The sequence below is a fragment of the Podarcis raffonei genome, chromosome 9 (assembly GCF_027172205.1).
Source record: "Podarcis raffonei isolate rPodRaf1 chromosome 9, rPodRaf1.pri, whole genome shotgun sequence".
NCBI lineage: Eukaryota > Metazoa > Chordata > Lepidosauria > Squamata > Lacertidae > Podarcis > Podarcis raffonei.
The window spans coordinates 21,812,576-21,873,089 of NC_070610.1; the positions used below are offsets into that span (position 1 = coordinate 21,812,576).

General features: G+C 40.6%; 3 protein-coding genes across 4 annotated transcripts; 2 read left to right on the top strand and 1 right to left on the bottom strand.

The window, feature by feature from the left end:
- Positions 1-1,562: 1,562 nt before the first annotated feature.
- Positions 1,563-26,809, top strand: ZDHHC2 (zinc finger DHHC-type palmitoyltransferase 2). The gene is made up of 13 exons (XM_053404481.1): positions 1,563-1,942; positions 12,639-12,665; positions 15,572-15,666; positions 16,965-17,085; positions 18,326-18,395; positions 18,763-18,795; positions 19,889-20,009; positions 21,561-21,693; positions 21,788-21,914; positions 22,027-22,119; positions 22,842-22,954; positions 23,621-23,698; positions 23,875-26,809. The coding sequence occupies exons 1-12, from the start codon at positions 1,747-1,749 to the stop codon at positions 23,659-23,661; spliced, it is 1,170 nt and encodes a 389-aa protein (XP_053260456.1). The 5' UTR covers positions 1,563-1,746; the 3' UTR covers positions 23,662-23,698; positions 23,875-26,809.
- Positions 26,810-31,180: 4,371 nt separating this feature from the next.
- Positions 31,181-47,596, bottom strand: CNOT7 (CCR4-NOT transcription complex subunit 7). Of its 2 annotated transcripts, XM_053404493.1 has the most exons (7): positions 47,386-47,596; positions 44,497-44,696; positions 41,947-42,140; positions 39,265-39,426; positions 34,869-35,013; positions 32,771-32,881; positions 31,181-31,600 (listed from the first exon to the last, which is right to left on the bottom strand). In XM_053404493.1, the coding sequence occupies exons 2-7, from the start codon at positions 44,611-44,613 to the stop codon at positions 31,472-31,474; spliced, it is 858 nt and encodes a 285-aa protein (XP_053260468.1). In that variant the 5' UTR covers positions 44,614-44,696; positions 47,386-47,596; the 3' UTR covers positions 31,181-31,471. The 2 variants fall into 2 exon arrangements, with proteins under 2 accessions (XP_053260468.1, XP_053260469.1); XM_053404494.1 differs by lacking the exons at positions 44,497-44,696; positions 47,386-47,596 and adding an exon at positions 44,322-44,478.
- A 194-nt stretch (positions 47,597-47,790) lies between these two features.
- Positions 47,791-60,279, top strand: VPS37A (VPS37A subunit of ESCRT-I). The gene is made up of 12 exons (XM_053404480.1): positions 47,791-48,065; positions 49,721-49,795; positions 50,893-51,007; positions 51,520-51,620; positions 52,964-53,177; positions 54,290-54,360; positions 54,980-55,107; positions 55,195-55,253; positions 55,332-55,400; positions 56,675-56,818; positions 58,038-58,118; positions 58,910-60,279. Exons 1-11 carry the CDS (start codon positions 47,905-47,907, stop codon positions 58,116-58,118), a joined length of 1,218 nt encoding a protein of 405 aa, XP_053260455.1. The 5' UTR covers positions 47,791-47,904; the 3' UTR covers positions 58,910-60,279.
- The last annotated feature ends 235 nt before the right edge of the window (positions 60,280-60,514 follow it).

Genomic DNA, 60,514 nt, shown 5'->3' on the forward strand with positions numbered 1-60,514 from the left:
CTTTCTATTGCTGACTATATTTGCAAATCACCTTGCCATTAAGAGAGGGACAGAAATGATGTCCAGTTAAGAATACTGAGAACACAAATCCCACAGGACTTCAAAAGCTAAGGCTCTAGGCTTGAATGGGCTAAAGAGGCACATGGTACCTAACAATTCTGACCAGCGACGCGGACTTATAAAAAATATTGGGGGGGCCCGGGAAAGCTCATGAATAATAAATAAGCTCATGAATATGCAAATAAAGTGGCGCCGCCTCCTCGTGAGCGAATAGGGGAGAGCGTGCTGCGCCTATTAATCAGCTCCAAAGGAAATTGGGTGGAGCTTTTGCTCGGGAGGGAGGGCAGGAGGCATGCAGCCCGCCCCCCCTGTGCATTTTGGGCTGGGGGAGGGGCGGCGATGGCGCTCTGCTGGAGGGGCGCCGGAGATTATTGGGGGGGCGGAGCCCCCCCAAACGAATTTTTGAGGGGGCTCGGGCCCCCTCAAGCCCCATGGAGTCGGCGCCTATGATTCTGACATAGCAGTGCGGATCTACCACATCCCATGGTTACAGACCTCTGAGACTGACCATCACATCCACTTACTTACCAGCTAGAAGAGACTCATTTAGCCAGTATTCACTAGTGAGTTGGTGAGTTAAAGTTAAGCTTTTCCATTGTGGTTGGCTAGGACTAGCAAATCCTTAGCCTCAAAAGGCATTCCGAGGCACTTTCGCCTTTCATCCTGTCTTTTGCATGTTGCTCAGATTGGGGCATCTTGAGGTTCTAGTAAAAAAACAAAATAGACCCAACAAGCCTGGAGTCTCCCTGGTGTACATAACACAACTGTGGCCTCAAGGAAGATCAGAGGCTATGGTGGTAACACAGCCTTCATCTAGGCACACAAGGGCATGTGATTTTCTTACAAATCAAAAATAGAATAGGTGCCTTTCTTGCTTCCTGCTTCCCCCACTTCCCTTTTTCAGGGAAATCATAATTAAACAGCGCCTCTCTGCTGGTACTTGTTCCTGACCAGGGGTGCTTACTTGAATAAAATATATTGGGGGGCAGGTAAACCCCGCCCCACATAATCAATCATGGATTTATTTTAGGGGGCAGTTTTTATGTTGGTGGGGAGGCAGAACCGAGTTATCTGTGATACAGTTGGTTAAGTATTTTTATTTATTTACTTGATGGGGGTGCAGCTACGCCCATGTAATCAATCACAAGACACACACACACCATGTTTGAGTGGCAATGCCCATCAACTTTGGGGTGGGGCTGGCTCCCTGCAATATTTTATAGGGCGAAGGGACCTCAGCCCCTAGATGTTGGTGCCTATGTTCCTGAGGGGATTTATTGCACCGGAATCAATTATATATGTGTGAGTGCCTATATAGAGTACTGGTTTTTTGTTTGTTTGTTTTTGCGTGTGCGTCTGTGTGTGAAGAGAAAGAGCTGGCTGAGGCGGCTTCCTAGCTAGCCTGTGACTGGCGGGAAGGAAGGACGACGCTCGCGGAGCGGGGGGAGGCGGGAGGCGGCTGAGGGGAGGAGCGGCCGCCGCCGCCGCCGCCGCCTCACGCCGCTCCGCCCGGAGAGGGCGGCACAACGGGCGGCCAGGCGGGAACAGGGGGGAAGAAAGCCCTGGGACCGCGCAGGCGTCGCCTCCGTCGCCGCCTCCGCCGGCGGGGATGTGCGTCGAGGGCCCCGGGCTCCCCCGACGGACCACCGAGCAGCTGAAGAGGCCGAGCGCTGAGCGGGCGGGAGAATGGGGTGCGGGAAGATGGCGGCGCCGGCAGGGCCGGCGGCTTCGTCGAGCATCTCACTGTCCCGCAGCAGCAGCCGCTCTCGAGCGGGAGGCGTGAGGAGAAGCTGCCAGTGGCTCATTTACTGGGTGCCGGTTCTCTTCATCGGGAGCATCGTCGCCTGGTCCTACTACGCGTACGTCGGCCAGCTCTGCTTGAGTGAGTCCCTGGAGGCGTGGGGGAGAGAGGAATAGACGGAGATAATATATTCTATATATATGGCGGGGCGCGGGTGAGAAGAGAGTTTCTCCAGAGGCACCTCTGGCCAAAGCTCGCCTAAGAAATCGGGCGCGGGCGCGGTTCGGATATTCGCCCCGACTCCTCTCCCGGCGAGCCTTTTACCTTTGTCTTCTTCTTCTTCGACCTCAAGCCTTAAGCTGCGTCGGGGGCAGCATGAGGGGGGACCTTTTTATTTTATCCCTCCTGCTTGCCTTGCGCCCTCCTGCGTCCCTCGATAATAACGCGCGCGTCAGAATTTGAACTTGACGCCTTAGGGGCGTGCTGGGGTTTTTGTGTGTGTGTGTTTTTAAACTGTTGTTTGTTGAGGTAAAACACTATTAACACGGATTGCGCTTTCAATAGACCCGCATGTGCGTGTGTATGTCTGAGTGTGTGTAAACACGCGTGCACACGCGCGCTCGTTCACTCAGAGAGAGAAAGAGAGAGACTGTGTCGCGCGCACGCTCAGCATAAACAATCGATTGCCCCAGAGCGGACTCTCGTAAGGCAAACCGGCCGCTGACACTCAGCTGATACCTTCCACAAGAGGAGGAAGTGGGCACTGCGGGTTGGGAAACATCCTCGTTTGTAGCTGACAGGGAGTTGGGCTTTTCTTTTCACCCAATATTTCCCCCCAAAAAAACTTTTTCACCCTTATATTTTTCTTTCTTTCTTTTTGAACACTTAAAATCAAGAATAGTGATTTGGTGCTGCTCTTAATCATGATAGAAAGGCAAGCTTCCTGGTCGGGCTTTTTCCTGTATGGTGTGTCTAATCTGTGTACATGATTGCAGTTCCAGGACTGATTTATGTGGTGCTCTGGATTATGTAATGCAGAGTAACACCACTGCGATCTTGGATATGTAGGTCTGGAATGTTTTCATGGTGAACAAAACATCCTGCTTTTTGCCCTGCCTTGGGAGTGGTGACAGCAGCATCTAATCCGCTGCTGCTCCTACCGCAGGTTGTTGTTTACATACTTAGCATTGCCTGGGCAGAGCCAAGTAGGATCTTTCTCTTCACAATCCCATGTGTTAAGAAGGATAGACTTGGGTAGAAAACACATGTACACACACTCACACTCAGAGTGCCTTGGGTTCTCTAAGGATAGGCATACAGTTAACTTGTGACGTTTAGCAGGTGCTCATTGTCTAAGGGCCAAATGGTTGGGACCCTTCTGTGTCTGATTTTATAATTGTGGCTATTTCTGTTTAATGTGTATATTTACTCTAGCCCAGCACACATTGCTTATTAGAAATGAGCAGATACAAAATATAACCTACTTGGCAGGCACTGTATAGAGAATAGTAAATCTTCCTTCATCTCCTACCCCAACATTTTTGTATGGTTCTGGTGTTAAAAAGAGATCTAGGGATTAATTGGAGTGTGATTTTTAGTAGTCTTGGCCTTTTCCTTAATCTGCTAAGAATAAAAAGGAAGGTCTCTTGAGAGATACTCTGCCTTTTGTAAATGGTGCCTCCTGGGTTAATTAAATGCTAGAAAGTGCTAAGCTAGGTCCCAGTCATGCACTAAAAAAATCTTGTGCATGCCAGTTTACTATTGTGGTGGTGATGCATATCTGCAAGATAGTAAACAACTAACAGCAGTGTACCTCCCACACAGAGTACAACTACATTATGAATTTCTGGGAATTAAAACTGTACACCATTGCCATCTTTTCTATATGCTTTACTTTCTCGAGACACACACACACAAATGTGCTTTGAGGATTTGGATCAAAATATGACGGTTTAATTCTGTTTTCTGCTATTGTGAATAAATTTGTGCTAGAGATAAAAATGCACTTTATACTTTATTGTGGACAAGGTTATAATTGTATATCTATAACATGAAATAAAATGTCTTCCATGTTTTAGTTTCAGAACTGTAAAATAATGTTAAGTGTGCTAAAGGCTAGCTGCTGTTATTTAGTAGATTTTTTGTTTATCTTCGGTGGTTGTAGTAACTTTCTTTCTTAAACATACAGCAAATGCTTTAAAAGCTGACATCCCATGTTTAAGACTGCCTACATAGGTAGTGACCAACTTTTAAAAGAAGTGTTCTACATAAAGTCTAAGGTAGATACCATCACTGTTTTAGTGTATATCATACTAGTAGTCTTCAGCTTCTCAAACCTGGGGCCAATGCAGGATGCAGTTATCAGTTTTAGTACATATGCCAATTTTTCCTTTTCTCTTTCACTCTTCCTCCATCTTCTACTTTTTCTCTCCTCCCTCAATCTTTTCCCTCCTCTGAACAATGTAAAGAAATGAACAAGAAAAGGGTAGAGTTGCATGACCTAGTTTTGAGACACAGCCTGACCCAATGCATCTCTCGTTTATTGATGTGATTTCCCCCATCCATTTGCATAACAGGCAACAATGCACTATGGGAGAGAACAGATTGTTTGTCTTTAACACCTGATATTCAGTGGTATATTGCCTTTGAATATGGAGGTTCCATTCAGCTATCTGGGCCAGTGGTGACCGTACACTTAAATCTAACAAATAATAGGAAAATCTTTTAGTGTACTCCCATCATATGGATTCAGTTTTTTAAAAAAGCTTCCAGTATATAATGTGTGCGAGAGTCCTGCTTTCAAAAAGTACCAGACTGTATTCTGTTCTGAGACACAGCAGGATTGCCAGGGCTTGGAAGACGGGTTGCTACAAACATAAGCACACACCACTTGCTCTGACTCTTCTGCAAGGCTCCTTGTCAGGCAGTGAGTGCAAAAGAGATGCTCTTTCTTTACCTTTGTGGAATATTTAGTGAGAATGAGGAAGCTGAATAGCTGCTAGAAACAACTATTGACTCCCAAACCCAGTGATAGGTTGTAGAATCCTGATGAATGGTTAATAACCATTGATAGGCTTCTCCCCTGTGACAATTGGATATTTCCCATAAAAAAAAAGGTTAATTATGAACATTTTTGTCTTCAAAATCTAGACTTTGTTTAAAGACACAAATTAGCTGAAGGAAAGCACTTTTAAGTCCTTTTTGTTTCGATGGGAAAGTTAGTGTGTGCATAACGTTAGCAGGAATGTATCCATAGTGGTTATAAATAAAGCGATTGGACTAGGAATATTAGATTTCAATATGAAATTTAATTCTTCCTCACCTATTAGCTTTCGCCCTAAACATTGTGTCCTTAATCTTTGGGAAAGATAGGGCAGATTCTCATGACCATTTGGACAATCATTGCCTTATCAGAGATTACTGTACACATTGATGGCTTGTGATCAAATCATAATCACATACAGGATCAGATGTTTAGCATACCATTTTGATTAATGTTGTGCCTAATAGTTTTAAGATTTGTATCTCCCCCAGCCCTAAATACTTTCTGTGTCTTTAACTGGGTGCCCCAAGAAGTTACCAAGCATTTATTTACTTACTTCATTTATATCCTACCATTCCTTCAAGGAACTCAGGGTGGTAGACATGCTCCACACACACATTTTATCCTAACCCTGTTGGTTAAATTATAGTGACTGACCCAAAGTTACCCAGTGAGCTTAATGACTGATTGGGTATTTGAATTTTCCTAGTCCAACCTTCTAAACGGAGCCAGCAAACTGGCACCCGCTGGTGCCATGGCACCCATGATCGCCTTCAGCGGCATCCCTGGGCAGGGACTGCAGACTCTGCTTTCATTTTTTTAAAAAGCTTCCATAGGAAGCAAGTTGTAAAGCAAAATGCATAGGTACCCTTTTACGTGATCTCTGTGAAGTGAGCCAGACTGACTGATCTCATCTGTCAGTGATTTTATCCAATAGGTGAATTCAGAGCTTTGACAGATACCAGGCAGTAGGAATCTGTGAGGTCCCAAAGAGCTGTTGTTTTTCCCTCCCATGGTCCTTGGAATCTCTGTAGTTTGCCCTTCCTTTTCCCCTAGCAACTAAGATGCATCTTTCTTGTGGTGGGTTTGTCTCAGATCAGATAACCCCCAGAAATTAATTTTTGCATATGCTACAGCGCAATACATGTGGGTGGATATTAAATAACTCCCCTTCCCACAAAAGGCAAATGTGTAAACTTTGCAGATAGGCCTAGGATTGTCTCCTGTGCAGGAGCTAAAGATCAAGCACTCATTAAGAATTCACTGTATAGTTTACTTACAGCACAGTGGTGCATATGTTTATTCAGAGGTATGTCTTTGTGTTTAATGTGACAGCCTAGGCTTTGGTTGGCATGGCGGGGGGGGGCAGGCTTATTGTGCCTTTAACAGCTGTATGATAGGCAGAAATTCAACAGATTAATCCTTTTATAGTATGGAAATTCAATTGTAGAGAAAGTTTTGCCTACGATTTATGGTTTGCCCCCCATGTTTTGTCATACCATGCCCCCTTTGCAGCTATTTTATGACTAGCACCCAAAGTACTCTCTCAACATTATAATTGTGACCACTGGACCAAAATAGTTGGTGACCCCTGCCCTATATTAACACATTTTTTATTTGATTTGATTTATACCATAATAGGGACGCAGGTGGCGCTGTGGGTAAAAGCCTCAGCGCCTAGGGCTTGCCGATCGAAAGGTCGGCGGTTCGAATCCCCGCGGCAGGGTGCGCTCCCATTGTTCGGTCCCAGTGCCTGTCAACCTAGCAGTTCGAAAGCACCCCTGGGTGCAAGTAGATAAATAGGGACCGCTTACCAGCGGGAAGGTAAACGGCATTTCCGTGTGCGGCTCTGGCTCGCCAGAGCAGCGATGTCACGCTGGCCACGTGACCCGGAAGTGTCTCCAGACAGCGCTGGCCCCCGGCCTCTTGAGTGAGATGGGCGCACAACCCTAGAGTCTGTCAAGACTGACCCGTACGGGCAGGGGTACCTTTACCTTTACCTTTATACCATAATATTTCATTGTATTGTTTAATGTTTCTAATTTAACATTATCTACCTTGATCAGTTAATCACATTTTGTTGGATTTTTTGTGGATTTTTTGTTGTTGTTATCTTTAATTTTCTGTGCCAGATATTCTATAGCTAAAGACAAAGAGTTTTATCCTCCTCCTTGTTCTTTATTTTCTTGTAATACTTTTCAAGCCACAAAACTAGTGTGTTGTGTTGTTTGTGTCCTTATGCTCTTGTTCCCTATCTCTGAAATGCCCTGCCTCCTGATACTAGAACATTTCCATCAGTTTTGGTTTTGAAACAATGTTTAAATTCATGCTTGTTCTCTCAGTTTCTATTCATTTAGTTCATTTTCCTTCATTTCATTTCCTGTTGTGTCATTCTCATATCTCTTATATTTTTGTCGATTAGATAAGCTTGCAGACAGTACTGTGCTTCATTTTATTGTGCATCACTTTGTTTTGTAACTGCTTTAGAAGTTATGGTGTCATTGTTATGGAACCTTGTTCTCCCCCACCCCTGCCCTTGATGGTTTTCTGAAGGTGGCAATTACCATTCAACCTACTATTCTTCTGGTGCTGCAATCCTGTAAATACATACCTGAGAGAGAGCCATCTTGCATTCAGTAGGACCTAATTCTGAGTAAGGATTCATAGGATTGTACTGTGAGTGAATATGAACAACCTAGAAGTCTAAGCAATGGTGCACAGAACACTGTGCCGAGTGCCACAGCGCACAGAAATGTTGTTTACCTTCCCACCACAGCGGTACCTATTTATCTACTCGTGCTGGTATGCCTTCGAACTGCTAGGCTGGCAGGAGCTGGGACAAAGCAATGGGAGCTTACCCTATTGCGCGGATTTGAACTTCCAACCTTACGATCAGCAAGTCAAGAGGCTCAATGGTTTAGACTACAAGATGTAGTGCTGGCCACTGGCTTAGAAGGTCTTTTTAAAAAATCAGACATTTATGGAGGATAGATTTGTCTGTAGTTATTAGCTGTGAAGGCTAAATGGAACCTCCATGTTCAGAGGCAGCATCTGAAAACCTGGGAGTTGAAGCAACAGTGGGACAGGGCTATTGCTGTTATACTCTGTGTGAGGGCTTCCAATAAGCATTTGGTTTGTCTGAAGGAAAGAAAATAATGGAGTAGATGGACATTTGGTCTGATCCAGCAGGATTCTTATTGCATTCTATGCAGCTGTTATCTCTACTGCCTCATAGATATATAAGTAATACTATATACAAGTTCAATGTGTTCTTAACTATCAGCACCACATTTGGCACTTGCTGAAAGACAAATTGGCTGGGATTTTGCAAGTTGTGTATTAGAAATGGCATTAATGCTCAAGTTGCCTTATCCACAGCAGTCAAAAACCATTATGATATACAATGGGTGTACTTATTTAAATCGTTTAAATAAAATATAGAAATACAGTCATACCTTGTCAACGGCCTGGTTGACAAACAAATCAGCTCCCGAACACCGAAAACCCGGAAGTAAAGTGTTCCAGTTTTTGAACATTCTTCTGAAGCCAAATGTCTGATGCGGCTTCCGCTTGAGTGCAGGAAGCTCTTGTAGCCAGTCGGAAGCCATGCCTTGGTTTTCGAACGGTTTCGGGAGTCGAATGGACTTCGGGAATGGATTAGATTCAAGAACCAAGGTTCCACTGTATGTATTAGATCTCTGTAATTGCTACTGGAGACTTGCCAGTACAGACAGTGACTAGTTAATGTGTATCTCAAAGTTGCTTATGCACACACAGTGCTGAACCAGGAAGTGACCGAAAATGTCACAAAAAACACCAAAAAAATGGGTGGAACAGGGGCATAACAGGTGGGATGTGCTTATACGCACTCTGCTGATGCATGTGGGGGCCGGGAACAGAATCTCCATGTGAAATGGTCATCAGCTGTAGCTATAAGGTTAAATAAACTGTTTTTTTTCACCCTCTCGTCTTCTTCACCTTTTCATATTCCAATACTGAAAAAGAGCCATGTAGCACTTCAAATGCTAACAGATTTATTGTAGTAGAAGCATTCAATAAAAAACATATGCTACAATGAATCTTTTAGCATTTAAGGTGCTACAAAATGCTGCTGTTGTATTTGCTGTAATGGATTAGCACAGCCAAACCACCCCCTCTGAATTTTTATCACTCTATCTTAATATTTTTGCAAACCATACTCGGAAGGAGCTGCACTGGAACTGCTTGTGAGGAACTGCCTCTGACACATAATTTGTACTTGCATTGCATGTACCTGCAATGCAGCCACTGATTCTATAACCTTACTTCAAGGGGGAAGACTGTAGGCTTCTGGCCAGGAATGTTGAAATAATTTTAAAGAACATAATTTTTTAAAACTGGTATTCAGTTTTAAAACTTGTATTTTAAAACTGGTATTCAGCAAAAAGACACACAAATGAAGAATAATTATGACCTGACCTCTGGGAACAGCAGGGGACTTTTCCTGTTAATCCAGAAGCAGGGATATAGATAGTATCTTCGAGCCAAACTGGAATTTGTATGCAACTGTGTATGACTCCCCCATGCTTACCCACAATTAAGTTTGGAGAAACAACTAAGTGGGAGATTTGTTAACTCTTCTCACCACCTCCTTCTTCCCACACCACATTATACCCTACTCTCAGCAACTTCTGCTAGCCTAGCAGTTCAAAAGCATACCAGCACAAATAGATAAATAGATACCACTGCGACAGGAAGGTAAATGGTGTTTGTGTGCTCTGGCATTCTTCACAGTCTTCCGTGCACCAGAAGCGGTTTAGTCATGCTGACCACATGACCCAGAAATCTTTCTGTGGACAAACTCCAGCTCCCTCGGCCTGAAAAGCGAGATAAGTGCCGCACTCCATAGTCTCGTTTGACTGGACTTAATCATCCAGGGGTCCTTTACCTTTCACTTTACTCCTAGCAGCTTTTATCCCTCACATAAAATGTCAATCTTTTTTGTATGTGTGTCCATGAGTACATCTAAAATCTTGAGAAAGTGTCATGAATGCTGTCACAAAATGAGAACCATAGGAATACCCATTCACAAAATGACTGTCAATGACGACCAATTGCAAAAACACCCATTTCACAGAAGGCAAACCCTCATCTTCCTCCACATAGGATAAAGAGAATCACACAAACAAACACATACACATGCCTCAAGGAGAAATCACATAGAAACACACTCTGCTACTTCCCTTCTTATTTGGATCATTTTACTTGCACTCCCTCCAGATGCATTGTGTTGGTCACTGCTGTAACAAACAAAAAACTATGTCTTCATACTTTACCTTCTTACTTGCCTGTTTTTGGTCCTTATCTCATCCAGAAAAAGTTCATAGAGGCAGGATGTGGTAAAGAGTGATGATCCCCTGGTCATCTCGGTGTTCTTTTTAAGGTGGTGATTGCTTCCTTCCCTCTTCTGAAGGGAGAAGAAAAAGGTGGAGAGCTTAGGGGAGGTCAGCACGGCACTCAGCTGTATTCATGGGCACCATGTTAGCTATACCACAGCCCCAGCAAAATGCCAAATGCATATACAGCCATTTGTCTACTTCTTTTGCCCAGGAAAACTGGTGTTATATATGGCCATGGTGGCTGGGACCAGTCAGCCCTGTTTGAATTCCATAAGTGAAGTTAGTTGTGGCTTGACTAACTTGTTTCATTGGTTTCAATTGAACTTAGTCATAACTATGTAGTATATGGGCTATATCCTGCCTTCCTCTCTGGGCAGTGTATTAGAGATTAAACAGAAACAAACCAGTATGTCTCAAACAGAACAGTGAAAAAGTATGGTGTATTAGACATAACACAAAACAAGGAGAACATTTTGGATGTACTCTATGCAGAAAGTAATGTGATTACAAAAAACAGCAACCCACAAATGACAAGGTCCTGGAGGTTAAAATTGTAATGATAATTCCTAAATCATTTCTTAATTTTTTCCAAGTGGTTTTAATCTATTACATTTTCTGTTTGAACAAGCATGTAAAATAGGCCACTTATTTCCATATGCCCAAAAGGAATATAGGCTAAGAGAACGTGACTTGGCCAAGACCACACTCAAATCTATAACACTGATGATATTTGAACCAAAAATCCTCAGTGCGGGTCTTTGTTTATCCATTAGGCAGACCAGCTCACTAGATAGCTTTGCTCTTTATGGCACGTAAAATATTGGTTGAGATGTAAATTTTTAAAGGAAAAGTTATTGAAAAAAGATGATGTGACAGTTAGGCAATACATTGAAAGTATTTTAATTGAAATATTTGTCACATAATTTTACTGTGACAAGTATAATTAATATGCAGCAACGTCTGGTACTTAGCTATATATAGACATGAAGCAGAAGCACTTTGAAGCATCGTTGAAATGAATGAGAAAGTTAAGTACATGCTTAAATCTTTCCAGCTGAAATCAGTTGAACCTCAAATGCATGTGCATCCCCATACATTGTAAGCATCCTCAATTTACTCAGTAGAAGATGTTGGACAAAGGACCTCAAGGTGCCACTTAGTCATATTTGACTTGTTTGTTTCTTTATTCAGGAGCATTTTTCTCCCACCCTTAAGCCCCAAAACTCCCAAAGCAACTCACATAATATCAAAAATAAATGACAGTCCCTGCCTACAGGCTTACATTGTAAAACTTTATAAAACATAATGTGTATCAAAAGGGATGGGGAGAGAAGAAGAACAGGTAAATTCAGGTACCAGTTTTGAAGTTACTGAGTTTGGATCATAACAAACTTGAATGGAAGTAGCTGAGGAAGAGCAGGAGCTAAACAGAGCTGGTCTCAGAATCGGGTGGGGTGAGACCTGCTTTCCATCTTTCCCTCTGCTGCTGCCCAATGCAGTGTTTGTATCTCAAAATACTACAATTAGTAAAACCTAAAATTGAATTACATAACCCACATTTAATTCTTTTACCACCAATGCAGTTTAGATGATGAAGTGTTAAGGCTGTATACCTTTAGAAATAAATGAAATAAAATTGATGCATGGGGGAGAAAACTACCAATAAGTCATGGTTGTGTATCACTCTATTTCAATATATGTTAATACCACTTGTAGATAAATTGTTAGGGATCATCCAATTGGTGATCCCATTTTAACCTTATAGCTAACAATAATGGGAAATTTCAGTTTCAGCCCCCTAGCTGTGAGAAAAGGGCATCAAGACCCTGGGAGCCAGGAGCCCCTTTCCCTCCACCACCACTCTCAACCCCTTTGGGGGGCATATCTCTGCAGACTAGCGCTTTAAGAGTGTTGTCTATCTTAATACTTTCCACTGGCTTAAGAAGTCTTTCCTATCTCAAGTTGAAACTCCTGTATCCTCTTCCACACTAGAACTTACTGAGAAGAGTTGTTGTTGTTTAGTCGTCTAGTCGTGTCCGACTCTTCGTGACCCCATGGACCAGAGCACACCAGGCACTCCTTGTCTTCATTGAGAAGAGTATTTCTCCTTTTAATGCAGTTGTGGCTGTTCACCCACTCAAGGATCTAATCATCTTTTCAAGAGAGAATACCGGCCCCTGAATGTTCCCCCTTTATTTACTTATAAATATTGTAACTGCTAGGATATTATCCTAGGGTGGGTTGGTTTGTTTGTTTTGGAATGGATGTTTAATTGATCACAGCAATTTACAAAGTAAAATATTTATATTAACTAACAAATGTACACATTGTCTCAAGAAGATGGGAATGTCTTGTTTGTGCTCAAATAATGGCAACTAATATTTTTTCACTTTGTTTTTTTCTGTCTCTCTTGCAGTAACCATGACAAATATTGGAGAAAAAGGTAACTGTTTATTTATTATTACATTTATGTTTTGCTTTTCTTAAAATATCTCAAAAAAAGTGTATATAGAGTTCACTTAGCTTTAGCAAGGTTTTACTACACATTTCGTGATTTACTCTCTGCATTTTGATTCCTATATCTACGCATGTAATTATTTTTATTTAACTTATACCAGGATGAGCAGTTTTGAATTCAGGGCCTGCCAATAGAAGAATTACTGACAGGCCTGGAAAAAATCTTTTTCTGTGCAGTACTAGTAGTAAAAAAAAAGGAAAAAGCTGTATCTGGTAGTCATCTAAAACTGATACAGAATATAAGGCAAGGAGAGAGGGAGAGAATGAATGCTTATGGAGATATGATTTTGAATCAGCTTGTGTAAGTTACTCAATAATCAAGTTCAATATCAATGCAAGTAAAGAAGGATAAAATAGACTTTTGGTAGAATCCTAGTCTGCATTTTATTACTCCTTTTCTTGATATCCTGATTACTGTTTGCATGGGGGCGTATTTAAGAGTGTGCCTCCCCTTCCGCACAGTCTGAAGTGGCAGAAACTGCTGCTTTATAGTAAATGTTGGAAATGTGGGCAGCTTCTTTATTTTTTCCCCCATTTGGGGATAAAAGAATAAAAAATTTCCCCATTTGGGGAAAAAACAAACTATGCTGTGAAGCAATTGTGGTTGGTAGGTGACTGCAGATGACACACAGCTCTGTTTCTGCTGTTCAACAATTACTAAGGAAGTTGTTTATGTTCCAAATTGGTGATTGGAGGCAGGAATGCACAAGATGAGCATTAACAAATTGATATTTAATCCAAACAATACACAAGTGCTCCTAGTCAGAAGAGAGACGGATTCTGGAATAGGGATTCAGCCTGTTTTGGATGGGGAAGAATATTGTTGAAAGCTTTGGCATTCACCTATAAAGTCCTAAATGGTTTAGGTGCAGGTTGACTAAAGGATTGCCTCCTTCCAGACTAGCTTGCCTCCTGCCTAAGATCTAGTGGGGAGAACCCTCTCTGTATCCTACTTATAGAAGAGCCATGGATGGTAGGCACCCAAGAGAGGGCCTTTGATGTGGCCACACCTAGATCTTGAAACACCTTGTCCTTTTAGGTTTGAATGCCTCCTTCCCTGGACAATTTCATCAGTTGTTGAAGACCTTTCCATTCCAGCAAGCTTTCACTGCAGCACTTTGGATAAGAGTCTGTGTTGAAGACTACCAGTTATTTGTCGTGCCTGTCATATCTGTATTTTATTAATATGTTTTATTGTGTATTTATGTAAGCTGCCTTGAGTGAAGTGTAAGCCTTGGAAAGGCTGGATATTCTTATTAAGTAAATAAATATTCTTATTTAAATAAATACAGTGGTACCTCGGTTTTCGAACGTAATCTGCTGCAGAAGACCGTTCGACTTCTGAAACATTCGAAAATTAAAGCATTTACTTACGGAAAACTCAAACACGGAAGCCACGTGGCATGTTCAACTTCCAAAAAACATTTGAAAACTGAAGCAGCTACTTCCGAGTTTTTGGCATTCGAAAACTGAAATGTTCAACTTCTGAGACATTTGAAAATCGAGGTACCACTGTAAATAGTTATTAGAGTGAAGAGGTTCATCATATTCTTAGATCAGCGTTGCCAATCTGGATATGTCCTCACTGCCAAAAAAATCTCCCCCCTTCTATCCCTCGAGCAGTTTGGCAGTTTAAAGAAGTTTCCTTTTCAGAAAGGAAACTAATAAGATGATGAATGAATGCATCACTGTGTGAATGATCATGAGGCACTTATAAAAACAAACAAAAAATGTGGAGAACCAATCTGAAGCATGCGGGAGGGGCAATACCAGGGTTCATTTTGCTGGTGTGCACATCATTTCAGTTGCAAACCTGGGAGGAATCCAAGCTCACACTACTGCTGGAGAATCTGCTATGAGGTCTGGTTCCATATATTATATCTGTCCTCATTGCAAAGTGATATTCACTCAACCATTGCTGAAAATCAGCAGCTCAGAACCTTAATCTTGGAATCCTTAACTGGACCCTTCACTGAGCCAGTAATGTCAGTCATTGGGAAGGAATTATTTTAACTGATTCCATCAGGCTTCAGATGCAGAACTAATGAGACTTGTTCATGGCTTTGTAGTCAGCCTGATTTAAACTGTAACTGGTCTTAAGTTATGTTTTTATGACTTCTATTAGATTTTATCAATTAGTAATGTCTGTAATATCACTGTGTTCGTTTTAATTATTTTAAGTGTCCACAGCAGTGGGAGCCCTCTATGGTGATGGGAACTTATCAGATGAATCAGTGAGTTAATTAAATAAATAGAAATAGCCAACAGACAAGCTCATCTCTTAACGCTGCATTCTTCAAGAACAGCCAGATAAATTTCCCATGAGTTTAGGGAGGATACTGGAGGACCTTAAATTGCTTGCGAGTACACCTCATCTTTCCTCCCTCTCGTACCTTGGTCTGCTCCTGTAGCTTCCAACCTTGCATGACTTGACTCATATTATAGTTGTTGTCTCCTGTGTGTCCTCCACACCTCCCCCAAATCTTCTTGGTGGGCTTGGGAAGTGGGGAGGAGAATGGGAGATAATTTCATCAAGCGAGCAGAAATGCTTGCACTGGCAGAATAATCAAATTAGTACAGTGCTAAATTGCACCCATAGAATTCTTCCTAGTAAACCTTACAAGTCTGGCTGCACATTTTCTGGTAGTGCTACATAATTTCTTTAATTACCCTTATTTTATTTTATAGTTGTGCTGATGTCTTGATAGCACTGTTACCTACTGTGGACCCCTTGGAAATGTTTAGCTTCACCTTGGTTGTCTGTATATTTCTCACACTATTATGCAGTTTCTGTAATTTGTTTAATGCCTTAATTTTATGTCTTTGATTTAGTGGTGTGCCTGCTTGCCTACCATCTATTTTTCACGATGTTTGTGTGGTCTTACTGGAAAACAATCTTTACATCACCAATGAATCCTTCCAAAGAAGTAAGTTATGGTGTGATGTAAGAAAAAGGCCTTTGTTAATTTTGTTTCTGGTGCATAATATCCCCATTTTTTTTAGGTGTAAATAACACCTTGTATGAATTCGTTATCTCTAGGTCCCATTCACCTGAAGGCCACCAGTTAGTCAAACATGGTTGCAAACATTTTACATCTGGGTGAATAAAAGCACAGTGTTCCTTCATGCACTTTGGTTTGTCTGTCTGTTTGAAATATTTTTACTCAGCTCGTCAGCAAAAAGAAAAAGGCAATCCTTGCCTTCAAGCTTACAATCCAAAAGGCAAGACACATAAAGAAAAGGACTGTGAATGAAAGAGGAAAGAAAACCAAAGCACTTGGTCTTAATCTTTTCAAGCTTAGCAATAGGACATGATAACTTATGTCTCCTACTGAGACTATTTGAAGGTTGAAAAGGTTGACTTTTCAAACTATCTCACCTGGGGTTGAGATGTGAATAATATGGAGCGTTGAGAAAGTTAGGCTGCAGGCTTCCTGTTTCCAGTGTGCCAGGAATGAAGTCTCTCCCAACACACACACACACACAGAGAGAGAGAGAGAGAGAGACTGAGATAATCAAATAATGATGAGGGAATTTCATTATCTGCATTCCTCTTAGGTTGGAAGAGGAACCAGGCTCTCGCCCACAGTTTGCCTGGCGGTCTGACACTCGCTTCCCCATGGAATGCGAAGGCAGGCAAAGGCGCTGGGTTTTATTAAAGTTTTGCAAGTTTTATTAAAAATATCTGCACAAGTGAGGATGGAAGAAATTGGAATATAATATGGAATTTAACAAAATTGGAACTGTGTGAGTGAGAGAAAGAAACTGAGAGGGAAGGGAGGAGAGAAACGCTATGCTTTGAAAATATAGAGCAAAATCCTCCCTAACCTCCATTATCCACAAATGAATGTGTTCAAGATAAGGATAACTGGCCATAAATCAGTGCCAAGGAGGAAAGGAGTCAGCAGCGGGAATAAAAGTTTTTGGATTAACTATCTGCAGTCTGGATTCAGACCATTCTTCCTAGGCTGGGAGGCGCACACATAAAGCATAGAATTGTAGAGTTGGTAGGAGCCTGAAGGTCATCTAGTCCAACCCCGTGCAATGCAGAAAAATGCAGCTGTCCTGTACAGGGATTGAACCTGCTACCTTGGCTTTATCAGCACCATGGTGTAACCAACTGAGCCATCATGCAAATCACCTGGCACATCATAACCATGTATTCAAGATGTGTAAGAGCAGTTACCTATTATTGTGCTACTAATTCAGTTTCCTTTTTTTCTAGTACCACCTGACCTATGCAGATAAGGAACTGTTAGACAGAGAAACTAGAAGCGAAATCCATCAGGAAGTGCTGAGGAGAGCAGCCAAGGACCTCCCCGTCTACACAAGAACAATGTCTGGAGGTAAACAGTTGTTAAGATTGAAGCGTGGGAAATTATTGTTCTTCCTGAGGGAATTCTCTTAGAAGAGATGCCTGTAAAACTCCCTTTCACTTGTGCTTTGTATGATCAACTTAAAACAGATTGGGAGTGCCTGCAAAGCTCCTTTCAACCATGTCCCGCCTTTACCTGGGGGCAGATGGGAGTGGCTTGCCCAAAACATGCTCACAGGCCAAATGTGGAGGCCTGAAAGGCTGGATTTGGCCCACAGGCCAGAGGCTCCCCATTCCTGGGCCTGGATAAAGGTGAATACATTTAAACACCATCTGGGTAAATCATAATAACCTCAATCCAGTTAGGGGCTTTACAAGCACAGAAGCAGTCTTTGTATGCATGCCCCTAGCTAGTTGGAGAATTGTATGTGTCACTCATCAGCCTGATGTAGCAACTAGCCTGAGAATTGGTGGTAACACTGACCAGCCATGGCTGGCTTCCTCAGTCTCAGCCCTCCAGATGTTTTTGGCTTACAACTTCTATGATCCCTAGCTAGCAGGACCAGTGGTCAGGGATGATGGGAATTGTAGTCTCAAAACATCTGGAAGGCCAAGTTTGAGGAAGCCTGAGCCATGGAGTGTATGTGTGGATTTAGTCCTGTTCCCCTTCAAGCAGCCGGTTGATACGATTGCCAGTAATCTTTCAAGCTACATGAGTGCAAAGTTAGTTTTGGGATAGTGACTAGCAGTGCAATCCTAACCATGTTTACTTAGAAGTACCGTATTTTTCACTCTATAAGACGCACCAGACCACAAGACGCACCTAGTTTTTGGAGGAGGTAAACAAGAAAAAAAATATTCTGAATCCCAGAAGCCAGAACAGCAAGAGGGATCGCTGCGCAGTGAAAGCAGCAATCCCTCTTGCTGTTATGGCTTCTGGGATAGCTGCGCAGCCTGCATTCGTTCCATAAGACGCACACACATTTTCCCTTACTTTTTAGGAGGGAAAAAGTGAGTCTTATAGAGCAAAAAATACAGTAAGTCCTATTTAATTCAGTGGAACTTTTTAAGGGTGGTTAGGACTGCAGGCTTAAATCAGCTCATATTTTTCACCTGTTATGGTTAGAAATATTACATTGTTAGCAAGTTAAGACATGAAAAAGAAACATAAATTTCTTGGCAGAACATTTCCCCCCCTTACTGCATCAGTTTCTGGGACCAGCAAAACAGTAACGTTTATGTTAAACAGAAGTCTTTTTCTGTCTTTGCAGCAATCAGATACTGTGACAGATGCCAACTTGTAAAACCAGACCGTTGTCATCACTGCTCTGTTTGTGATAAGTAAGGAACAAATATTGCAAGGCTATGTAGCATTTCTGTTATTGCTTAAAGAGTTGAGCAATGAAAATTACCTGCATGGATTACTGAAGAAATTAAATATACTTAAATATAGTTTTTTATTTTATTAATGATTATTATTTCTTTATAAATTAGAATTTGATTATTTATTTTCTCAGTGTGGAATTCTGCTATTATTTACATGTGTGGATAGACCGGTGATCTCATTGGGACATAACACCTGAGTAACTTATTGAAAAAAATTGTATGCTTAATATTTGAGGCATTTCATTTGACATAGACTATTAGCTATCACCGCAAGCTTGATACTGCCAATTATATTCTATTATTGTTGTTTGTCTTTTTAAAGATGTATTTTGAAAATGGATCATCACTGCCCTTGGTAAGTAGACATGTTACTTCATCACTTTGGATTAGATAATATGGGAAACAAACACTGTTTCCTGATGATGAGGGGTGAAAAGTTTCACTCATGAGATTTGAGGAAGTGGCATGGCAAGATCTTGTGGCAATAGCACAGCATTTTGGGGGTAGTAGCCTTGCAGCAACGGTGATAACTATTGGAATGGAATCACCTGTTTTTTGCTTTTGCTTTTATTTTTGTTAAACAAGGTATTTGTGTGTGCTATCTTGGAGAGGAGTACCACATAGTCTACAGCTAAGGAAAATAGAAACATTTCACAAAATGGCAGGGAATTGCTATGAGGGAGGAAAGTGATGCCTACGTTTTGCATGGTTAGTTTTTCAGGTATTAAAAGGTTATGTGAGAAGTCCTGCTAGATGGGACCACATTCTTCAAAAGAAATCTAGATATAATAGATTTTTAATCGTCATTTTAATTTTAAAAAAACAGTAATAAAATAAAAAAAGAAATTGTCAAAATAGCAATTTATGCCTGGGAAAAGGAGTGTCATTAATCTCCAGTAAAATAGCAACATACAGTAAACCAGAACTGGTCAGGGTGGTGTCCTGATGGTGTTGCATTTTATCTGCCATCAACCTAGCCAGCAAAAGTCAGAATATGTAGTCCAACAGTATCTAGAAGACACCACATTGGCTATTGTGCACAGATTTTTTTGGCATTAGAATTCCATCTTGAACAACCACGGAAGCCGAGAGAAAAGTAAATCTTTTCAACAATAATTTTTTGAAGTTCATGCATGGGAAATATGGATGTATTTTAGTGCTTGAGTCTACTGCAGCTATGATGTGCTCCTTGTGCAAAGCCCAGGGAGAATATCTGAAAAAGCCCAGATGCCATTGGTATGCAAGTGGTTCCCTTTGAGGACAGACATTTTTATGTTTGCAATATTCCTCAGCACCCAGTCATTACTGCTTTAAATAGAGGAATTTCATTGATTATAATGGATTAGAAAGATGGGAGGTAAATACATAGTTTGAGGCCTATGAAGAAATATAAATGAAAATTAATTATATGTGTGTATTTTCAGTGATGCAAGCTTCTTTTTCCCTAGGGTGAACAACTGTGTTGGATTTTCCAATTACAAATTTTTCCTTCTTTTCTTGGCATATTCTCTGTTATACTGCCTTTTCATTGTTGCAACCGATTTACAGTATTTTATTAAATTCTGGACAGTAAGTTTTAAAAGTCTTTCATGTTTCAAATATTTAGCTCTGTAAACATAAACATGTTGACTGCTTATATATAGGGTACAATCCTAAACACAATTACTAGGCAGTAAGGAAAGTAAACCCAGCTGGACACAGTGGGAATTATTTTCATGGGAAAAAGCATAGGATTGTTCTGCTAACTAATGTTCATATATTATCTATTTTTAGACTGTAGTGAACCACCCTGAGATCTATGGGTATAGGGCAGTATACAAGTTTAATAAATAATCATAATAAAATAATAATTTAGAAGAGTTCTATCTCAGTTTTTGTAGTCACGGTCAGTCGTTATGATTTGGTAAGGGAGAAGAAGAGTAATAAGCTTAGTTACAGGTAGGTAGCCATGTAAGAGTAATAAGCTTGTTAATGCTTTGGGGAAGAAAAACCTGTCGTTTTTATGCTAGCTGACAAAGATCAAAAGCATTTTTAAAAATGGCATATGGCCTACATTGACTGTTAAAAGCCACTCAGGGTTGATGCCCGGTTTGATAGGGCCTTTGTGGCAGTGACTCTCTGTCTGCCCCTTTCCTTTATCTTACCTGACAGGCAGGCTCAGCAGCAAAAAGAAAAAAGCCAATCTAGTAGCAAGTGTAACTTCGGACACCTGCCATTTTAATTCATTGATAATGCCTCTGTTGCCCCAATGTAGCATTACTCTGGATCAATGCTATGTTGGGGCCTCAGTGACACTGTATGGGAGTTAAAATGGTGGGCCACAGCCAGGTTCAGCACTGAGAGAAGTAAGCATTGTAAACTTTGTTTAGTTGTGCTTGGGTTCCACTGAAATCTGTGTTAACTGTTATTTTAGTCCAAATTAACTTAGCAAAGGAATTTAACTAAAACTGATTTACTCTGGATTCATATTCAGGCCACTGCTGAACTACCATTTAAGGTGGTTGTTGAATATCAGGAATCCTGTCTGAAAATGAGAAGTTACACAGGGAAAGAATGCATTATTACTGAGGCATAGTAATTATGAGTACTTTGAAACAATACGAAAACGAAACAGTGCTTATTAACAAAATTAGCCTTACTTCCTGAGGCTGTGATCCATTAGTACCCATAGAATATTTATCATATACGGTCGTACCTTGGTTTTCGAACAGCCTAGTTCTCGAACGTTTTGGCTCCTGAACATTGCAAACCTGGAAGTGAGTGTTCCGGTTTTCAAACGTTCTTTTGGAAGCCGAATGCCTGACAGGGCTTCCGTGGCTTCCAATTGGCTGCAGGAGCTTCCTGCAGCCAATCAGAAGCCACGCTTTGGAAGTCGAATGCTTTGGAAGTCGAATGGACTTCCGGAACGGGTTCCGTTCGAATTCCGAGGTATGCAACTGTATCTTCCACCATTCTCCCAAAGTATTGGGGGTGGTGTATCTGGGTGTGTCCCAGTAACTCTATAAACTACTTGAATAAAATTTCCTTAGCAATTAGAGAAGTTCAACATAGGTGATAAAAGATCCTTTCTTTTATTTCCAGTATAAAGCATTGATATTTCCCCCCTTCCTTTCTTTATAGAATGGCCTTCCTGATACTCAAGCCAAGTTCCATATTATGTTTTTATTCTTTGCCGCAGCCATGTTTTCTGTCAGCTTATCATCTCTCTTTGGATATCACTGTTGGTTAGTGACCAAAAATAAATCAACATTAGGTGAGGATTCATAATTTGATTCAGTCCATATTCTGTGAACTGTGTGCACCGCTTTGAATGGGCTGAGGAATGTAAACATCTCTTCCCTTTCCAGAGGCATTCAGAGCACCTGTTTTTCGACATGGAACAGATAAGAATGGATTTAGCTTGGGATTTGACAAAAACCTAAGACAAGTCTTTGGGGATGAGAAAAAATATTGGTTCCTGCCAGTGTTTTCCAGGTAGGTGTTGTATTGAAAGAAAACCAGTTATGTTTTGAAACCAACAATGAAAGTTGAAAGAGTTTTTAATGCTGCTTGCCTACTTACAATGTTGTTTCATTTTACTTTTCAGCCTAGGTGATGGATGCTCCTTTCCTACCTGCCTTGTTAACCAAGATCCTGAGCAGGCTTCTACTCCTTCTGGACATAGTTCTTCAAACAAAAAGTAAGCCTATATTTATTCCTTGTCTAGTTTCCACTTACCTTGTTTTTTGTTTCTTGCCTGCTGCTTAGATAGTAGTCATATTAACATTTAAGTGTACATTGGCATAGAAGCACTCTCACAAGTAGCATTTGAGACACATAATTAATGACCTTGTACAATCCATAATTCTTGATTGTAGATGCAGAAATGACTGTACATAGCATTCTTCTATGCGATCATTTAAAAACAAATACACATACATGCTCCATATTTTTACAGAATGTTACTCTCTCCAGTTCCTGAGGGCAGGGACCATCTTCATGCTGGTTTTTGTAAACCACTCTTGAGAACATTTTCAGCAAAAGGGCAGGGTATAAAATTTATAAAATAAATAAGTACTGCAATTAAACAAACATGGTACCCATCATGCAGCACATGGATGCTGCATTGTGACAAACCATACCATATGAGCACTCTAACACCTGGCTATTATCCTATCTCAGTGAGGAGTTGCAAACCTCTAGCTTGCATCTCCTGCTGCTCCCTCTAGCACACATGCATCAACAATTCAGACTAACTTGTTTAGGCACTGGAATTCATCAAATGCACCAGGAAACACAGAGCACCCAAGTTGGAATATTTATAGGAAAAATAAAAACATTGGTAATGAGATTCCTCACCCTAACCTGGCGGTCTTCTAACGATATTTTTGCTCCACCTTCAACATTTTTGTCATTGAATAGTGAGAATAGTCATCATTTTCCTGCTAAACCATTACGAGACTCCCAAAGTCATCTCCTTACTGATTCTCAGTCTTGGACAGAAACCAGCACAAGTATTGAAAATAACAAATCGGGTAAGAGATTATTGTGGCTTTTTTATGCTTTGATATTTTCAGGGTGACTTGCTTGCAGGCCTAGCTTTCAGTCCGGTTTGAAAACAAAATAAAATTTATGTACAAAGCAGATACTATATGAGCAGTTCCTTTATACCTAAGCTCTAATTTGAAAACTGCAACTTTCTGGGCAGTGGGTGAATTAAAAGCAGGGGATTTCTGGCAACAAAACAGGGTCTGTTGAAATAAACATGCATGAGAATGCAGCACAGCTTGTCCTTTTAAAAAAAGTTCCCTGAATCAGTTGGGCATTGGTATCTTTATTACACATACCTGCTCCATGGACCACAGTAGTCTTTGGATTTCTGATTTTGAGACCTATTCATTAAGTATAGAGACCTCATACTGATGACCAAACTCCACAAGAGGCATTTATAATATTTTTGACTTCCTGTTATGCATGCAACTGTAGGCTATCTGAAGGACAATATTCTCGTATTTGTCAAAGCCTTGCCAAGATCTTTTTCACTGCAGACAATATCCATTGCTCATAGTATCATATATTTTAGAGAAATTAAGGGTAGCAGCAACAGATATATGTTGAAGGGATGTAGAATTCTGCTGCTGAGGCTGTCTGGTAAAAAAAATAGGAATCACTGCTTCAAAGCATCATTTTATTTTTCAAAGGTATGACCAATCCTGCACTAACGATGGAAAATGAAACCTAGTCATGCAAGTACAAGAGAGAAATTCTGGATCTTTAAAGTAAGTTGTTCTTTTTAAAAATTAACTTTCTTGACACCTTTATAATTAAATAAATTTCTCTATTATAATCTTCTGTAGTTCATGATCTGCATGTGATTTAGATTGTGGACACATGATAGCCGTTACATCAGAACCCTTTGTTTTTCATACTGGTGTACTCTAATGCTTTATTGTAGTTAAGAATTGTTGATGAGAGGATGAGGGATTCCTCGACAACATCAGCATCCATTGACCAGCTGTTCCAGTCCACTGCAGCATGGATGTGCCAGAAGATATTTCAAGATCTAATTTAGCTGTCTCTGTATCATCACTTGAAATATAAGACCTGTTACCATCTCTTACATGTATGAAAAGAATGTTTTGGGTAACACAAATTATTGTTAAAATTCAAAAGGAATGTCTTGAAGATTACACATTGGGAAAGCAGGTAGTCTTTCCTTAAGACGTACAGGACAACACCTAGTCCTTTTTAAAGGACTAGGTTAAAAGGGGGATTTTTGCATTGGCATTGATAGCTCAGGTGAGTGTAACCTATTTTCATATAACCTGAACCTGCTCTTATGGCAATTCTTGAATCTTTTAAGTTTTGCCTCTGGTTTCCACATACAAGTTATCTTTAACCATGCAAATATATTCTCAACTTTTAGCAATTGATTTGGGGAGCTTAGTAGGCTAGAATGATTGGACTATATTTTGAATCCTACCTTCAGCTGGGTTAGTCACACTTTTAAATTTAAACTAACCTCAGTTAGATAGGTTGGATAAGTTTTAGGAAAGGTTTTGTTTGATGCTAATATAATAGCCCCCCCCCCACTTTATACATGACTCACCTACTTCTAGCTAGGCTACAATTTCTCTTAAATCATACAGGGGAAGCAGAAGACAAACTCCATCCTCAATTTATGTGCATGTAAAACATGATCGGAGCAAAGTTTAGTGAGACTATAAATGTGTGATTGTTTACTATTCAGTTATTCAACCTTATTAGGAGTGTTTGATATTAATATTCCTTGAGACTGCTAGGCTTCAAAAGCTTAACCTAAATTTTGTGCCTTTAAGAGGCTCCATTTTAACTAGATGAATCTTTTCTCAGTTTGATTTAGCATCCTTAAATTGCTGCATTCCTCATCATTACCCTGATGATGTACATATAAGATGTATATTATCATGTAGAACATACTAAAATTAATTACTGTGATGACTACACTCTGGATTATGAAGCCAAGTGGGCTTGCAAAGACCCTTTTTATTTTAAATGAAACTAACAGTTGTTTAGGCTTTTGTAAGATTTGTCAGACATTTCTGAAGCCAAGAAAACTGAAGTTTCATAATACGTTTTTTATCAGTGCCTTTGCATGCACGGTATCTCAGATGAAATTATATACATTTAATGGATCACTTAAAATATATTGTGCTGTTTACATAAAATAGGTGGTAATATTTAATTCCAAGATGGTTTGTAGAAGTTGGTAATATTATGAGCAGAGGAAATTATACGTAACTCACAAGGGTGCATTTGTGAAACAAATTGCCACTTTAAAATCAGTTGGGTAGTCAGATTTTTAAATTATTATAGACACAGTAGGATGCATATCTGCCTCCGTGACTTACCCTACAGCTGCAGTTGCACCAAGTAAAAATATTTTTTCAAAAGCAGGAGGACCATTAGAGCCCAGTTCCTGAGTGAATCACTGTTAATGTTTTTCTGAAACATTAAGAACGTTATTTCCTATTCTTCAGGCAACAAAGAAGACTTGGAGGATTACTTCAAAATTAATCACCCATGTAAATAAGGTTCTATTAAAGTGAAATGGTATGATGTCTCTGACATCATTGCCATTATAACTGGAAGGCCGCCCCTCCCCCCATGCAACCCCTATCTACATTTTAATCCAAATGAGTCGTTACAGGTTCAGTCACCAGAAGTGCCAGAATATGTCCCTGGGATATTTGAGATCATTGTGATCTGCATTACATAGTTTTACACAGTATGTGCAGATGTGTTTTGCAGCCAATAGTTTCTATAGCATAATGTTGTATTTACTTAGTGTTCAATGTTGGAAGTGGTCATGAGAATCACAGGGACCGAATGGGAAAGACTGGTACTTTCATTGCTTCATCATAATGCACATTGTGATGTGTATTCTGGTTATGCAGGGCTGCCTTTGATACTTTACCAGCATTCATTAAAATGTGTATAAAATGAAGGGGAAAGCTGAAATTCAGTTTTCGTGGGACACATTTATTACAGATAAAATCTATCTTATAGTATTTTTCAGTAAAATTCAGACTATCAGAGCACATTTTAAATATGGCTCACATTGCTGCATCATGGAAAGGAAGATTGATGACTGTGTCCGATTCCAGTATTTAAGCATACCTCCTGGGAAAGTGGGGTTCATGCAAAAGATTGAGCCAGCCTATGATGGGTGTAAATGCATTATCATGATGCACTTTTTCCAGCTAATTCAGATGTCACACATAATTATTAAGGTAGGAATGGCTGTTATACATCCCGACCATATTTTCTTGAATGTAAATACCAGTGCTATCTGTGAACAATGGGGCTTCACAATAAAAGCGTGTGGGATTAGGGAGTGAGCAAATAGCAGAAGTGGGTGTCATAGGTAGTAAGTGGTGATGTAGGTATGGCTACTGCAGAATTTTAGAGAAGCTCTATGACTTCCTGTTTCTGGAAATGCAAATTTCAAATTCCTTCATAAATTATAGTACGGGAGAAAGGAATCTTTTCGCACTCCGCCTCCACCTGCATGGCTAAAACACCGATTAACTGAAAACTAGGACTCTCACTTTAATTAAAGACATTTTGGTCAATTGTGTGGGTTTTGGCTGACTGGTCAATTTAATCTGCTGATTAAATTTGCATAAACTTTTACACAGGTAAAAACAATAATTTTGAAGGAACAAATATACTTTTGTTTTTAGATGAACTATTCCCTCCAATGTATAATGGAAGGGAAATGTCTCTTAAGAAGCTGCTTGCTGTCTTAAGTCTGTAGAAGTAATTATGTTTTCAAATTGTTTTTAAAGCTGCTGCCCTATTTAGCAGAGGACACAATTTTAGGTGATTAAAATGTTTGAGTGCTTTGATTACATGATCAATCATTGCAGCCCTATTAAAACATTTTGGTTATGTGCCAAGGATTCAAAAGACTTCTTTTAAATGGTTTCATAATTCAGATTCCATTACAGCACATGGGGAGTAACACGTCACTATGTGAAGCAAAATATTAATACACCCATTAGGATCTACTTGGTCAGCCTATGTATTAAATTCTTTCCTTCAGAATTAATAGTTCTTATTTAATGTGTAAAACAGTATGTATTTCACATATGCCACTATTATATAGAATGCAAAGTACTAGTAGATATGCTTCTAGTACATACAAATATATATGCCTACAGTGCTAGTAGTACTATGATTGTTCTATACATTGCTTTTACACAATTGCTGGCTTATACCATCTGCCCCTTTTTCAGGTGATTTTTTTTTCCAGACCCAAATGCATTTACATTTTAATAACCCCCCTGTATGTGCTGGACACAAAAATTTCTAATCTTCCCAAAGCATGAGTGATTGCTGTTTAGCAGGTGATCTGTCACCTCACCTGTTAATGTCACCTCTAGAAGCACTGGGAGTACTTGTACAAACTTTTTTAAAAAAAAAAATCAGACTGATCTGTAAAGTAAAGCCATGTCCTGTGCATCCAGGGCACAAAGGAAAGTGAGCTGAGACACGACGCAGGGAGTACTTGACTCTAGCTTACAATAAATTTTATGAGTGTGCTTTTTCACCTTTATGAAGCTGGCAAAGGAGGGACAGTGTGACCCATCCATGTTCAGTTAGCAAATATTATTTATTTTTGCAGGCTTGTAACTTTCAGGCTATTTCACAAAGGTAAAAGTAATTGGGACTAATTAAGAGTGTGCACTGCCTAATCCTTTGCTAGCTTCCACCTTTACATTTTGAACACGCCTGTCAAGATAATGTTTAAATCTTCTCCCCACCTCAAATCTCATCTAACCTAATCCTTTATGGACCAAAAGGTTTGGCAGAACTGCAAAACTCACACAGGTCATCCAAGACAACAGACAATACAAAATGTACAAGCTGAGAGTAAAGCTAAATAATGCTATAGATTACTGTGTTTTGTTTTGTTTTCAAATTGGTGACAAGGTACTAATTTTGAAAATACGGCTTTTTGAAAGTCCTATATAATTAAAGCTAAAATTCTGACCTAAGGCCAGAAATGTTTTTTACTGTTTTAATAGAGGATGCACTGTTACAATGGCTTTTAAGATGGAGAGTTCTGGGTTCAGTTACTTGTTTTCATAGATTACAACCTGCATTATCCCCAGCCAACATTGCCAATGGTTAGGGATGATGGAGGTGTGGTCCAGTGAATATCTGAAGGGGTACAGTTCTCCCATACCTGCCAAAGAAGAAACTTCATGTGAATTTTAGGAAATAATTTGTGGGTAGAATTTGTTCCTACTCCTTCTCAGTGTTTTCACCAGTGCCAAGACCACTGCTTCAGAGACTTACTGTTATTTAATGCACCAGAAACTGTAACGATTGGGACTCCTTCAATTCGCAACATAGGAAAACTATTTAAAAACTTGAGAGGATTTTGTTCTGGTGTTAAACTAAAATAAGAGCTGTAACATTGCAAAAAAACAAAAACACCCTTTTCTTCCCCAAATCTACAAGCCAGATGCAATTAAAGAATGAGACCTGTCACTGAAGACACTATACACAGCTCACAACCTATTCTGTATTGAAGGGGGAAAACATTTGGGTGTGAAAGCTCCTTGTCAGTACTGTACATCTCAACATTCCAAAAACAGCACTTGTATAACTTTGTTACCCAGTTGAATGAAAGTGGGCAATGATGGAACCCAGAATATATCTGTATATTGCCCCACAGAAGTTAACTCCAGTGATTCACTGGTTACTCTATAGTTAAATTACTTTACATGACTATCAGGTGAATGTTTGTTTATAAAATGGCCAGGTGAAAAAAACCATTGTACAGTGTGACTGTTACAAATTAGCCTTTTGGACTACTCAGGGTACTGCGATTGGACAAACTTTACTTCACCTCTGAAAGGAATCAGTTTTTGAGGACACAGATGACATTACTCTGTAGGTATGCTCTGCTGGTGATTTGTTTGCTCCTCTTCCTGCTTTACTCCTTCAGTGATGCTGTCAAGACTTTTAAAGCAGAATGAGGAGTCCTAGCTTCCAAAATGCTCTGCTCCAGAACTGCTTTTAACTGGGTCATCCCTGTAATGAAAACACATTCCCAGTGCTTGCCTGAGTACATGTTTGCTACGAAGCAACAGTGTACATATAACTACCGGTCTTGCAAAGAAGAGCTTCTTGCATTGCTTTTGTTTGTACTCTGTAAAGCAGTATTATGTATTTTTGTATCATATCTTGTTGCTGGGGAAAATAAGAATAAAAGAGACAAATGACAAGAATTCTGCCTCTGAATTTGAGAACTGGAAAGGGCCATGTGCAACAACGTAAGCAGTGGCACTGAAAATGTTTTACTAACATGGCTAGCACGCAAAACATGCACCATTCACAGCTGGTGCAAGTTTTATCAACTGTTACCAGATACGATTTTTCCCACTGCCCAACAGAGACTTTGGTCAGCCTACTGCTGGCATTTGGTCACCAAATGGGTATCCCACAAGGGAATGCAGGCCTTGACCTCAAGCAGGTTGCCCACAACTACAACAAAACTAAGTAAACATATCAGCAACTGAAGCCTTTAGAACCAAATCTATCAAGTGGTCCCTCCACACCCAGAGCAAGACGTGGAATAGTGGTTGTGGCAATAAGACTTACCTGTAGTTCATGGTGGGGATCAGGATCTGGCCCACCTACTCAGCCATCTTGGCTGGGGATCACAGAGTCCCTGTTCCTAAAGTAAGTAAGATTAGCGTATCTGGTGGAGGGGCATCTAGAACATACTATCTCCTACACCAAATATCAGATTATGTTTTGAATAGCAGACTGGACTGGGGACAACAAAACAGTGGAATTAAATTATTGCCGCAGGTAATAAATCCAAAGGGATTAATTGGGCACAATGATATACCAGTAAAAGCTTTCAAAACAAAACAAAACTACAAGTCTGCAGATATGTAAGAAAACACTTTTGAAGCCTTTATTTACAAAAGCTTTTAAAAACAAATACCCTCTTATGCAAATGTCTGTTATTGTTCTTTAAAAAGGACCACCCACAGTTACACTGTAACTTCTTGAGGAGAGAGAGGAAAACAGGTTAAAGTACATGGTAAACAAATCAATTTAGGATTTACTCTGGCTGATTTTCAGTGTGGGCGAGACACACGAAATGCTGCCACAGGCACTCCATCATTTCAGGTTAGGGTTTAGCTATTCAATACCAATTGAAGTCCTCCTGCACAACTGCTTCGAATGAGCATGCTCTGCATGGTTTAGAAAGTACTTTGTGGTCCTTTAATAAAACAATGTATTTATAAAATATATTGCTTAGACTCAAAAAAATAAACTAGCCTTACAAGCCTCCGGTAGCTTTATTAGGTACAAATAGATTTTGTTGTTTTACAACAAATACCTTTTGCATCAGCTACCAAAAGGGCACACCTATCTTCCTTTTATTTAGCTCATTATCGAGTTGGCTTCAAATCTTTGGATTTCGTCCTCATACGGACTTGTGTTCATCTATTCAAGTAGAAAATAAATACGGTTTTAAAATAGAAAGTATTTGTAGGAAATAGCTTCCTGTAACAGGAATAAGGAACTGGATCCACAATGTGAACTGTTAAATCTTACTGCAATCTCCATCATTTCAATTATTCTGCTCAAAAGCAAAATAGGACACAGTTGTCCCCGAAGGTGGTACAGCTTGTTTCCAGATACAGGAGGAAAATTTGACAAGGAACCTCTCCGAAACACACCCTATTGAATTGAACAGAGCACAAATTAGACACCAGGCAAGAGGCTTCTCAATTCAGTGGAGTACACCCAGGAGAGATTCTGATGGCATCATCTAGTTATTCTGATCACACAGCAGTGCGAAACTGGCAAGCTGATCGTAAGCCGGTGTGTACAGGGCACACCTGGAAGACTGGACACCAGTTTAGATATGAGCAGCTGCTAGGATTTCAGTAGTTCTGAACAAGATTATGCAGTGAATATGAGCTTTTCTAATGAATCTGCAACTTTGTGTATTCAACCAAGAGGATCAACATTTTGTCTGGGCCAGAACCAGAACTTCAGAAAAAACTGAGGATGTGACTGAGAGAGCCAGTCTTCTAAAGTGCAAATGTGATGGTCCACAACCTTGAATAGCTAAAACTCCTGTACACCAGAAGGGATAAAGAAATGTGGAAATTGGTTACAATCAGTGCTAGTTCAGTTTGGGGAAAGGGGTGAGGGAGATAATAAACCAATACTAAGACCAATTAAAGTTTACCAGAAATTTCATTATCATTTTAGCTTTCTTCTACCCGCCACGCTGCTCCTACATGTGCTTATGTACAGATGGGCAAAGTACAAGGCCACATTTAACCCAGAATGCCTACACCTTAAGGTCAAAAAACTGGGATAGGAACAGTCAGGTTTAGTACATACAAAGGCATAAAAGGAAGTGTGCCAAGGGGAAGAGAAGGCCTTATTGTCCCAAGGGATTCAACCAGAGATAAAACCTATGTACAAGCACATGGAGCTCAGAAAAAGCAGCTTCCCATTTCGTGTCATGATTGCTTGTTGGCTTCTTCTTCATATGCATTTCCTGTCCCATTCTGTACATATGAGGAACCAGAACCGAGACCGTACAAGTGACCACAGTACTTTGCATCATCAATGTGATCTTCGAAGAACATCTGGAGACAATTCAAAAACACAAGTCAGTGAGAAAGCTAAGGAGGAGAAAGCTAAGTGGCAGGGCCTATCGTGTCACAAAAGGACATTCCAGACTGCTCTGCTCAGAACAAACTGTGGCCCCACACACTGTTCTTCCATTTTTATGCATTCAATCAATCCATGAGAGGGCATACTGCTTGCCCACATCACATTTATTGGGAAAGGCTACGCTATGGACAATGGCAGAACACCTCCTTTGCAGGTAGAACATCCCTGGTTCAATCCCTGACATCTTGAGGTATGAGTGAAAAAGACTTCTACCTGAAACCCTAGTGAGCCACTGGCAGGAACCAGCTGGCAGTAAACCACACTGTGTAAGTTGGAGTTAACTCTTTATTAGCAAGAACACAATTTGCACAGACTTGGTGCTCATCCCCAGTAGGCCTTGCCCATGGATCAGTTACCAAGACAAAGTTCCCACCTCCTCACAGCTGCCCACGTTCCCCTTTTTCCAAGCAATCTGAGACCGCATCTGTGAGCAGCCAACCTCTCCTCTGCCCTTTGCATACCACTTCTGGTTCTGGGAGAGAAGGTGGGAGGGAAGCTTGTTGCAGCAGCAGGAGGAGACACCCATGACTCTTCATCAGCCAGAATCATCTCTGCCTCTTGACCTCCCTCTTCTCCTGCTTGACCCTTCAACTCTGATTCTGGACTTCTCTCTGTCACAGACTCTCCCACTTTGCTAAGCCCAGTTACCTCTTCAGCTTCCGACACCCCTTCTTCCCAGTCTTGACCACTCATTGTTGTCCCGCCATCACTCCCTAGGCTCTGAGCCTGGTTCCCCAGCTGGTTCCTCCTACCATTCCTAGTCAGTCCAGGCAGCCACTATCAGTGTCGACAGTACCGAGCTAGACAGACCAATGGTCTGACTCGATATAAGGCTGATTCCTTTGGTATGTGTGAGGCAGGTGAAGCTGGGACCTGCCTTTTGGTCAAAGGCATACACAAACTGGCACTGAGGGCAGACTGCAGAGAATAAGCTGCCACTTAGCCACTGCTTCTGCCAAAGTAAGAAACTACCTTGCACTCTGAGAAGCCTATTTCCAGGGTTAGCTTCACTAGGCCCAACCCCAGTGGCAAGTTAAATAACAATTATTCATCCAAAGGCTGATGAACCCCCAACCACCTACCTCTCTCATTTTGAAGAAGGCCATGCCAGTTAGTAGAGAATCAGATCCTGCTTGATGCTGCGGTCCTATCCTCTCCAGCTCCAACTGCTCAGCAACTTCTTGCAATCCACCCTGAAAGAGAAGATGGCAGCACAATCAGAAGATTGTAAGTTATTACCTCTTGTAATAAAACAGGTGAGGAATTAGTTTCCATCCCATTTGTTTATGTAACTGTTTCTGAAGCAAGGAATGCACAGTATCACACAACCGAAAAGCCATGTTTTTTCTCGGAATCGTGATGTTAGCTAAAGATACAATTTCACTGAAGCCTTCGCAAATGAGGAAAGGAATGCCTTTCAGCACTCCTGTTTGTTTACGCTTGTATTGTTGCTTTTAAACCCACTAGAAATGAAACTGAAAAGACAAATCTTGGAAGTGCTACATTGCCCATGTCAGAATCATGTATAATTAGAGTTTTCTCCCCCACTGTTACAACCATGTGCAGGAGGGAGTGTCATGCGCTCAAGCCCAGGAGAAGGCCCACAAACTTGCTAAATGACAGTACTGAACAAGTCTGTATAATGCAGACATTGTGCCTGAGCAGAGGTTTCTAGTGATTTGCCTAGGTATGAGACCAGCAGTTTTCAGGATGGAAGGGCAACAGATAGGGGCTTTAATAGAACCACTACTTTGGTTTAGGAAAATTAGGAGGAGACTACAAGGTCATGGATTCAATCCCCATAGGGCCAGCTGCATATTCCTACAGTGCAGAGGGTTGGACTACATGATCCTAAGTGTTCCAATTCTATGACCTATACAATGGGGGGGGGGGACATTGCCGGGATGCATGTTTTACTCCCAAAATCCCTACAACTTACGCTCAAATGATTTAATTTTTTTTCATATTCAACTACCCAAAACATTGGAGAATCAAGGAAAAGACTTCTTCAGAAATTAAGGTTATGAACTTCAAAGACTCCAGAATCACTATAATTGCTGTACTATAGCATCCATAAACAGGAACCTTTTAATAAAACAAATGCATCAAGGAATCCAAATAAATTAAATCCTTCCCCATCCACCATTTTCGAAATGATACCATGCAAATTTAGAATATGTAGTGCATTCTTCAAGCTATACTGGCTTGAGGGTCTACTCATTACGTACATAATTACAGTGGTACCTTGGGTTAAGTACTTAATTCGTTCCAGAGGTCCGTACTTAACCTGAAACTGTTCTTAACCTGAAGCACCACTTTAGCTAATGGGACTTCCTGCTGCCGCTGCGCCACTGGAGCACGATTTCTGTTCTCATCCTGAAGCAAAGTTCTTAACCCAAGGTACTATTTCTGGTTTAGCGGAGTCTGTAACCTGAAGTGTATGTAACCTGAAGCGTATGTAACCCGAGGTACCACTGTAATAAATGATATGCTGATGATATTGATATTGATAATGATGATGATAATAAAAGATCCAATGTACTCAGTCAAACACTATTAACAAAAAAATTGCAACTCCAAACTATATTATTTCCACCATTTGTCCAAAGATGCCAGGGCAGTGTACAACATAATCCACACAGAATAAAAACAATACACAGCATAATAATAAAAACATCATCATAATAGTCCCAACACACATTTAACAGGCCATATACTATTTAATGGCTGAAGGCCTGAGTAAAGATGAATGTTTTTGCCTGGTGCCTAAAGACATACAATGATAGCCCCAGGCAAGCCTCTCTGGGGAGAGCATTCCACAGACAGGGAGCCACCACAGAAAAGGCCCATTCTCACGTTGTCACCCTCCGAACCTCTCAGGGAGGAGGGACATAGAGAAGAGACTTAGATGACAAGTGCAGGGTCCAGATTGGTGTACATAAGATCTAATGCAAGGATAAGGAACCTCCAGAGTTGTTGGACAACAATCCTATAATCCCTGGTCATTCGCTACGGTGGCTGGGGCTGATGATAGCTAGATCTAACTGTAGCACTTTATAGACAACACCGTAAAGGTAAAAGACAAGACAAAAGCTGACTTGTGGACATTCTTCATCCATAAAAAGCTTTATTCCTAAAAATGCTGTTTAATCTCTGTTAAAAAGGCATTGGGGAATTTACCTTGAGATTTTTGCAACTCTTCATAAGGTACTTCACATCATAAATGACAGGGAAAAATAATCTCAGAATCTCAAAGAAGTCCAGCTCTTCCTCAGGTAAATTGGAATTCGTCAAGATCTTGATCAAATAACCAAAGTCATAGCCACTGTAAAGCAATTAGGAACAGAAACAAAACAAAAACACCTAAGTTTAGTCAGGTTGTCATTCCAGAGATTCTTCTCTTTAAAAGAAAAACTGCAACGCCCAGGCATATGTATTCTCTTCAAGACGCTAAATTCATCATCATCATTATTATTATTATTATTATTATTATTATGAAGAAAGGCAGGGGAAGTTCTGTTGCAAAGCCGGAAGCCCTTGTGCCAATGGAACTACTTTGCTGGATACCATCTGCAAGAGATAGTTAATCCTATAGCATACCAAATGAGTCTGCACTATAATCTTCCTTAAAAGGCTATTTTAAAAGAAAATGCATTAAATGTATATTTCACAGTGGTGATATTGTGGATATGATGACAGCCAATAAGCAATATGAATATGAAGAGAATTCTTAAGAAACCTTTAAGAAATATTGCTTTTATATCTATCTACTGAGCAACTAAATCTACTGCTGTTCCCTGTTTATAGGACAGAGTATGAAATGACAATTTAAACCTACGTTCTGCTATATTTTACCAAGACCTTTTGTTTAAGAGTGATAGTCAAGTCAAAATAGACCCAATGAAATCAATGAACTTCAGCTACTTAAATCTGTTGGTTTCAATGGGTCTACTTTAAATATGACAAACACCAGATAGCACCCTAAATTATTAACTATGTTACATTGCAAATTAAACAACCTTAGGTCTGCATCAGAGCTTTCCAAACTTTTCATGTTTGGTGACACACTTTTTAGACGTGCATCATTTTGTGACACAGTAATTCAGTTTTATTTGCAAACTGGAGGTTAAACTAACCCCTTTCCAGCCCCAGGAGGAGTGTGGGGAGCATTCACACAACACAACTACACACTGCAGCCGACACACTAACGTGTTGCAACAGAGAGTTTTGAAAGCTCTGGTCTACATCAATAGTCAATAATATTTTGCGAGGCAAAGCCTGTAGGTTTATATTCTAAATATTTTCACTATGGTTTGAAAAAATATGCATTGAAGTGTTTTAGAAATTATCCAGTGCTCCAAAAATTCAGATTCAGCTCTTCCATCTGATACAGAATTTCTTATTGTTACATTCCAGGTTTTCCTAAGCTTCTGCCCTTTTGTAAATTTTTAATATTGCTTATTGAATGCCTTGCATTGCTCCTCCCATTATTTTCACAGCTAAGCCACCAATTTCCTAGGTTTCTAAGCACACCTTTAAATCAGTAGTCCTTCAACCTTTTTTAGGCCCCAGGGCCCATTTTTAACTCAAATATCCATTTGGGGGACCCATTTCTTAATCTTTTACCATATATATACACATGGTGGTAGTCCTCCTGTTACAACCCACACATTGAAGGCCAGTGTCTTAGGCCCAACCCAATTCATGTTTATGCGTTAATTACGTCCCACTACTTTAAAATGGGACTTACTCCCAAGTATGCACAAGATTACAGTCCATGGCTGCAACCTAAACACACCAGTACACCCCACTGAATGCAATGGGAGCCACTTTTGTATAGATGCACTGTTAGTAAACTTACCTACAGAGTTAATGTTACTAACATCTCCTGTGATTTCTCTGATGATATTTAATGCATCTTTCCAACCATTTTATGAGATATTACACTGTTAGCACATGCATGTCAATCCAGCATCAATGGTTGGACAAAACCAACAACTGACAGAAATGCAACTATATATTCTCTTAGTTTTTGCATAATACACTAAAATTAAGACCTTGGAAAGTTTTCTTAATTGCAAAAATAATCAAGGCAGTCCTTTTTACATAAATATGACTAATAAATATTCATCTGTGAGTCATAGTTTTTTTTGCCTTCTACTGCCATAGGATTACAAATTGAGAAATTTTGTGTGTCTCCATATTCAATAAAAAGTTGTTGAAAACTAGCTTGATTTTAATACATCTTGTACTTCTTTGGCAAAGGGTTAACTAGGTTCCTTATTTGCATATACTGAAAGAAATCTAGTCAAATATTCTTGCATGTGATCACTTATGTATGCCCAAAATTGATTATCACATGTAGATCATAAAATCTAATTAGATTTACATTTTTCCAAACAATAGAACTGCTGAGTATCCTTAGAATATCGAAATCTGAATGGCTCAGACTAAAAGCTAGGGACATGCATTAATGTTGATAGGTTTGTATCCATCCCATATATTAAAATACTGCACATTAAAATAGTCTCCCTTTATTATTCATTCTCGCTTTCTTTTCTTTATCAATACTCCACCTGAATTACTATCCAAAGTCTCCCATTATTGGCAAAATAGTCAGTAATGCTGCATGATAACAGTTTTATAAAGTGCAGGAGTGCCAGCCCATCATTTTAAATTTTGTTTCATAAAGTGCGTTCTTACATGAATTGAGGTAATACCACATGAATTTAGGTAATATTACATTTTTATCAATGTAACTCTTTCAATCACTTTAGACCACATGGCCTGCAGGGTTACATAGGAATAAAACAGACAATTAAAAATACATTATGTTGCTGAGAAATCATTAATTCTAAATTAATAATTCTGACTTATTAAAAACCACTGCTAATATTTTCATAGCCACCCTATCTTGGTCTGAAATGGAGTGTTCACATTGTCATTGTACTCAAGCATTTACAATACAGTACTCTGATTCATCAAGTAAAACTGATGGATACAGGATTACTCGAAACTCAATGTGATGCCTTTTTTTTGGCCATATCCGAAGCCTGCTCGCTATGCTTGAGGAAACATTCTTCACTGCCTGCTTGTAATATTTGACCACTGCTGCCTTAAAACACAATTTCTACAAATTAATCCTCATTCACAGAAGACTTTCTACTAACAGAATTTTTCATGTAACATTTCAGCAGCTAAAGCAAATGTTAAAACTGTTGGGCAGCAATTCGAACTCATCAGATTTTTAATGGGACAGAAATTGGAACAGCCAACTTACATAGCTGGATACAACTCTTGAAATTATCTACACTTATTTTATTGTCAGCACAATAGCTGAATTCCAAATATTTCTAACCTATCCCCATCAACTGCTCAACCTGATAATATAATTTATTATTTTTAAAAGCTATGTCTACTTACACAAAGCAGAACTGAAACATAGCTAATGGCCTCTTGTCTAAATGAACTTTTTCTTCTGCTATTGGAGGTATTAAAAACAAGTTCTTAAACACCTTGGCCACAAGGTACAGTACCTATCTCAGGAGCTGAATGCCCTTTTCATTTTAAAATGGTTGTGCCACTCAAGCATGCTGAAATGCAATAAGAAATGAATGAGCACCATAGATTATGTCCATAGCTGGTCTTGAACAAGATGCCCTTTTTCAAATAAGATACCTCTGTTAGCAACTTTTCCCAGAAAACTCATCAGTATGCATACAGGCCAGAACTAAAACTCAGTAAAGAACTTCCCACACAACCGCTCGACAGAAGAGAGGTATTCTTTCAAAACAGTTAACAACACACACTGTGGAATAAGCCGACAAACAAATGTTCCTAATTGCTTCCAGCCTACTTTGTGTGGCAGCAATGAGTCCAGCAGTGGAGAAAAAAATTCCCCAGGTGATGAGACTGGCTCAAATCATTAGTGTGCTTACACAGATATCTAGACTGCAATCCAAACCCTTCAAAAGTTTATTTTGTCCACTTGATTTAATTGATCCTTCAGGGGTGGGGGGAAGCCAAAAGACTACTTTATTGGCACCAGATAAGAAAATAATCCATGCAGCAACCAAATTAAAAAGTTTATTTTTTCCCCAATATTTGGCATTACAGTTAAAATAGAAGGGTCGTATTTTCCCTACCAGTATTATCATATGGGTCTTCAGAGGTGCATTGAATTTGGATTTTCCAACGATGTTAATCAACTAATTCCAGTTTTCATTTACCTGCTAAGCGTATACAAAGGGTAGAGATATGTGGCTGTTCCTTCCTCTGACCTGGGAAACTGTCAAAGCAAAATAGAAAAATACAGTGCTCCCTCTCTACAAGGCCGACACTTTAGTGCCTCATTTTAAGATACAAATTATTAGTTTCCAACTGGAGCCAAAGCGTAGAGATTTAACTTAAAAGCAGGAAAGCCTTTACGACAAAATCACGTTGCTATAGCCACACCTCATCCAACCCTGACTTTCCAATCTCAATTAATGGGGGCAATTATTTGGTATTACAGTTTCAGGAAAAGGTTAAAGAACTTTAGTTACATATTAGTTATATTAGTTAATGCTGCATTTACCTATGAAATGAAAGCCACTTGACTCCTTCGCATAGCACGACACCTGACGTCATAAGAAGTTCAGCAAAGTACTGAGTCTCAATTCCTTCATCCTCATGTTTTTTGAACTGGATTCCAGATGTTGTTAATAGCTCTATTGAATCTTGGGCATACATGTCTTCTCTAGGAGAAACACGATGGGGAAAGATTCACACTTGAAATAAAGAAATCTTGAGATAAACAGTTTAAACCAAGATCTAGGAGAAATTGCACATTAAATCATGAAAACGGATGAACATCAATAAAGGATCACAGCATTATTAAGGTTTACTGCTCCATCTTACAACTGTGTTCAAACATCAAGGTAAACTATGGTTAATGAACATGAAGTTAATGAACTATGAACACAACACCCTCTGGCTTTTTTAAACATTCTGGCCTAACCAGAATGTTAACTCCAGACAAACCACAACATGATGTCAAGGTTGGTTCTTAGCTTCCTGATCATGGTTTGAGCAAAACAAGCCAGGATCCCTAGTTCAGGCATAACACGCAGCCAAGGATCATGACTCGTTGCTCCTGCTTGCCCTGAGGGAGGAACAAAGTGGGAGCGATCTTGAATTTACTGTAAGCCAGTAACTATGATTTGCCCTGACGTGAAGAGGGCCTCTGCTTGTCCAATGAGAAGTAAATCCCTCTGAGTTCTATAGGACTTACTCCCAAGTAAGTGTGTGCATGATTGTAACCTAAATTCATGATTTCTAACTGAAGACTCTGCAAATTATGGGGAAATCCTTCTTCATACAGCACTCTCATTTACTTTAAGGATATTCATTTGTTTTTTAAAAAATAAAATCTCTAAGCATTCACATAAAAGCCAGAGAAAATGCAGTTGTATATCCTAAATAAAACTGAGCAATGTACCGTATTTTTCGCTCTATAGGACGCACCGGATGATAGGACGCACCTAGTTTGGGGGGGGGGGCGGAGGAAACAAGAAGAAAAAAATTCTGAACCCCAGAAGCCAGAACAGCAAGAGGGATCTGGCTTCTGGGATAGCCTCTTTCTGTTCTGGCTTTGGGGACAGCCTGTGAAGCCTCCGCAGGGCAGCTGCCCTGCGGAGGCTTTGCGCAGCCACCCCCAAGCTAGAACAGCGAGACGGAGCACTGCGCAGCACTCCGTCTCCCTATTCTGGCTTTGGGCTTAGCCGCGCAGCCTGCATTTGCTCTATAAGATGCACACACATTTTCCCTTACTTTTTAGAAGGGGAAAAGTGCGTCCTATAGAACGAAAAATACGGTATGTAACAAAAATGGAAAAATTAAGAGGCAGACTCCAGGAAAGCTTGGGTAAATATTAAAGAGGCTGTTAAAGGTCATCACTGTCCCTGTCTCACAAATCAGAGCATTCCTGAGGGTCAGTGCTATCACTGAGAAGGCCCATTGCTGCATTGCCACCAAGTCATAATCTGCTGCTCATGGGACAACCTGCACCATCTTCTTAGAAGATCTTAAAGATCAGCTTGATCTACTGGCGTCACAAAGCTCTGTTTGCTTCCTAGGGACTATGTACCACGAAATCCATGAAAAGTGTAAACCCAACTTTGGACTGAGGTTTCTATCTTATGGCTCACAGTTTACATCACTGGTGTATCACAAAAGCTTTCTTATCACTTTGAGAGACAAGACATATTCGAGAAGTCAAGCCATCTGTTCACCCCAGCTTGAAAGAGAGCTAGCTGATTATGTTGGCTTAAAGACTGAGGCTGCGATTCTATGCACACAATGAACTCAGGGGAATGCAATTCCAAGTAAATATGCACTGCCCTGGACTAGTTAGCTGCAATGAGAAGCATACTAACTTGGAGGCAAATCCCAGTGCCACCAATGGGACAGACTTCCAAGAAAACATGCTTCAAGTTGGAATGCAAGGCTGCCCTCTTAAATACATTGTCCATTTACACTATAATCAATCAATCACCATCATCCCCATAGCACTGCTCAATAAACAAGGTTAAGTGAATTCAAAAGCAAGTCTAGAGTTCCCTTAAACTCCCAAGTGGTGCATACAAGATTTTACATAGAAAGAAAACCCCTTCAATTTACTGGATACAGGTTTGCAACTTAGTGTACATTTTTCTTATAAAAGAACTGCTGCAATTTTGCAGAATGATAGGAACATTTGCTTACAATGAAATAAGTCACCAAGCCCAATTCTAGGCTCTGCACAGCTTTTAGGGGCAAAACTATCACACACACACACAACAGAACACCTGCCCCCTTGATTATAGGACTTTTCATCAGCTCTGCTGCTTCAGTAGAGGAGCCACCACACAAGTTTTGGGGAAGAATACTCACCCACCCTATTTTGTGCCCAAAATTTATTCCTAGGCTGGCTAAGAAAACATCAAACTGGCTTCTCCTTGCATTTAAAAGATAATAGGACAAAGCTTTCAAGCTGTGCCTTGACTGCCTTGCACAGCATAGTATGTCTGAATTAACCGCTTTAAGCTAAATTCTGTTAATATCACTGGATTGTTTCCGGAGAAGCGCAAGCTTTAAAGGCACTCGTGCAAGGGGATTATCCCACCTTTGCCTTCCCATTGAAATGCCATTCCTGAGGATCCAGCTAAAAGAGATTTAAAAGCCTGAACAAAATTACAAGTATAAATATACACATACGCAGCCAAGGGTTGCAACTTACGTTAAATTAAATTTAAAATTAAATTGCCATGTTGAAGTTCCTGGAGGGTATTCGCCTTGTTCATTCATGAACGTCAGCCCTAATTGAATTATCTTTAGTAAGTCCACGTTACAGCGGAGCAGTTGATACTGATAGTCTGCATTACTTCTGAATTCTCCAATAGGCCGTGCAACTACACCTGGAAACTCTGTGTCCTGAAAAATTAAAGCACAAAGACCAAAGGCAAAATATAAAAAGCTACTAAAGCTCACAAAATTTGTTTAAATGCTTCAGAAAGCCCTGAATGCTTTCCTGACAACAAGCATCACGTGTGGGAAGACACACTTGTTTGCAGTTAACCCCAGTCCCTTGGGTACCAGGAAACATTGTAGCCAATTTGGATTATGGACTGGAGCATTTGTTTGTCATAATTTTAGAATAACACTCAAATGTTGTAGTTGCAAGATTAGACTTGTCAACACAGGCAGGATGGTACTTAAACATGCCATTCCATATTACGTCCCACCCATGCCTCTTTTCCTTGCATGTTGGATTGACACAAGTTGTTAGGGCATGTCATTTTAGGGGCCAAACTTAATTTTTGCACATTTCTTCAGTGAAGTAATTAATAATAATAATAATAATAATAATAATAATAATATAACTGCAAGTGCTTTGCAATCATAGGTATAAAAGGTAAAGGTAAAGGGACCCCTGACCATTAGGTCCAGTCGTGACCAACTCTGGGGTTGCGACACTCATCTCGCTCTATAGGCTGTGGGAGCCGGCGTACAGCTTCTGGGTCATGTGGCCAGCATGACTAAGCTGCTTCTGGCGAACCAGAACAGCGCACAGAAATGCCATTTACCTTCCCGCCAGAGCGGTACCTATTTATCTACTTGCACTTTGACGTGCTTTCGAACAGCTAGGTTGGCAGGAGCAGGGACCAAGCAACGGGAGCTCACCCCGTCACGGGGATTCAAACCGCCGACCTTCCGATCGGCAAGCCCTAGGCTCTGTGGTTTAACCCACAGCGCCACCGTGTCCAATCATAGGTCTAGGGTGGTATATAAATTCAATCAATCAATCAATCAATCAATCAATCAAATCAATTTAGCCAAAATATTGTTTGAATTCCCAAGTCGTGTTTCAACTTTTCAAGAACCCTCATTTTTGGAATATGAAAATTGAAAAATTCAACATGCCCTAACAAGGTGCAACATTTGGGATAGGGAAGCCTATGGCCTCCCAGATGCTACTGAACTCCCATAACTTCAGACCACCGGGCATGCTGGTCAGCCAGAGCTGATGGGGGCTGAATTCCATTATCATCTGGCGGGCCACAGATTCCCCATCCCTGCCTTATGTTGTGCTAATTTACTGAAGCAGACACACTGTTCTGAATTACTGCACTGGTGCAAGGACTCCCATACAATCTGCTCCTAGCCATTTTTTGAAATAAACAAGACTATTAAGATACAGAATGATTTTTTCTATGAATATAGAGCAAATTGAAATATATAAAACGGTCATTCATAGAAATATATAGCCAACCTTGGTTTTTTACGCTGGTGTAGAAACAGCACACTAGAAGAGTCATTAGTTTGTACACAAAAAACATTGTTTCTTTTGTAAATATCAGCTTGCCAAAATTACTGGTTCAAAAAGAACTGAGGTGGGTATAAGCACATGAGAAAAATAAATTAAGAAAACTGTATTGCTAATGAGAATATTCATTTTCTCTGAGTCTGTCTGTGTTAGCTCTTCAGCAAGTGTTTAGATATCTCAATTCTGCTCAGTTGAATAAGCCAGCTTCATAACCTATGTTCTGAAACTGGCCTATAAGGAAAACTTGCTAGTTTATTTTAAACCATAAACCCTGGTTCAAATTTAACACTAAGCCAGCAATCCGTGAAAGTGAACTAAATCTGCTCATGTCCTCTTCACCGCCATGTGAAAGGAAAATGGGGTACACAAACCCAATACATGGCTGATAATCATCCAGTAGTTTTCAGAGTCCTAAGCAATGGTTTAGTATTGCAAGCCCAATTTTCTGTTGATAGAGTCATCTTCCATAAATGTCTGTTCCTCCTTTAAAACCATCTAAGTCAGTGACCATCACTTTACTTTGTGACAGTAAATTTCACAATTATGGATTGTGTGAAGAAGTTATAAATCTACTGCCAATATATTTTTCCTGCATGACCCTGAGCTCTGATGTTTTGAGAACATGAAAAACTTCAGTCTGTGAAAAGAACATGTTCCCAAACCATGTAACCATATCATCCATCCTTTTCACATGATCTCTTGATTTTAAATGGTATCAGTGAAACACAATACCCAGCCAGAATAACCAGCAAAAACACTGTAAAGATAACATAAGCATTGGTCCTTACTTGGGAATAAGTTTCAGATTATATGGGGTTTGATTCCAACTAAATATCTGAGATTGTAGTCTTCTGTTATTCTTGAATATCTAAATTATCTTCTCTACATTTTCCCCTTCCAAATAATTTTCAAGGACTAGTTCCAGCCCAAACAAAGAAGGTCACAAATATCCCAACATCATACCATGGCAACATAGTTAAACTTCCGTATAACTTGACGAATTTTCTTCATCTCTTCATCCAGGTTGCAAGCCCAAACTTCACAAATTCTTTGGCTGTGATCTACTGTAGCTGCTGGCATAGTTGGGAGGTTTCAGATACCAGACATCAAAAAGGTATATTTGACAAAGAGTCTGTTTCATAAAACAGGTTTTGGTTATATATCTAAAGAGATTTAAAAAGAGAGAGAGAGAGAGTTATTCCAAATTCACAAGTAGAACAAAATACATCTATTTCAAAATCATGAAAAATAAATCTGGTAATCACATATTTCATTTATTAAAAAAGATGGTTAATGTACTGGTCTTGTTCACAGGAGCAAAATCAGATATGTTTATGCTAACTCTTCCCCATAGATACACTGATTAACAAATCATCAGAAGGCAAAGAGGTGTCTCAGGTAGAAACAATTGGCTGTTAGATAAATGTCAATGCAATGCTGCAAAAAACTATATGTTCAGCTATCAATGGGTGATTTATTTCAATGGGACTTGCTTCCAAATATGCTTAGGGTGGCATCCTTTAACAACTGACATTTAATTTACAATACCTATTTGTTCCACTCAACTTTAAATGTCTCCGTTAAGACAAGCTCATGTAACTAGTTAAGACGGATAGCAACAAAGAAGACTGCTGCTTATACATGCACCGACACAAAATAAAATGAGACTGTGTCAGTGGGTCAAGAGGTGAGCAGGTTAACAAGAGTTTCATGTCCTGCTGCCAAAAAGGCAAGCTCACTTCCTGTGTGTGACAAAAGGAAAATGACAGGAACAACAGCTAGATAAAGTATACCTTCTCCTGACACAAATTTCTGCAACCCACAGTAGCACATGGAGGGTGAAACAAACATAACAGAGAGAGATGCACTGGAACTTTAAAAAATTTATAACTCTGCAGAAGTTACAGAACCTAAAACAGATGTTTATTACAAAAAACACCAGAAAGATTCCAGGCACCCTGTTACTTGGGAAGTGGAACATTTTTAACTAGCACATAGGAACGTGAAGTATTGCTCAGCATAATTCAAGGTTGGCACCCTGGAATCCAAAATATTCTCCCAGTCAAAACAATAAAGCAATGTGGAGAGAACTGAGCATGCAAGTTTTCAATTGTATTTACAGCATGTAGCAAGATAAAAAATTCCAAAAAAATCAGAATGCAAAGGTCACACTTATCATAGGAAAGCTGTATTTCCAAGACCTGGCTTTTAGCCTAGTCACAGAACCATAGAGAGTGTAAGGTAGCTTCCTATATAATCCACACATGCTACCTTCCAGTGCATTAAAAAAAATTCAGAGTGTACATTTGCTGGCACTAGATCACCACTACAAGTGTTATTTTTGAAGTATTCATGGAGAGTTAAAAGCAAAAAAATGACTATAGCAGCAGATGTCCATAACTAGTTTCCTATAAGCTAACAGTCAACACAACTCTAGTACATCCAATGCTAACACAGACATTATGTTTCTGAATGACGGAATTGACCTGCTGCATCAATGAAGATATTTTTAAAAAGTAAAATATCTATTGCGGTGTGTGCTTTTAAGGGCCAAGAACGCACTTTTTCCAGATCTATAGATGGGGCAGTAAACAACTAATTTGTTCTATCAGTGCAAAGCTTTACACTTGTGCAATGAAACTTCCTCCCCCAAGTGCCCCTAAATCTGTTCATGGGAGAATGGGTTTTCCTCATGCACCTACTGCCCACTAATGCATCTTTCTTGATGGTAAAATATCCTTACCACCCACCAGTGCTCAATGGAAGGATTCAGCTTGTGCCGTAAAACCCCCTACCATCCACCTAGAATCCTGAAACGCCCACTAGTGGGCTGTAGGGAGCAGGTTGACAACCCCTGCCCTAGAAGGTTGTTGCATGCAAGGAGAGGGAGAAATTCCGCTGCACAAGTGTAATTCCTTACTCTGGTGCCCTGAGTTAGTGGTATTCAACGAAGGTGGTATCCAACCACCTTTTACTTCAAGTAGTCCCACTAAAACAAATGGAGCTTACATTAGTTTCAGTCGGTCTACCCTAAGTAAAAACTTAGCGGAATACTAACCACAGCCATTTAAATGGGTCGGTATACTGATCAGTTTCCTAAACTACTTCAACACACACTGACACCTGCGCCACCACAAATTATTATTATTATTTATTTAATTTATATACCCAGAGGTCTCAGGGTAGTTCCCAGAGCACTATCAAAATATACAAACCACAAAATATATAACCAAAATTAAAAAAACAACCCAATAACACCCCCTCCCTGCCAATTGTGGCGAGACACAAAGAGAATGTAAGCAGCAACGATTCAAGAGGCAACGGGTGGGCAAGCAACCTATCCCTTTTTGTAAATACTCCTTTTGGCACTGTCTTTAGAAAAAATGGAAAAGTGGGTAGGTGGGTGGAGAGAGAGAGAGAGAGAGCATGGGAGGACGGGAAGGAGAAACTAAAAGAGCGACCCCAGCCATGCACACGAGGCTGGCGGTTGCTCGCCCATCTGGCGAGGTGCGGAGGGCCGTCGCTGCAGGCCACGCTGGCTGTCGGCGTGGGGCTGGCATTCCCCTCAGGCTTTCCAAGCGCGAAAGGCCGAGGCGACCAAGTGGGGTTCATTTTTTTTATGCCGCCCTGAGGTGTGCGGGCGAAGGGCGGTATACACATTTAACTGATAGCAAGGAATAAGAATAAACGAAGAGGCGGCCGCGTGAAAACCTCCTGCCCACCCTCCGCGCGAGGCCCATCCTAGGGAGCAGCAGCCCCCGGCCCTCTCCCACTCCCAACTTTCCCTCAGGAGCGACTCCAGCCCTGCTTGTTCCCTTCCCAACGCCCGGAAACGCCGCCGCCGCTACTTACCGGAAGAGAGGACGGCTCCTCACGCGGAGCGGAGGGAGCGGGAGGCGGGCCTAGCTGGGACCCGGCGGCGGAGGCAGCCCCAGCGCGACGACGTGCGGGGAAAGCTGCCGCTACTGCTGCCCCCCGGCCGCCCAGCGCACAAAGCCATTACGTCATCGCCGCGCGCCGTGCCGCTTCACCTTTCAACTCTCGGCGCGCCGGCTTCGGCCTGCCCTCCCTCTTCGCCGAGGGCGGGGGGGGGAGGAGGAGAGTGGGGGGCGGGGAGACGTCGGCTCTCAGCCAATCGGGCTGACGTTGGCGGTGGCTCCCGCCAATGGATGCCGAGCGGCGATGACGCGGGGGGAGGGCTCTCGAGACGGCAAGGAACGGCTTCCTGTCCCTCAGGAGGAGGAGGAAGGTTGGCGGCCTGAGGGGAGTTTGTTGTGGCGAGTGAGGCCAGGAGCGGGAAGAGCGGCGCCGAAGGAGCAGGGAAGGAGGGGCCCGGTCTCGCTCTGCCCCGCTCGGAGCGCGAAGCGGAGGATGAATTGGCTCTTCCCGCTCTCCAAAGCCGGCAGCGGTGGCGGGGCCGCCGCCTCCTCGTCGCCCTCGTCGGCCGGTGGAACCGCGCTGCCGCCGACTCTCACCAGCCTCCAGCAGCAGAAGCAGCGGCAGATCGAGTCCCTGCGGAGCGCCCACGCCGCGTGAGTGGCGCGCTGCCATGGGGGGATGGGGGGATGGGGGTGTCAGAGAGAGAAGGGGGGAGGGAGAGAGAAAAACAAATTGGCCAGTTTATTCCCCGCCCCTTTCTCAGAACTGGAGTTACAAACTTCGGCTGCTGGTAGAGAGCCGGGTGTTTATCCGGCTGACAGTGTTTACAGGGAATGCCTGTCGGATAAGGATCTAGACCGCAACGCGACGGTTAGCAATTATTATTGCTCTGAATCGATAGAGGAGCTTATTCCAGCTTCTCCATACAGTTGAGAGACCAGGTGGTTTTGTTGTTGTTGAAACGCGAGCGAAGGAGCGTGACTTGAAGTGTTTAGTCCGAAGGTGGTGGGTGACTGACGGTTCCATAAGTCCGTGAAGCGAAATCCGGAGGAGAGAGCCAAAGTTGGGAAAAGACAGGCAAAAGTGCGATAGTGGATGCGGCGCTGATGGAGTATAATATAAAATATATAATATATAATATATAAGTCCTGAATATAAAAATAAATGGCTTAGTCATTACAGTGGTACCTCGGGTTAAGTACTTAATTCGTTCCGGAGGTCCGTTCTTAACCTGAAACTGTTCTTAACCTGAAGCACCACTTTAGCTAATGGGGCCTCCTGCTGCCTCTGTGCCGCTGGAGCACGATTTTTGTTCTCATCCTGAAGCAAAGTTATTTACCCGAGGTACTATTTCTGGGTTAGTGGAGTCTGTAACCTGAAGCATATGTAACCTGAGGTACCACTGTATTGCACATGCAACCCAGAGAGAGAAGAGTACGTAGTGGCGTCTGTGGCAACCAAATTTGCTGGCAGGCTGTGTTTGGGAACGAGGTTGAGAGAGGAGATCCTGGCCCACCAATCCTAATTAACTATTGTAAAAGGTAAAGGGACCCCTGACCATTAGGTCCAGTCGTGACCGACTCTGGGGTTGCGGAGCTCATCTCGCTTTATTGGCCAAGGGAGCCCGTGTACAGCTTCCGGGTCATGTGGCCAGCATGACTAAGCCGCATCTGGCAAACCAGAGCAGCGCACGGAAACACCGTTTACCTTCCTGCCAGAGCGGTACCCATTTATCTACTTGCACTTTGACATGCTTACAAACTGCTAGGTTGGCAGGAGCAGGGACCCAGCAACAGGAGCTCACCCCGTCGCGGGTATTCGAACCACCGACCTTCTGATCGGCAAGCCCTAGGCTCTGTGATTTAACCCACAGCGTCACCTGCGTCCCTTTAATTAACTATTGTACAGGGGTATAAAGTGCTCCAGATAGCTTTCCGGTACCAAAAGAAAAAAAGCTGGAGGCTCCAGACTGCCTTCAAAGCCCATTCCACATAGGAGCTCAAGTTTCTTTCAGTTTTGGTTGCAAGTCAGCATGACAAAAAGTAGCAGGAATTGGAACATGGGGCATATCCAGTGAAAGTTAAGCACTTTTAAAACCATTTTCCTGCATTGCCTGGGTTTGGACTACATGTTCCTTGGGTCCCTTCCAGCTCTCTGGTTCTATGAATTACCCTAAGAGAGATTTTAGCTTAACTCTCCCATTAAAATCAGTTGAACTTCAAAATGTTTAATTTGTCGTATCATTAAAAGCTTGACAATTTTCATTGTTCCGGTGACCCTTGGTAAATACCTACATTTCTTTTAACAGTATAGCTGAAATACAAAAAGATGTGGAGTATCGATTGCCATTTACTGTAAACAACCTGACAATAAATATTAACATGTAAGTACTGTGTGATTTGCTTATATGTCACTTCAAATGTTTAAGCTGTGCTTCGCAATTTGGGAAAACAGTCCTCTACTAAAGATTGGTCAGATTTGCACACCTTGGGCCTGAGATGAGCAAAAACACAATTGGCCTGTTGTTTAGCAAGCCAGGACCTGAAAGCACTTTTTAGTCATAGTTCATTTTAATTCATTTGGTTGGTTTTGCAGAACTGTAGTAAAAGGTAAAGGGATCCCTGACCATTAGGTCCAGTCGTGGCCGACTCTGGGGTTGCGGCGCTCATCTCGCTTTACTGGCCAAGGGAGCCAGCGTACAGCTTCCGGGTCATGTGGCCAGCATGACTAAGCCGCTTCTAGCGAACCAGAGCAGTGCACAGAAATTCCGTTTACCTTCCCACCGGAGCAGTACCTATTTATCTAATTGCACTTTGACGTGCTTTCGAACTGCTAGGTTGGCAGGAGCAGGGACTGAGCAACGGGAGCTCACCCCGTTGTGGGAATTCAAACCGCTGACCTTCTGATCGGCAAGTCCTAGGCTCTGTTGTTTAACCCACAGCGCCACCCGCGTCCCTTTTCAGAACTGTAGTAGTTAAGTGCAAAGTGAAGGTTTACACTCTGCTCCTCTTGCATGTGAGGATAAAAGAGTGTGTGCAAGCCTGAAGCTCACCACAGCTCATGCATATTCACCTTAGAGAACAAGACAGTTGGCCAAATGTACCTGTACCATTCATTCTCCTTGCACACAGGGGAGCGATGAGCTTTGGGCTGACTGAGTGTATACAGTGACCTTTTTGATAGTTTGCTGATTTGTGGACAGAGGATGAAGACCTTTGAGTAGCTTGCTTTGGCCTATGGACTGTGGTTTTTTTGTATTTGTAAATAGTTGAAATTAACATTTGTTATAATTTAAGTATAATTTAAATGATAAACGTTGCTATTGTCCGTAGAGTAGTAATTGTAAGGAAGGAAATTGCCTTCATTGCCAATGCAAATTGTATGCTTTGACGAGTATTCAAATAGAGATTTTTTAAAAAAAACAAACCCCAGATATCTTATTTACATGAAAGTGATGGTAATATATTTTGGTGTTCACAGATTGCTTCCTCCTCAGTTTCCTCAGGAAAAGCCAGTCATCAGTGTTTTCCCTCCAATACGGCATCATTTAATGGACAAACAAGGAGTGTATGTGGCCTGCCCATTAATAAGCAATGTATGTACAATTGTATCATTTTCCTTGAAAATTTAAGGGGTGGTCATATAATAAACTGTACATGTCTTTTCCAGGATACATAGGTGGCAGCAATTATATTCTATTGCAAAAAAAAGTTTTCAAAGAAATGCACTTATTGAAATATTAAAGTATGTGCTCTATGTGGAAAAAGAAAGATTTTTTTACGATTAGTTTTTGAACTAGAAGCCATAGCAATTTAGATGTTTTTCCAGAGTTTATTTCAGGTTTTTTAAACAAAAAAACACCCTGTATATGTATTCTGCAGAGCTCATGATCCCTTATTTTAATACCTAGCACCTCAGTTTGTATTTAATCATGGAAACAATTCAGCTCCTGTGCAGATTGAGGCCTCTGTATTGACAGCTGCTGGGGCCAAATAATGCGTAACAATGGCACCTGTATTCACCTCCTGGTGTCAGTGTAAAATGACTTGCCTTGTATATCATGCTTTAATTCTGCAAATTAAATACAGCTTTTTAATCTCTTAACAGTTCACAATGCACTCAGACCTTGGAAAAATAGTTCAAAGTGTACTTGATGAATTTTGGAAGAATCCTCCAGTTTTGGCTCCCAGCTCAACATCGTTTCCATAGTAAGTGTAAACAGAGGAAATTAGGGTGATAATTGCAAACAAGCTAGATACATAATTTAGTAGTGTTCTTAAAGCTTCCCCTACACTTGAGTTGTTAAGCTATGGGCCCAATTTGGATATCTCGGCCAAACAATTTATTTCCTCTATCCACCGTGCACATTTTGTTACTGTTCCTCCCTCAGTGGTTCATAATAAGTATAATTTGCAGTAATAGCCAAACTGGACAAACTGCCAGAAACATGTTTTGCCTCCAGGCTAGAATTGGAAACAATTTGACAGTTTGACTACTTTGGGTGTCACAACAAACTATAACTATTTTTATTTAAGATAAAACAGTTCTGGATCTGTCAACTTAGAAATATACATAGGAATGCTTGTGAAGGATACAGATCAATTATAGCATGAGTAGCTATCCTGTGACACAGGTGCAGCACATGGCAACAAAGGGCAGGAATTCATGAGAGTAGGATGGTCCATTGCCATAGCTACAGTATAGAGCATGGCTTATCTGTGACCTCCCAGATGCTGTTTGACTTTTCTCCCATAAGCTCAAGTTAGTATGGCCATTGTTCAGGGATGGTGGAAGTTGTACTCCAGCAACATCTGGAGGACCATAGGTTAGCCACTCTGGTAAAGAGCCAGGCCTACCCCATGCCATATCTACCACCTCCAGAACTTTCTGACTCAGCAGAGTCAAAGTTCAAATAACTGTGACGGAGTGCACTAGAGTGATGCTGTCTCATGCATGCCTTGTGGCTTGTGCCAAGAAGATTGACTAACTTTGAATTAATGTTCCATAACAATAAAAATCTCTATAAAGGATTTGGTTAATGTTTTACATTAAATAACTGTCACCACTTTCACATACCCAGAGGGGCTTCAGGCTTGCGATTCTCTGTTTTGAAATCTGTTTTGCAAATCTTGCAAATCTGTTTTGAAATGAGGGGGCTTTGAAAGGTAATGTGTAATATGGCGGGGGGGGCATGTCTGCTTTTCTACAGTAGAGCGGGGAGCTAAAAAAAAATCCCACTGGGTGGGCACAAAGCAGTTGAGCATGCCTAAAGTAATTGATTCGATCTCATCCTAAGTCTTGATGTGCCAACAGCTAACAGCTTGGGCCAAAATGTATTGACAGCTGGGCCACTTGATTTCCTAGAAGGTGTTACACTGGCATTGTTGGTAGACACCTTGGTACAGATGAACAGGTTATTAGAGTGAATCATTGTGAGGTATTTGACAAGGTACTATCCTTATACTTCAGCAATCCTTTCCTTTGAGTTAGTAGTGAAAACACTCCAGAAACTGTAGCTGGTGGTAAACTGTTTCCCTCCTTTTTTCCGTAGCCTTTACAACAAACCAGCTGGAATTCCTCCCTATGCTCAGAACTTTCCGTTTCTTTCTCCATACCTACCACAAGAAACAAATAGGTCTATAACATCTGTGCCACTTGCAGAATCACTTTCTTCTGGCTACGCTGCAGACAGACCTGCGGCTCCTTCCTTTGGCATGATATCAGATCTGCCATTACCTGTTCCAACAGCAGAAACCATATCACAGGTGTGTATGTCTGGTGATAGCTATAATTCAAACTTTTTATGCACCTGCTAATCCCAACCACAGATCATATAAAAGGATTTGGGGCGTTTGAGCAGAAATATAACTTAAAGTGCTTTATGATGTTGATAGATTGCTTGATCTAGTCACTCTATAAAGATTTCACTGAAAAAAATTCAGGGACAGAAAAGGCTGCCATATGTCCAGATTGACTCCATGCATAAAATAGCCCCCAACTCCAATTGTATTGCCCACGTAAACCAGACAACAATATAGTGCTCCACCTATATAAGAGCAAGAGAAACATTTTGTCCTCATGCTAGAGGTTTCTCAAACTGTTACCCCATATAACTCAAACAAGTGTATTTCACACCTCCCAAATGTGAGCCCCAGAGTCACCAGCCAGTTAAGATTATATCAGAAAGTTGTATCCAACGTTAGTATATACTGAGAAGGCCCACTAAAATTAATGAACGTAATATTAAGGGGCATAAGTAACATTAATTTTAGTGGCTGTGCTCTGAGTAGAGCTTAGTCGGATACAACCCAGTATCTCATTCCTCACTCCAGTGTTGCTGTCTTAAGACAGTTTAAATATGCACTATGTCCATGTACAGTCCAAAGAACTATGGGTGGGAGTCATGTAAGGAGTCAGAATTTCTGTTTCATAGTTGATTGGGGGTCAGGACAGAACAGCCAGAGGGAGGATTGCGATGTTGGAAGAACGCAATGGAGTTCTTCCCAATGATCTGAAAAACAATATTTTTATCAATTGAGCATATGCTCAGTCTGATTATCCTTCAACCTACATATTGGAAAAAGAATGTTTTTTAAAAATATAAAACACATCTTCCTACTTCTTATCTCTAACTTGTGTGGTATAAGTTCATAGAGTGCTCCCGAGTACAAAATCTTAGATAGATTTTTGTTGTTGCTTCATTATTAGAGTTTATGTCCAATGGATTATTCTACACTGGTGAATTAGATTGAGTCTTCTTTTCATATTATAGTCATACAGGAAATAATTTTCTGTTGCTTTACAAATCTGCTAGTCATGATCTATTTTCAGGGGGGAAATACCATTCATTGTCATACCTTCTTGATAAACTTTTCAGGGGAGCCCAAATGGATTCAGTTACAAAATGCCTGATGTACCTGATGCATTTCCAGAACTATTGGAACTTAGGTAAAAATATTTATATCATTAGAAATGTATTATTGTTCATGTGCAAACCAGCTCCACTCATAGCTAGATCTGCACCTAAAAAACTGCCTTTGGAGAAACTAAAAGCAGTTCTTTCATGTTCTTAGAAAAACTTGAAATTCTTAGAAAACCTCAAGCGAAGTACTTCCAATTGTGAAACACTGTCACGTGAAAATGATCCATCAGTGGCTATAATCAGATTAGTTGTACAGTGATTCCCCCAGAACACAGGATATTGCAACAAGTGGGTTGAAGACGTTTCTGTAGGCTGAAAAGAATAGGAGTGCTCTGTCGTCAATCTCAGTGGAGCCAAAATGCTTCTTAATAGCACAAGCAGTTAGCTCAAGGTCATGTTCTCTCAGAAGTGTTCCTATTCTGGAGGAAAACAAAATATTCCAGTCATCTTCATCTGGGTGTTTCAGCTGAAAAAATTGCAGCACCAGGTTCATAAAATGAAATTGCATGCAACGTATCTTCAGTAAGGTGAGGAATGAGAGGTTTAGGACTTAGAACCTAAGAGGTACTTGAGGCTTAGATTCCACTTCTTGGATAAAAATGTTTAGGTGATCTTAAACGTGGGTGTGTTTCTTTTGAAATGCAGCATATCACAGCTGACAGACATGAATGAGCAAGAAGATGTCCTGCTGGAACAATTTGTTAATCTGCCCCAGTTGAAGCGAGTCATTAACGACAAGGATGATTTAGTGAAAAGTATTGAAGAGCTGGCAAGTAAGACTTCAGAATACTTGTAATTTAAAGAGTAACGTGAGAGTAAACGGTAACCTTCTAAAATTGAACAGTGGGTTTACTTTGCAGAAAAAAACCTCTTATTGGAACCAAGTTTGGAGACGAAAAGACAAGCAGTGTTGGATAAAGTAAGTGAAGGGGAATTATTTCTGGAGCTTGGAAAGAAAATATTTGAGTTTGATTGTCAAGACATTCTTTTCTTGTAGTATGAACAGCTTACTCAGTTGAAGGCTACATTCGAAAAGAAGATGCAACGGCAGCATGAACTGGGTGAGGTAAGCTGTGTCCCTCTTGCATATCAAAAGGGAGTGCTTTTTCCCAGTGCGTAGTTAACGTACGGATTTCACTATCACAGGATGTAGTGATAGCTTCTAGCTTAAGTCTGTTCCAGGCCTCTTTCACATTTATATCCGAAGGTGGAGCTCAAAGAAACATAAGTGGGTATTGCCCCATTTTATCTTCACAGGAACCCTATAAAGTAGGTTAAAGATTGGAAGGTTGCGCCTGATCCCGTGATCTTCCATGCACTACAATGAGGTGGGAGAGTCATGAGATAGTAGGCTGTACTATTTCAGTTTAGGTAAATGTTCCCCTAAGGCTGCAGTCCAGACCTCCAATCTGCCGGATAGGGCAGGGGACCTAGACTGTCATAATGTGGAGCTGGGTTTTGCCTGCTCTGGCCTTGTACCCTGGCCTGCAAAAGCAGCAGAGCTATAAATGCAGCGGTGGCTATGTTGCATCCGTCTTGCCCATCTGCTATCTAGCCTGGGTTAGGATTGGTCTGTAAGACCCACCAATTAAGGGGAATAAACTGTTACAGCAGAGACTGTTATAATTTAGGTAGGAGCTGTGGTCCAGCAACATCTTGAGAACCACAGGTCTACAGTGTTCAAAACTCCGATTGTTCTAGGCGCATTTTGCGACCGGGAATTTCATTAGTGTGAGCTGTTTCCGAACTCTGGGCGCAGTACTGCGCCTAAGATTTCAGATTAAAACAGCAGAGTAGAAGAAAGGGAGGACCTTTTTTTACCTCCCCACTTCCAGCTGCTCTCTGAAGATGGGAGAAGAGACCCTCTTAAAAATATTAGGGGGGTGGGCAGGGGAAGGACTAGACCATGTGAAAAATGAACATCATATTTTAGCTGCAGTTCATTAATTTTCAGTTTGTATTCTTGTTATATGTTGGCTTAAGGTGCCATTTAGCTCTTAGTGTTCATATCTGTTTCTAACAATGGTCTCCTACCTCTGACCAGCTTACATTCCTTTCTGGGAATCATAATGACTGCATGTAGTTTTTGAGCTGTATAAACAAAAAAGCTAATAGTTCAGTTTTTCCTTAATATTTCTAAATTAGAACTAAGTATAGCCATACTTATTAGATTTATATGTCTTCAGGCCCTTCACAAAACCTTTCCCCCCCCCTAGAGTGGCTTTGCAGTATTAAAGCAGAATACAGTCAGAACAATCAATTTACCAACAATACATCACCACTTATTTTATTTTGCAATCGGAATCTTTTTGTCACCCAGCATTTTCCAATTTTGCTTAGAGTTGTAGTGCAAGTGCTCTGCAGGCAAGACTGAAAGTAGCAGCTCACGAAGCTGAGGAAGAGTCTGACACTATTGCAGAAGACTTTCTGGAAGGGAAAACGGAAATAGATGACTTTCTTAGTAGCTTCATGGAGAAGAGAACAGTATGTGAAATTCCCTTACATTTTAAAACGAATTATGTTTTGCATAACTTAAATCTTAAAAAATAGAATGAAAATGTTCAGCAGAGAAGCTGTTATGGGATAGAAAATGATTCTCTTCAGCAGTTTTGAAAAATAGGCTTTGTGTTTTTAAAAAAAATTTATAGTAGAACTGTATTGCTTATCTTGGGTAGAGAAATTATCCTCGAGCCTTCCTGCATTTCACCACAAGCTCTTGTCCAAGTATCTCACCAATTTGTGGCATAATCTTTGCAACATCCTCAGTACTTTTAATGCTCAGTGTGGTGTACTATGCAAGGCTGTGCTTAGATTTGCTAAATATCCTCAAATAAATTGTTTTAAATATTGGAATGCAAAAAAGGACAGCTAATTTCTAAAGCCCGCTTTCTAAAGCAATCACTACACGAAGAAACAATACTCAGAAGTAAGCCTCCATGACTCCAGAGAGACTTAATGGACTTACTCCCAGATAAATGGGTTTAGGATGGCAGCCTAAATTACATATAATCCACACCATGAAACAGCAATTGAAAATATATATATCAAGTTCCATTAGCACAAAAATTACTGCCTGTGCTGTTAGTGCAACAGGACTTCCTCTCCCTCTCTTCTCCTGCTCCCCAAATCTGTTCTGGTATTCCCCCAATACTCCAGAGGAAATGGGGGGGCATGCATGGGAGAGAGAAGAAGTAGAGGAAGTCTGTTCATACAGGCACAAATTCTTAGGCTAATGGGGTGTGATTGCACCAAAATTAAGCATCTTTAGTTTGTTGATTCATGGAAAAGAACTAAATTATCCCACCGAAGTCAATGAGATTTAAAAGTTCTGTAGAAATTGCTTACATTGGCCAATAATGGCAAAGATTACTTGGTGGTTAAAGCCTTCTATGGTTGAAGAATGTACAGCTTTTATTTTTGTTCCGTATCAATCAGGGAAACTGTAAGTCATGTGCAGCTAATAAAAGCAGTGCCCCAAAATATGTCCCATACTAGAAGCCAAAAGCTAGCTAGTGGAATGTGGTTTGTTTTCCTGTTGATTTTCACAGTAAAATGATCAAATGCAATGTGACTGGTTAGCAAATTATGCTCCAAGATAAAAAAATGTGAGTTGATTCATGTCATGTGGCCCATAAACCTTAAAAAAGCATGCTATATAGAGCATGTGGCTATAGATGAATGCTCACTTGTGTTTCTCTTTTAGGTTTGCCACTGTAGAAGAGCCAAAGAAGAAAAGCTTCAACAGGCAATAGCAATGCGCATTCAATTTCATGCTCCGTTATAGGTATGCTCACACAATATTCAGACTTGAGTTGCCTTTTCTTTTTAAATGTTACTTATACTTTTCAGATTCATACATTCCGCTGATGTTACAATCATTGACATTTCAAAACTTGACTTCCTTCCCCCCTCTTTCTGCGGTTCCTTAAATTTATTTTTACTATCCTATGCATATCCTAATTAAGTTAATTTGCTCATTTATTCATCTAAATATATACTCTTATGAAACTGCAGGTTGTTACAAAAATCCTTCCAATGTTTTACCTCTTTACAATTTATCTGTAAATATCCAATAAACCGTTTCCATTGTTTTGTAAAAATTTTATCTTGCTTTCTTGGTTCTTCCAGTAAGTTTAGCCATTTCTGCATATTCCATAGGTTTTTGTATCCATTCTTCCTTTGCTGGGACTTCTGCTTCTTTCCATTTTGGGGCGAGTAACATTCTTGCCACTGTAGTCACATACATGAATATGTTTCTATGCAGTTTAGGTAGCTCTGTCCCTGTAATTCCCAAGAGAAGCTCACTTTTCTGCCATCCTCACTTTTCTGGGTCTTAAGCTTGTCTTGAATTAAGCTAATGAAATGTTCAAATTCCAGGAATTCCCAGTATAGCTGAATGGAGTTTTGCATTCCATGGCTGTTTGATTCCAGCTTTTCTTTGTTCTTTTCTTATGACATAATGCAGGAGGTGATAGGAAGCTTTCTACCCTGGATTAATTAGAAGCCCGCCTTTGCGAAGCTATGTTTGTGTACAATGAGAAATCTGACTGACTGTAGTTATGTTTGTGTTCACAGGTTTTCCAGCTAAATAGAATTTCTGAGGCGAGTGAATGAATCCAGCAAAGCACATTTTCATATAGCTGTTATTTTGCAAATAAGCATTTCATCACCGTTGTTGCGTTTATAGAAGAGACTGTATACAGAACTGGGATGATGATGATGGTGATTATTATTTTGGGACAAATTAGGAAGTCTTTCTATTCTCATTTCATCCGAGAAATCCTCCTATTGCAGTGTTTGCACTAAATATTTCTTGTCATTCTTATTGATAATCCTTATCATATTTAAGTTCCTACTTCTCTCTCCACCTACTTTATAGATTAAATATTTAAACATGTAATTTTGACTAGATTTTTAAATTTTATACAACATAATTCATAACTTTTGTATTAAACATTTGCTGTTTTGGGGTGGGGCAGGGGATGTAGAAATGTTGGTTACTTAAAAGTAAGTTGCAAAGTGTGTGAGGCAAAACTCGTATGTTAAGTCCTCTTTAAAAAAAAGAATTCTCTTTCTTGAAATCCAGTTTTCAACCATTTTTATGTTGAAAGCAGCACACTACATTGCTATTGAAATTAAGTGGTGGTGGGAGGTAAAAGGCTAGGAGACTTGAAAATGGCCTTGCACCCTATTGAGGAGATGCACACAGTTAGCTGCTTGTGGGATCAGGTCTTCATTCTAGAGGAAGAGTCATTTCCCAGCTTCTAGCACCACATGAGAAGGGCAAGAGTATGGGTAGATCTTTCAGCTGCTCTATTTTTGCCCTTGGATGTGTGGAAATCGCTGATTTTATCCTGCATATATAATACAAACACATACCAAGGTTTGGAGAGAAGGTTGGGTAGACCAGCGCTGTGGCCTACCTGAGTGAGGAATCAATTCAAGCAGGAAGTAGAATCATCTGAAAGAATAGAGCCCAAGCTTTCTTTGGAGCTAAAATTCAAGATATAGTGATTCACCAAAACCAAAGAATTTTGTTGTCATATAGAAACATGTTAGATTATTTGTTTACCTCATGGTGCTGTAGCTCTTGCAAGGAACTCAAACTACTTCACCGACCTTACATTCTTTAACCCTATTTTTTCCCTACACAATTACAAAAAAAATGGTAATTTAACAGGTAATTCCAAGTGTATATATCTCTTGTTCTCCCCCCTCGCCGGTGTCACTCAACTTTGTTAAAAGAAGTTAAACTTCCTTTTCTTGGGTGGCTGCAAGGACTTTTTCAAAAAGTTTCTGGTACTGATATTTGCATCTATAAACCAGCACTTCAGATCTCACAAGTGAAAAACAGCTGTAGAGTTCAGCGTTACAATACCTTAACAGGCTCTTCTTGGCATCATTGAGTCTTGAACTGAAAATAAAACAAGCTTGGTGGAAAAACATACTATTGCTACATTTGTCATTTAGACGACATTACCAACTTGCTTGCTTGCTTGCCCTCTGAAGCTTTGTTCCTCTTCCTTAAAACATGCCTTTTGGGGCATAAGATTTTAGGGGCATTTTGAAAGAAACCAGCTTTGGGTAATATTGAACTAAGCTATAGAGTCTCCACCCCCATCATTCAGCCCGGACACAGAGGTCCAGCTCCGAGGGCTTTCTGGTGGTTCCCTCCCTGCG

What these genes read in the sequence shown, in the direction of transcription:
- VPS37A (XM_053404480.1), top strand. Translation starts at nt 47,905, where the DNA reads ATGAATTGGCTCTTCCCGCTCTCCAAAGCCGGCAGCGGTGGCGGGGCC. An exon ending in CTGCGGAGCGCCCACGCCGC is followed by an intron (nt 48,066 to 49,720) that starts GTGAGTGGCGCG and finishes TTCTTTTAACAG; the next exon opens with TATAGCTGAAATACAAAAAG. An exon ending in CTGACAATAAATATTAACAT is followed by an intron (nt 49,796 to 50,892) that starts GTAAGTACTGTG and finishes TGGTGTTCACAG; the next exon opens with ATTGCTTCCTCCTCAGTTTC.
- CNOT7 (XM_053404493.1), bottom strand. Translation starts at nt 44,613, where the DNA reads ATGCCAGCAGCTACAGTAGATCACAGCCAAAGAATTTGTGAAGTTTGG. An exon ending in AGTTTAACTATGTTGCCATG is followed by an intron (nt 42,141 to 44,496) that starts GTATGATGTTGG and finishes TTAATTTTTCAG; the next exon opens with GACACAGAGTTTCCAGGTGT. An exon ending in AAGTGGCTTTCATTTCATAG is followed by an intron (nt 35,014 to 39,264) that starts GTAAATGCAGCA and finishes ATTGCTTTACAG; the next exon opens with TGGCTATGACTTTGGTTATT.
- ZDHHC2 (XM_053404481.1), top strand. Translation starts at nt 1,747, where the DNA reads ATGGGGTGCGGGAAGATGGCGGCGCCGGCAGGGCCGGCGGCTTCGTCG. An exon ending in GACAAATATTGGAGAAAAAG is followed by an intron (nt 12,666 to 15,571) that starts GTAACTGTTTAT and finishes TCTTTGATTTAG; the next exon opens with TGGTGTGCCTGCTTGCCTAC. An exon ending in TATTGAAAATAACAAATCGG is followed by an intron (nt 22,955 to 23,620) that starts GTAAGAGATTAT and finishes TATTTTTCAAAG; the next exon opens with GTATGACCAATCCTGCACTA.